The sequence below is a fragment of the Schistocerca nitens genome, unplaced genomic scaffold (genome assembly GCF_023898315.1).
Source record: "Schistocerca nitens isolate TAMUIC-IGC-003100 unplaced genomic scaffold, iqSchNite1.1 HiC_scaffold_467, whole genome shotgun sequence".
In the NCBI taxonomy this organism is placed as follows: domain Eukaryota; kingdom Metazoa; phylum Arthropoda; class Insecta; order Orthoptera; family Acrididae; genus Schistocerca; species Schistocerca nitens.
In genome coordinates, this window is record NW_026046000.1 from 1 (window position 1) to 61,932 (window position 61,932).

At 66.0% G+C, this 61,932-nt stretch overlaps 4 protein-coding genes across 4 annotated transcripts; 1 reads left to right on the forward strand and 3 right to left on the reverse strand.

Annotated features, from left to right (window-relative positions):
* Window positions 1-15,591: 15,591 nt before the first annotated feature.
* On the reverse strand, window positions 15,592-26,138 carry LOC126232237 (trichohyalin-like). Its single transcript, XM_049942529.1, has 7 exons — window positions 24,969-26,138; window positions 22,505-24,754; window positions 21,278-22,402; window positions 19,781-21,142; window positions 17,597-19,630; window positions 16,739-17,391; window positions 15,592-16,426 (listed from the first exon to the last, which is right to left on the reverse strand). Exons 1-7 carry the CDS (start codon window positions 26,136-26,138, stop codon window positions 15,592-15,594), a joined length of 9,429 nt encoding a protein of 3,142 aa, XP_049798486.1.
* A 466-nt stretch (window positions 26,139-26,604) lies between these two features.
* On the reverse strand, window positions 26,605-36,446 carry LOC126232238 (trichohyalin-like). The gene is made up of 7 exons (XM_049942530.1): window positions 34,461-36,446; window positions 33,509-34,372; window positions 32,221-33,420; window positions 30,842-32,146; window positions 28,779-30,705; window positions 27,674-28,494; window positions 26,605-27,459 (listed from the first exon to the last, which is right to left on the reverse strand). The coding sequence occupies exons 1-7, from the start codon at window positions 36,444-36,446 to the stop codon at window positions 26,605-26,607; spliced, it is 8,958 nt and encodes a 2,985-aa protein (XP_049798487.1).
* An 8,758-nt stretch (window positions 36,447-45,204) lies between these two features.
* On the reverse strand, window positions 45,205-53,799 carry LOC126232239 (trichohyalin-like). The gene is made up of 5 exons (XM_049942531.1): window positions 51,012-53,799; window positions 49,721-50,859; window positions 48,260-49,585; window positions 46,211-48,101; window positions 45,205-45,932 (listed from the first exon to the last, which is right to left on the reverse strand). The coding sequence occupies exons 1-5, from the start codon at window positions 53,797-53,799 to the stop codon at window positions 45,205-45,207; spliced, it is 7,872 nt and encodes a 2,623-aa protein (XP_049798488.1).
* Window positions 53,800-58,796: 4,997 nt separating this feature from the next.
* Window positions 58,797-61,919, forward strand: LOC126232240 (ice-structuring glycoprotein-like; the record flags this gene model as incomplete). The annotated part of the gene is made up of 2 exons (XM_049942532.1): window positions 58,797-60,491; window positions 60,608-61,919. Coding segments are annotated over exons 1-2 (3,007 nt in total), but the record flags the coding sequence as incomplete, so codon positions are not given.
* Between the last annotated feature and the right edge of the window lie 13 nt (window positions 61,920-61,932).

A 61,932-nucleotide genomic window follows, 5' to 3' on the forward strand; every position in this document is an offset into this window, starting at 1 on the left:
CGTTACTGCGCAGCCGTTCCTGCGCAGCCGTTCCTGCGCAGCCGTTCCTGCGCAGCCGTTCCTGCGCAGCCGTTCCTGCGCAGCCGTTCCTGCGCAGCCGTTACTGCGCAGCCGTTTCTGCGCAGCCGTTTCTGCGCAGCCGTTCCTGCGCAGCCGTTCCTGCGCAGCCGTTCCTGCGCAGCCGTTTCTGCGCAGCCGTTCCTGCGCAGCCGTTCCTGCGCAGCCGTTCCTGCGCAGCCGTTTCTGCGCAGCTGTTCCTGCGCAGCTGTTCCTGCGCAGCTGTTTCTGCGCAGCTGTTCCTGCGCAGCTGTTCCTGCGCAGCTGTTCCTGCGCAGCCGTTTCTGCGCAGCCGTTTCTGCGCAGCCGCTTCTGCGCAGCCGCTTCTGCGCAGCCGTTTCTGCGCAGCCGTTTCTGCGCAGCCGTTTCTGCGCAGCCGTTTCTGCGCAGCCGTTCCTGCGCAGCCGTTCCTGCGCAGCCGTTCCTGCGCAGCCGTTCCTGCGCAGCCGTTCCTGCGCAGCCGTTCCTGCGCAGCCGTTCCTGCGCAGCCGTTCCTGCGCAGCCGTTCCTGCGCAGCCGTTCCTGCGCAGCCGTTCCTGCGCAGCCGTTTCGGCGCAGCCGTTTCGGCGCAGCCGTTTCGGCGCAGCCGTTTCGGCGCAGCCGTTTCGGCGCAGCCGTTTCTGCGCAGCCGTTTCTGCGCAGCCGTTTCTGCGCAGCCGTTCCTGCGCAGCCGTTCCTGCGCAGCCGTTCCTGCGCAGCCGTTCCTGCGCAGCCGTTCCTGCGCAGCTGCTTCTGCGCAGCTGCTTCTGCGCAGCTGTTCCTGCGCAGCTGCTTCTGCGCAGCTGTTCCTGCGCAGCTGTTCCTGCGCAGCTGCTTCTGCGCAGCTGCTTCTGCACAGCTGCTTCTGCGCAGCTGCTTCTGCGCAGCTGCTTCTGCGCAGCTGTTTCTGCGCAGCTGCTTCTGCGCAGCTGTTTCTGCGCAGCTGCTTCTGCGCAGCTGTTTCTGCGCAGCTGTTTCTGCGCAGCTGTTCCTGCGCAGCTGTTTCTGCGCAGCTGTTCCTGCGCAGCTGTTCCTGCGCAGCTGTTTCGGCGCAGCTGTTTCGGCGCAGCTGTTTCGGCGCAGCAGTTTCTGCGCAGCTGTTTCTGCGCAGCTGTTTCTGCGCAGCTGTTTCGGCGCAGCTGTTTCGGCGCAGCTGTTACGGCGCAGCCGTTTCTGCGCAGCCGTTCCTGCGCAGCCGTTCCTGCGCAGCCGTTCCTGCGCAGCCGTTCCTGCGCAGCAGTTCCTGCGCAGCAGTTCCTGCGCAGCTGTTCCTGCGCAGCTGTTCCTGCGCAGCTGTTCCTGCGCAGCTGTTCCTGCGCAGCTGTTTCTGCGCAGCTGTTCCTGCGCAGCTGTTTCTGCGCAGCTGTTTCGGCGCAGCTGTTTCTGCGCAGCTGTTTCTGCGCAGCTGTTTCTGCGCAGCTGTTTCTGCGCAGCTGTTTCTGCGCAGCTGTTTCTGCGCAGCTGTTTCTGCGCAGCCGTTTCTGCGCAGCCGTTTCTGCGCAGCCGTTTCTGCGCAGCCGTTTCTGCGCAGCCGTTAATGCGCAGCCGTTTATGCGCAGCCGTTTATGCGCAGCCGTTTATGCGCAGCCGTTCCTGCGCAGCCGTTCCTGCGCAGCCGTTTCTGCGCAGCCGTTTATGCGCAGCCGTTTATGCGCAGCCGTTTCTGCGCAGCCGTTTCTGCGCAGCCGTTTCTGCGCAGCCGTTTCTGCGCAGCCGCTTCTGCGCAGCCGCTTCTGCGCAGCCGCTTCTGCGCAGCCGCTTCTGCGCAGCCGCTTCTGCGCAGCCGCTTCTGCGCAGCCGCTTCTGCGCAGCCGCTTCTGCGCAGCCGCTTCTGCGCAGCCGCTTCTGCGCACCCGCTTCTGCGCACCCGCTTCTGCGCACCCGCTTCTGCGCACCCGCTTCTGCGCAGCCGCTTCTGCGCAGCCGCTTCTGCGCAGCCGCTTCTGCGCAGCCGCTTCTGCGCAGCCGCTTCTGCGCAGCCGCTTCTGCGCAGCCGCTTCTGCGCAGCCGCTTCTGCGCAGCCGCTTCTGCGCAGCCGCTTCTGCGCAGCCGCTTCTGCGCAGCCGCTTCTGCGCAGCCGCTTCTGCGCAGCCGCTTCTGCGCAGCCGCTTCTGCGCAGCCGTTTCTGCGCAGCCGCTTCTGCGCAGCCGCTTCTGCGCAGCCGTTTCTGCGCAGCTGTTTCTGCGCAGCTGCTTCTGCGCCGCTGCTTCTGCGCAGCTGTTCCTGCGCAGCTGTTCCTGCGCAGCTGTTTCTGCGCAGCTGTTTCTGCGCAGCTGTTTCTGCGCAGCTGTTTCTGCGCAGCTGTTTCGGCGCAGCTGTTTCGGCGCAGCTGTTTCTGCGCAGCTGTTTCTGCGCAGCTGTTTCTGCACAGCTGTTTCTGCGCAGCTGTTTCTGCGCAGCTGTTTCTGCGCAGCTGTTTCTGCGCAGCTGTTTCCGCGCAGCCGTTTCTGCGCAGCCGTTTCTGCGCAGCCGTTAATGCGCAGCCGTTTATGCGCAGCCGTTTATGCGCAGCCGTTTCTGCGCACCCGCTTCTGCGCACCCGCTTCTGCGCACCCGCTTCTGCGCACCCGCTTCTGCGCACCCGCTTCTGCGCAGCCGCTTCTGCGCAGCCGTTTCTGCGCAGCCGCTTCTGCGCAGCCGCTTCTGCGCAGCCGCTTCTGCGCAGCCGTTTCTGCGCAGCCGTTTCTGCGCAGCCGTTTCTGCGCAGCCGTTTCTGCGCAGCCGTTTCTGCGCAGCCGTTTCTGCGCAGCCGTTCCTGCGCAGCCGTTCCTGCGCAGCCGTTTCTGCGCAGCCGTTCCTGCGCAGCCGTTACTGCGCAGCCGTTTCTGCGCAGCTGTTTCTGCCTAGCTGTTTCTGCGCAGCTGTTTCTGCTCAGCTGTTTATGCGCAGCTGTTTATGCGCAGCTGTTTCTGCGCAGCTGTTTCTGCGCAGCTGTTTCTGCGCAGCTGTTTCTGCGCAGCTGTTTCTGCCTAGCTGTTTCTGCGCAGCTGTTTATGCGCAGCTGTTTATGCGCAGCTGTTTATGCGCAGCTGTTTATGCGCAGCTGTTTCTGCGCAGCTGTTTCTGCGCAGCTGTTCCTGCGCAGCTGTTTCGGCGCAGCTGTTTCTGCGCAGCTGTTTCGGCGCAGCCGTTTCTGCGCAGCCGTTTCTGCGCAGCCGTTTCGGCGCAGCCGTTTCGGCGCAGCCGTTTCGGCGCAGCCGTTTCGGCGCAGCCGTTTCTGCGCAGCCGTTTCGGCGCAGCCGTTTCGGCGCAGCCGTTTCTGCGCAGCCGTTTCTGCGCAGCCGTTTCGGCGCAGCCGTTTCTGCGCAGCCGTTTCGGCGCAGCCGTTTCGGCGCAGCCGTTTCGGCGCAGCCGTTTCTGCGCAGCCGTTTCTGCGCAGCCGTTTCTGCGCAGCCGTTTCTGCGCAGCCGTTTCTGCGCAGCCGTTTCTGCGCAGCCGTTCCTGCGCAGCCGTTCCTGCGCAGCCGTTCCTGCGCAGCCGTTCCTGCGCAGCCGTTCCTGCGCAGCCGTTCCTCAGCAGCCGTTCCTGCGCAGCCGTTTCTGCGCAGCCGTTTCTGCGCAGCCGTTCCTGCGCAGCCGTTCCTGCGCAGCCCTTCCTGCGCAGCCGTTCCTGCGCAGCCGTTCCTGCGCAGCCGTTCCTGCGCAGCCGTTCCTGCGCAGCCGTTCCTGCGCAGCCGTTCCTGCGCAGCCGTTTCTGCGCAGCCGTTTCTGCGCAGCCGTTTCTGCGCAGCCGTTTATGCGCAGCCGTTTATGCGCAGCCGTTTATGCGCAGCCGTTTATGCGCAGCCGTTTATGCGCAGCCGTTTATGCGCAGCCGTTTATGCGCAGCCGTTTCTGAGCAGCCGTTTCTGCGCAGCCGTTTCTGAGCAGCCGTTTCTGCGCAGCCGTTTCTGCCTAGCTGTTTCTGCGCAGCTGTTTCTGCTCAGCTGTTTATGCACAGCTGTTTCTGCGCAGCTGTTTCTGCGCAGCTGTTTCTGCGCAGCTGTTTCTGCGCAGCTGTTTCTGCGCAGCTGTTTCTGCCTAGCTGTTTCTGCGCAGATGTTTATGCGCAGCTGTTTATGCGCAGCTGTTTATGCGCAGCTGTTTATGCGCAGCTGTTTATGCGCAGCTGTTTATGCGCAGCTGTTTCTGCGCAGCTGTTTCTGCGCAGCTGTTCCTGCGCAGCTGTTTCGGCGCAGCTGTTTCTGCGCAGCTGTTTCGGCGCAGCTGTTTCTGCGCAGCCGTTTCTGCGCAGCCGTTTCGGCGCAGCCGTTTCGGCGCAGCCGTTTCGGCGCAGCCGTTTCGGCGCAGCCGTTTCGGCGCAGCCGTTTCTGCGCAGCCGTTTCGGCGCAGCCGTTTCGGCGCAGCCGTTTCTGCGCAGCCGTTTCTGCGCAGCCGTTTCGGCGCAGCCGTTTCTGCGCAGCCGTTTCGGCGCAGCCGTTTCGGCGCAGCCGTTTCTGCGCAGCCGTTTCTGCGCAGCCGTTTCTGCGCAGCCGTTTCTGCGCAGCCGTTTCTGCGCAGCCGTTCCTGCGCAGCCGTTCCTGCGCAGCCGTTCCTGCGCAGCCGTTCCTGCGCAGCCGTTCCTGAGCAGCCGTTCCTGCGCAGCCGTTTCTGCGCAGCCGTTTCTGCGCAGCCGTTTCTGCGCAGCCGTTCCTGCGCAGCCGTTCCTGCGCAGCCGTTCCTGCGCAGCCGTTCCTGCGCAGCCGTTCCTGCGCAGCCGTTCCTGCGCAGCCGTTCCTGCGCAGCCGTTCCTGCGCAGCCGTTTCTGCGCAGCCGTTTCTGCGCAGCCGTTTCTGCGCAGCCGTTTATGCGCAGCCGTTTATGCGCAGCCGTTTATGCGCAGCCGTTTATGCGCAGCCGTTTCTGCGCAGCCGTTTATGCGCAGCCGTTTATGCGCAGCCGTTTATGCGCAGCCGTTTATGCGCAGCCGTTTATGCGCAGCCGTTTATGCGCAGCCGTTTCTGAGCAGCCGTTTCTGCGCAGCCGTTTCTGCGCAGCCGTTTCTGCGCAGCCGTTTCTGCGCAGCCGTTTCTGCGCAGCCGTTTCTGCGCAGCCGTTTCTGCGCATCCGTTTCTGCGCTGCCGCTTCTGCGCAGCCGCTTCTGCGCAGCCGCTTCTGCGCAGCCGCTTCTGCGCAGCCGCTTCTGCGCAGCCGCTTCTGCGCAGCCGCTTCTGCGCAGCCGCTTCTGCGCAGCCGCTTCTGCGCAGCCGCTTCTGCGCAGCCGCTTCTGCGCAGCCGCTTCTGCGCAGCCGCTTCTGCGCAGCCGCTTCTGCGCAGCCGCTTCTGCGCAGCCGCTTCTGCGCAGCCGCTTCTGCGCAGCCGCTTCTGCGCAGCCGCTTCTGCGCAGCCGCTTCTGCGCAGCCGCTTCTGCGCAGCCGCTTCTGCGCAGCCGTTTCTGCGCAGCCGTTTCTGCGCAGCCGTTTCTGCGCAGCCGTTTCTGCGCAGCCGTTTCTGCGCAGCCGTTTCTGCGCAGCCGTTCCTGCGCAGCCGTTCCTGCGCAGCCGTTCCTGCGCAGCCGTTTCTGCGCTGCCGTTTCTGCGCAGCCGTTCCTGCGCAGCCGTTACTGCGCAGCCGTTTCTGCGCAGCCGTTTCTGCCTAGCTGTTTCTGCGCAGCTGTTTCTGCTCAGCTGTTTATGCGCAGCTGTTTATGCGCAGCTGTTTCTGCGCAGCTGTTTCTGCGCAGCTGTTTCTGCGCAGCTGTTTCTGCGCAGCTGTTTCTGCGCAGCTGTTTCTGCCTAGCTGTTTCTGCGCAGATGTTTATGCGCAGCTGTTTATGCGCAGCTGTTTATGCGCAGCTGTTTATGCGCAGCTGTTTATGCGCAGCTGTTTCTGCGCAGCTGTTTCTGCGCAGCTGTTTCTGCGCAGCTGTTCCTGCGCAGCTGTTTCGGCGCAGCTGTTTCTGCGCAGCTGTTTCGGCGCAGCCGTTTCTGCGCAGCAATTTCTGCGCAGCCGTTTCGGCGCAGCCGTTTCGGCGCAGCCGTTTCGGCGCAGCCGTTTCGGCGCAGCCGTTTCGGCGCAGCCGTTTCTGCGCAGCCGTTTCGGCGCAGCCGTTTCGGCGCAGCCGTTTCTGCGCAGCCGTTTCTGCGCAGCCGTTTCGGCGCAGCCGTTTCGGCGCAGCCGTTTCGGCGCAGCCGTTTCGGCGCAGCCGTTTCGGCGCAGCCGTTTCGGCGCAGCCGTTTCGGCGCAGCCGTTTCGTCGCAGCCGTTTCTGCGCAGCCGTTTCTGCGCAGCCGTTTCTTCGCAGCCGTTTCTGCGCAGCCGTTCCTGCGCAGCCGTTCCTGCGCAGCCGTTCCTGCGCAGCCGTTCCTGCGCAGCCGTTCCTGCGCAGCCGTTCCTGAGCAGCCGTTCCTGCGCAGCCGTTTCTGCGCAGCCGTTTCTGCGCAGCCGTTTCTGCGCAGCCGTTCCTGCGCAGCCGTTCCTGCGCAGCCGTTCCTGCGCAGCCGTTCCTGCGCAGCCGTTCCTGCGCAGCCGTTCCTGCGCAGCCGTTCTTGCGCAGCCGTTCCTGCGCAGCCGTTCCTGCGCAGCCGTTTATGCGCAGCCGTTTATGCGCAGCCGTTTCTGCGCAGCCGTTTATGCGCAGATGTTTATGCGCAGCCGTTTATGCGCAGCCGTTTATGCGCAGCCGTTTATGCGCAGCCGTTTATGCGCAGCCGTTTCTGAGCAGCCGTTTCTGCGCAGCCGTTTCTGAGCAGCCGTTTCTGCCTAGCCGTTTCTGCGCAGCCGTTTCTGCGCAGCCGTTTCTGCGCAGCCGTTTCTGCGCAGCCGTTTCTGCGCAGCCGTTTCTGCGCAGCCGTTTCTGCGCAGCCGTTTCTGCGCTGCCGCTTCTGCGCAGCCGCTTCTGCGCAGCCGCTTCTGCGCAGCCGCTTCTGCGCAGCCGCTTCTGCGCAGCCGCTTCTGCGCAGCCGCTTCTGCGCAGCCGCTTCCGCGCAGCCGCTTCCGCGCAGCCGCTTCCGCGCAGCCGCTTACGCGCAGCCGCTTCCGCGCAGCCGCTTCCGCGCAGCCGCTTCCGCGCAGCCGCTTCCGCGCAGCCGCTTCCGCGCAGCCGCTTCCGCGCAGCCGCTTCCGCGCAGCCGCTTCCGCGCAGCCGCTTCCGCGCAGCCGCTTCCGCGCAGCCGCTTCCGCGCAGCCGTTTCCGCGCAGCCGCTTCCGCGCAGCCGCTTCCGCGCAGCCGCTTCCGCGCAGCCGCTTCCGCGCAGCCGCTTCTGCGCAGCCGCTTCTGCGCAGCCGTTTCTGCGCAGCCGTTTCTGCGCAGCCGTTTCTGCGCAGCCGTTTCTGCGCAGCCGTTTCTGCGCAGCCGTTCCTGCGCAGCCGTTCCTGCGCAGCCGTTCCTGCGCAGCCGTTCCTGCGCAGCCGTTCCTGCGCAGCCGTTACTGCGCAGCCGTTCCTGCGCAGCCGTTCCTGCGCAGCCGTTCCTGCGCAGCCGTTCCTGCGCAGCCGTTGCTGCGCAGCCGTTCCTGCGCAGCCGTTCCTGCGCAGCCGTTCCTGCGCAGCCGTTCCTGCGCAGCCGTTCCTGCGCAGCCGTTCCTGCGCAGCCGTTCCTGCGCAGCCGTTCCTGCGCAGCCGTTCCTGCGCAGCCGTTCCTGCGCAGCCGTTTCTGCGCAGCCGTTTCTGCGCAGCCGTTTCTGCGCAGCCGTTCCTGCGCAGCCGTTCCTGCGCAGCCGTTCCTGCGCAGCCGTTCCTGCGCAGCCGTTCCTGCGCAGCCGTTCCTGCGCAGCCGCTTCTGCGTAGCCGCTTCTGCGCAGCCGCTTCTGCGCAGCTGTTTCTGCGCAGCTGCTTCTGCGCAGCCGCTTCTGCGCAGCCGTTTCTGCGCAGCCGCATCTGCGCAGCCGCTTCTGCGCAGCCGCTTCTGCGCAGCCGCTTCTGCGCAGCCGCTTCAGCGCAGCCGCTTCTGCGCAGCCGCTTCTGCGCAGCCGCTTCTGCGCAGCCGCTTCTTCGCAGCCGCTTCTTCGCAGCCGCTTCTGCGCAGCCGCTTCTGCGCAGCCGCTTCTGCGCAGCCGCTTCTGCGCAGCCGCTTCTGCGCAGCCGCTTCCGCGCAGCCGCTTCTGCGCAGCCGCTTCTGCGCAGCCGCTTCTGCGCAGCCGCTTCTGCGCAGCCGCTTCTGCGCAGCCGCTTCTGCGCAGCCGTTTCTGCGCAGCCGCTTCTGCGCAGCCGTTTCTGCGCAGCCGTTTCGGCGCAGCCGCTTCTGCGCAGCCGCTTCTGCGCAGCCGCTTCTGCGCAGCCGCTTCTGCGCAGCCGCTTCTGCGCAGCCGCTTCTGCGCAGCCGCTTCTGCGCAGCCGCTTCAGCGCAGCCGTTTCTGCGCAGCCGTTTCTGCGCAGCCGTTTCTGCGCAGCCGTTCCTGCGCAGCCGTTTCTGCGCAGCCGTTTCTGCGCAGCCGTTCCTGCGCAGCCGTTACTGCGCAGCCGTTTCTGCGCAGCCGTTTCTGCGCAGCCGTTCCTGCGCAGCCGTTCCTGCGCAGCCGTTTCTGCGCAGCCGTTTCTGCGCAGCCGTTCCTGCGCAGCCGTTCCTGCGCAGCCGTTCCTGCGCAGCCGTTGCTGCGCAGCCGTTGCTGCGCAGCCGTTCCTGCGCAGCCGTTCCTGCGCAGCCGTTCCTGCGCAGCCGTTCCTGCGCAGCCGTTCCTGCGCAGCCGTTTCTGCGCAGCCGTTCCTGCGCAGCCGTTCCTGCGCAGCCGTTCCTGCGCAGCCGTTTCTGCGCAGCCGTTCCTGCGCAGCCGTTCCTGCGCAGCCGTTTCTGCGCAGCTGTTTCTGCGCAGCTGCTTCTGCGCAGCTGCTTCTGCGCAGCTGTTTCTGCGCAGCTGCTTCTGCGCAGCTGTTTCTGCGCAGCTGCTTCTGCGCAGCTGCTTCTGCGCAGCTGCTTCTGCGCAGCTGTTTCTGCGCAGCTGCTTCTGCGCAGCTGCTTCTGCGCAGCTGTTTCTGCCTAGCTGTTTCTGCGCAGCTGTTTCGGCGCAGCTGTTTCTGCGCAGCTGTTTCGGCGCAGCTGTTTCGGCGCTGCTGTTTCTGCCTAGCTGTTTCTGCGCAGCTGTTTCGGCGCAGCTGTTTCTACGCAGCTGTTTCGGCGCAGCTGTTTCGGCGCAGCTGTTTCGGCGCAGCTGTTTCGGCGCAGCTGTTTCGGCGCAGCTGTTTCGGCGCAGCTGTTTCGGCGCAGCTGTTTCGGCGCAGCTGTTTCGGCGCAGCCGTTCATGCGCAGCCGTTCCTGCGCAGCCGTTCCTGCGCAGCCGTTCCTGCGCAGCCGTTCCTGCGCAGCCGTTCCTGCGCAGCCGTTTCTGCGCCGCCGTTTCTGCGCCGCCGTTTCTGCGCAGCCGTTTCTGCGCAGCCGTTTCTGCGCAGCCGTTTATGCGCAGCCGTTTATGCGCAGCCGTTTATGCGCAGCCGTTTATGCGCAGCCGTTTATGCGCAGCCGTTTCTGCGCAGCCGTTTCTGCGCAGCCGTTTCTGCGCAGCCGTTTCTGCGCAGCCGTTTCAGCGCAGCCGTTTCTGCGCAGCCGTTTCTGCGCAGCCGCTTCTGCGCAGCCGCTTCTGCGCAGCCGCTTCTGCGCAGCCGCTTCTGCGCAGCCTCTCCTGCGCAGCCTCTCCTGCGCAGCCGCTTCTGCGCAGCCGCTTCTGCGCAGCCGCATCTGCGCAGCCGCTTCTGCGCAGCCGCTTCTGCGCAGCCGCTTCTGCGCAGCCGCTTCTGCGCAGCCGCTTCTGCGCAGCCGCTTCTGCGCAGCCGCTTCTGCGCAGACGCTTCTGCGCAGACGCTTCTGCGCAGACGCTTCTGCGCAGACGCTTCTGCGCAGCCGCTTCTGCGCAGCCGCTTCTGCGCAGCCGTTTCTGCGCAGCCGTTTCTGCGCAGCCGTTTCTGCGCAGCCGTTTCTGCGCAGCCGCTTCTGCGCAGCCGCTTCTGCGCAGCCGCTTCTGCGCAGCCGCTTCTGCGCAGCCGCTACTGCGCAGCCGCTTCTGCGCAGCCGCTTCTGCGCAGCCGCTTCAGCGCAGCCGTTTCTGCGCAGCCGTTTCTGCGCAGCCGTTTCTGCGCAGCCGTTCCTGCGCAGCCGTTTCTGCGCAGCCGTTTCTGCGCAGCCGTTCCTGCGCAGCCGTTACTGCGCAGCCGTTTCTGCGCAGCCGTTTCTGCGAAGCCGTTCCTGCGCAGCCGTTCCTGCGCAGCCGTTTCTGCGCAGCCGTTTCTGCGCAGCCGTTCCTGCGCAGCCGTTCCTGCGCAGCCGTTCCTGCGCAGCCGTTGCTGCGCAGCCGTTGCTGCGCAGCCGTTCCTGCGCAGCCGTTCCTGCGCAGCCGTTCCTGCGCAGCCGTTCCTGCGCAGCCGTTCCTGCGCAGCCGTTCCTGCGCAGCCGTTTCTGCGCAGCCGTTCCTGCGCAGCCGTTCCTGCGCAGCCGTTCCTGCGCAGCCGTTTCTGCGCAGCCGTTCCTGCGCAGCCGTTCCTGCGCAGCTGTTTCTGCGCAGCTGTTTCTGCGCAGCTGCTTCTGCGCAGCTGCTTCTGCGCAGCTGTTTCTGCGCAGCTGCTTCTGCGCAGCTGTTTCTGCGCAGCTGCGTCTGCGCAGCTGCTTCTGCGCAGCTGCTTCTGCGCAGCTGCTTCTGCGCAGCTGTTTCTGCGCAGCTGCTTCTGCGCAGCTGCTTCTGCGCAGCTGTTTCTGCCTAGCTGTTTCTGCGCAGCTGTTTCGGCGCAGCTGTTTCTGCGCAGCTGTTTCGGCGCAGCTGTTTCGGCGCTGCTGTTTCTGCCTAGCTGTTTCTGCGCAGCTGTTTCGGCGCAGCTGTTTCTGCGCAGCTGTTTTGGCGCAGCTGTTTCGGCGCAGCTGTTTCGGCGCAGCTGTTTCGGCGCAGCTGTTTCGGCGCAGCTGTTTCGGCGCAGCCGTTCATGCGCAGCCGTTCCTGCGCAGCCGTTCCTGCGCAGCCGTTCCTGCGCAGCCGTTCCTGCGCAGCCGTTCCTGCGCAGCCGTTTCTGCGCCGCCGTTTCTGCGCAGCCGTTTCTGCGCAGCCGTTTCTGCGCAGCCGTTTATGCGCAGCCGTTTATGCGCAGCCGTTTATGCGCAGCCGTTTATGCGCAGCCGTTTATGCGCAGCCGTTTATGCGCAGCCGTTTATGCGCAGCCGTTTATGCGCAGCCGTTTCTGCGCAGCCGTTTCTGCGCAGCCGTTTCTGCGCAGCCGTTTCTGCGCAGCCGTTTCAGCGCAGCCGTTTCTGCGCAGCCGTTTCTGCGCAGCCGCTTCTGCGCAGCCGCTTCTGCGCAGCCGCTTCTGCGCAGCCGCTTCTGCGCAGCCGCTTCTGCGCAGCATCTCCTGCGCAGCCTCTCCTGCGCAGCCGCTTCTGCGCAGCCGCTTCTGCGCAGCCGCATCTGCGCAGCCGCTTCTGCGCAGCCGCTTCTGCGCAGCCGCTTCTGCGCAGCCGCTTCTGCGCAGCCGCTTCTGCGCAGCCGCTTCTGCGCAGCCGCTTCTGCGCAGCCGCTTCTGCGCAGACGCTTCTGCGCAGACGCTTCTGCGCAGACGCTTCTGCGCAGACGCTTCTGCGCAGACGCTTCTGCGCAGCCGCTTCTGCGCAGCCGTTTCTGCGCAGCCGTTTCTGCGCAGCCGTTTCTGCGCAGCCGTTTCTGCGCAGCCGTTCCTGCGCAGCCGTTCCTGCGCAGCCGTTGCTGCGCAGCCGTTCCTGCGCAGCCGTTCCTGCGCAGCCGTTCCTGCGCAGCCGTTCCTGCGCAGCCGTTCCTGCGCAGCCGTTCCTGCGCAGCCGTTCCTGCGCAGCCGTTCCTGCGCAGCCGTTCCTGCGCAGCCGTTCCTGCGCAGCCGTTCCTGCGCAGCCGTTCCTGCGCAGCTGTTCCTGCGCAGCTGTTCCTGCGCAGCTGCTTCTGCGCAGCTGTTCCTGCGCAGCTGCTTCTGCGCAGCTGTTCCTGCGCAGCCGTTCCTGCGCAGCCGTTCCTGCGCAGCCGTTCCTGCGCAGCCGTTCCTGCGCAGCCGTTCCTGCGCAGCCGTTCCTGCGCAGCCGTTCCTGCGCAGTCGTTCCTGCGCAGCCGTTTCTGCGCAGCCGTTTCTGCGCAGCCGTTTCTGCGCAGCCGTTCCTGCGCAGCCGTTCCTGCGCAGCCGTTCCTGCGCAGCCGTTCCTGCGCAGCCGTTCCTGCGCAGCCGTTCCTGCGCAGCTGCTTCTGCGCAGCTGCTTCTGCGCAGCTGCTTCTGCGCAGCTGTTTCTGCGCAGCTGCTTCTGCGCAGCCGCTTCTGCGCAGCCGTTTCTGCGCAGCCGCATCTGCGCAGCCGCTTCTGCGCAGCCGCTTCTGCGCAGCCGCTTCTGCGCAGCCGCTTCAGCGCAGCCGCTTCTGCGAAGCCGCTTCTGCGCAGCCGCTTCTGCGCAGCCGCTTCTTCGCAGCCGCTTCTTCGCAGCCGCTTCTGCGCAGCCGCTTCTGCGCAGCCGCTTCTGCGCAGCCGCTTCTGCGCAGCCGCTTCTGCGCAGCCGCTTCTGCGCAGCCGCTTCTGCGCAGCCGCTTCTGCGCAGCCGCTTCTGCGCAGCCGCTTCTGCGCAGCCGCTTCTGCGCAGCCGCTTCTGCGCAGCCGCTTCTGCGCAGCCGCTTCTGCGCAGCCGTTTCTGCGCAGCCGTTTCTGCGCAGCCGCTTCTGCGCAGCCGTTTCTGCGCAGCCGTTTCTGCGCAGCCGCTTCTGCGCAGCCGCTTCTGCGCAGCCGCTTCTGCGCAGCCGCTTCTGCGCAGCCGCTTCTGCGCAGCCGCTTCTGCGCAGCCGCTTCTGCGCAGCCGCTTCAGCGCAGCCGTTTCTGCGCAGCCGTTTCTGCGCAGCCGTTTCTGCGCAGCCGTTCCTGCGCAGCCGTTTCTGCGCAGCCGTTTCTGCGCAGCCGTTCCTGCGCAGCCGTTACTGCGCAGCCGTTTCTGCGCAGCCGTTTCTGCGCAGCCGTTCCTGCGCAGCCGTTCCTGCGCAGCCGTTTCTGCGCAGCCGTTTCTGCGCAGCCGTTCCTGCGCAGCCGTTCCTGCGCAGCCGTTCCTGCGCAGCCGTTCCTGCGCAGCCGTTGCTGCGCAGCCGTTGCTGCGCAGCCGTTCCTGCGCAGCCGTTCCTGCGCAGCCGTTCCTGCGCAGCCGTTCCTGCGCAGCCGTTCCTGCGCAGCCGTTCCTGCGCAGCCGTTTCTGCGCAGCCGTTCCTGCGCAGCCGTTCCTGCGCAGCCGTTCCTGCGCAGCCGTTTCTGCGCAGCTGTTCCTGCGCAGCTGTTCCTGCGCAGCTGTTTCTGCGCAGCTGTTTCTGCGCAGCTGCTTCTGCGCAGCTGCTTCTGCGCAGCTGTTTCTGCGCAGCTGCTTCTGCGCAGCTGTTTCTGCGCAGCTGCGTCTGCGCAGCTGCTTCTGCGCAGCTGCTTCTGCGCAGCTGTTTCTGCGCAGCTGCTTCTGCGCAGCTGCTTCTGCGCAGCTGTTTCTGCCTAGCTGTTTCTGCGCAGCTGTTTCGGCGCAGCTGTTTCTGCGCAGCTGTTTCGGCGCAGCTGTTTCGGCGCTGCTGTTTCTGCCTAGCTGTTTCTGCGCAGCTGTTTCGGCGCAGCTGTTTCTGCGCAGCTGTTTCGGCGCAGCTGTTTCGGCGCAGCTGTTTCGGCGCAGCTGTTTCGGCGCAGCTGTTTCGGCGCAGCTGTTTCGGCGCAGCTGTTTCGGCGCAGCTGTTTCGGCGCAGCTGTTTCGGCGCAGCCGTTCATGCGCAGCCGTTCCTGCGCAGCCGTTCCTGCGCAGCCGTTCCTGCGCAGCCGTTCCTGCGCAGCCGTTCCTGCGCAGCCGTTTCTGCGCCGCCGTTTCTGCGCAGCCGTTTCTGCGCAGCCGTTTCTGCGCAGCCGTTTATGCGCAGCCGTTTATGCGCAGCCGTTTATGCGCAGCCGTTTATGCGCAGCCGTTTATGCGCAGCCGTTTATGCGCAGCCGTTTATGCGCAGCCGTTTATGCGCAGCCGTTTCTGCGCAGCCGTTTCTGCGCAGCCGTTTCTGCGCAGCCGTTTCTGCGCAGCCGTTTCAGCGCAGCCGTTTCTGCGCAGCCGTTTCTGCGCAGCCGCTTCTGCGCAGCCGCTTCTGCGCAGCCGCTTCTGCGCAGCCGCTTCTGCGCAGCCTCTCCTGCGCAGCCTCTCCTGCGCAGCCGCTTCTGCGCAGCCGCTTCTGCGCAGCCGCATCTGCGCAGCCGCTTCTGCGCAGCCGCTTCTGCGCAGCCGCTTCTGCGCAGCCGCTTCTGCGCAGCCGCTTCTGCGCAGCCGCTTCTGCGCAGCCGCTACTGCGCAGCCGCTTCTGCGCAGCCGCTTCTGCGCAGACGCTTCTGCGCAGACGCTTCTGCGCAGACGCTTCTGCGCAGACGCTTCTGCGCAGCCGCTTCTGCGCAGCCGCTTCTGCGCAGCCGTTTCTGCGCAGCCGTTTCTGCGCAGCCGTTTCTGCGCAGCCGTTTCTGCGCAGCCGTTCCTGCGCAGCCGTTCCTGCGCAGCCGTTGCTGCGCAGCCGTTCCTGCGCAGCCGTTCCTGCGCAGCCGTTCCTGCGCAGCCGTTCCTGCGCAGCCGTTCCTGCGCAGCCGTTCCTGCGCAGCCGTTTCTGCGCAGCCGTTCCTGCGCAGCCGTTCCTGCGCAGCCGTTCCTGCGCAGCCGTTCCTGCGCAGCCGTTCCTGCGCAGCCGTTCCTGCGCAGCCGTTCCTGCGCAGCCGTTCCTGCGCAGCCGTTCCTGCGCAGCCGTTCCTGCGCAGCCGTTCCTGCGCAGCTGCTCCTGCGCAGCTGTTCCTGCGCAGCTGCTTCTGCGCAGCTGTTCCTGCGCAGCTGTTCCTGCGCAGCTGTTCCTGCGCAGCTGCTTCTGCGCAGCTGCTTCTGCGCAGCTGCTTCTGCGCAGCTGCTTCTGCGCAGCTGCTTCTGCGCAGCTGCTTCTGCGCAGCTGTTTCTGCGCAGCTGCTTCTGCGCAGCTGCTTCTGCGCAGCTGTTCCTGCGCAGCTGTTTCGGCGCAGCTGTTTCTGCGCAGCTGTTTCTGCGCAGCTGTTTCTGCGCAGCTGTTTCGGCGCAGCTGTTTCGGCGCAGCTGTTTCGGCGCAGCTGTTTCGGCGCAGCTGTTTCGGCGCAGCTGTTTCTGCGCAGCCGTTTCGGGTCAGCCGTTTCGGCGCAGCCGTTTCTGCGCAGCCGTTTCGGCGCAGCCGATTCGGCGCAGCCGTTTCGGCGCAGCCGTTTCTGCGCAGCCGTTTCTGCGCAGCCGTTTCTGCGCAGCCGTTTCTGCGCAGCCGTTTCTGCGCAGCCATTTCTGCGCAGCCGTTTCTGCGCAGCCGTTTCTGCACAGCCGTTTCTGCGCAGCTGTTTCTGCGCAGCTGTTTCTGCGCAGCTGTTTCTGCGCAGCTGTTCTTGAGCAGCTGTTTCTGCGCAGCTGTTTCTGCGCAGCTGTTTCTGCGCAGCTGTTTCTGCGCAGCTGTTTCTGCGCAGCTGTTTCTGCGCAGCTGTTTCTGCGCAGCTGTTTATGCGCAGCCGTTTATGCGCAGCCGTTTATGCGCAGCCGTTTCTGCGCAGCCGTTTCTGCGCAGCCGTTTCTGCGCAGCCGTTTCTGCGCAGCCGTTTACGCGCAGCCGTTTACGCGCAGCCGTTTACGCGCAGCCGTTTACGCGCAGCCGTTTCTGCGCAGCCGTTTCTGCCTAGCCGTTTCTGCGCAGCCGTTTCTGCGCAGCCGTTTCTGCGCAGCCGTTTCTGCGCAGCCGTTTCTGCGCAGCCGTTTCTGCGCAGCCGTTTCTGCGCAGCCGTTTCTGCGCAGCCGTTTCAGCGCAGCCGCTTCTGCGCAGCCGCTTCTGCGCAGCCGCTTCTGCGCAGCCGCTTCTGCGCTGCCGCTTCTGCGCAGCCGCTTCTGCGCAGCCGCTTCTGCGCAGCCGCTTCTGCGCAGCCGCTCCTGCGCAGCCGCTTCTGCGCAGCCGCTTCTGCGCAGCCGCTTCTGCGCAGCCGTTTCTGCGCAGCCGCTTCTGCGCAGCCGCTTCTGCGCAGCCGCTTCTGCGCAGCCGTTTCTGCGTAGCCGCTTCACGCGGCCGCTTCTGCGCAGCCGTTTCTGCGCAGCCGTTTCTGCGCAGCCGTTTCTGCGCAGCCGTTTCTGCGCAGCCGTTTCTGCGCAGCCGTTTCTGCGCAGCCGTTTCTGCGCAGCCGTTCCTGCGCAGCCGTTCCTGCGCGGCCGTTTGTGCGCGGCCGTTCCTGCGCGGCCGTTCCTGCGCGGCCGTTCCTGCGCGGCCGTTTCTGCGCGGCCGTTTCTGCGCGGCCGTTGCTGCGCAGCTGTTCCTGCGCAGCTGTTCCTGCGCAGCTGTTCCTGCGCAGCTGTTCCTGCGCAGCTGTTCCTGCGCAGCTGTTCCTGCGCAGCTGTTCCTGCGCAGCTGTTCCTGCGCAGCTGTTTCTGCGCAGCTGTTCTTGAGCAGCTGTTTCTGCGCAGCTGTTTCTGCGCAGCTGTTTCTGCGCAGCTGTTTCTGCGCAGCTGTTTCTGCGCAGCTGTTTCTGCGCAGCCGTTTATGCGCAGCCGTTTATGCGCAGCCGTTTCTGCGCAGCCGTTTCTGCGCAGCCGTTTATGCGCAGCCGTTTATGCGCAGCCGTTTATGCGCAGCCGTTTATGCGCAGCCGTTTATGCGCAGCCGTTTCTGCGCAGGCGTTTCTGCGCAGCCGTTTCTGCCTAGCCGTTTCTGCGCAGCCGTTTCTGCGCAGCCGTTTCTGCGCAGCCGTTTCTGCGCAGCCGTTTCTGCGCAGCCGTTTCTGCGCAGCCGTTTCTGCGCAGCCGTTTCTGCGCAGCCGTTTCAGCGCAGCCGCTTCTGCGCAGCCGCTTCTGCGCAGCCGCTTCTGCGCAGCCGCTTCTGCGCAGCCGCTTCTGCGCTGCCGCTTCTGCGCAGCCGCTTCTGCGCAGCCGCTTCTGCGCAGCCGCTTCTGCGCAGCCGCTTCTGCGCAGCCGCTTCTGCGCAGCCGCTTCTGCGCAGCCGCTTCTGCGCAGCCGCTTCTGCGCAGCCGTTTCTGCGCAGCCGCTTCTGCGCAGCCGCTTCTGCGCAGCCGCTTCTGCGCAGCCGTTTCTGCGCAGCCGCTTCACGCGGCCGCTTCTGCGCAGCCGTTTCTGCGCAGCCGTTTCTGCGCAGCCGTTTCTGCGCAGCCGTTTCTGCGCAGCCGTTTCTGCGCAGCCGTTTCTGCGCAGCCGTTCCTGCGCAGCCGTTCCTGCGCAGCCGTTTGTGCGCGGCCGTTCCTGCGCGGCCGTTCCTGCGCGGCCGTTTCTGCGCGGCCGTTTCTGCGCGGCCGTTGCTGCGCAGCTGTTCCTGCGCAGCTGTTCCTGCGCAGCTGTTCCTGCGCAGCTGTTCCTGCGCAGCTGTTCCTGCGCAGCTGTTCCTGCGCAGCTGTTTCTGCGCAGCTGTTTCTGCGCAGCTGTTTCTGCGCAGCTGTTTCTGCGCAGCTGTTTCTGCGCAGCTGTTTCTGCGCAGCTGTTTCTGCGCAGCCGTTTATGCGCAGCCGTTTATGCGCAGCCGTTTATGCGCAGCCGTTTCTGCGCAGCCGTTTCTGCGCAGCCGTTTCTGCGCAGCCGTTTCTGAGCAGCCGTTTATGCGCAGCCGTTTATGCGCAGCCGTTTATGCGCAGCCGTTTATGCGCAGCCGTTTCTGCGCAGGCGTTTCTGCGCAGCCGTTTCTGCCTAGCCGTTTCTGCGCAGCCGTTTCTGCGCAGCCGTTTCTGCGCAGCCGTTTCTGCGCAGCCGCTTCTGCGCAGCCGCTTCTGCGCAGCCGCTTCTGCGCAGCCGCTTCTGCGCAGCCGCTTCTGCGCAGCCGCTTCTGCGCAGCCGCTTCTGCGCAGCCGCTTCTGCGCAGCCGCTTCTGCGCAGCCGCTTCTGCGCAGCCGCTTCTGCGCAGCCGCTTCTGCGCAGCCGCTTCTGCGCAGCCGCTTCTGCGCAGCCGCTTCTGCGCAGCCGCTTCTGCGCAGCCGCTTCTGCGCAGCCGCTTCACGCGGCCGCTTCTGCGCAGCCGTTTCTGCGCAGCCGTTTCTGCGCGGCCGTTTCTGCGCGGCCGTTTCTGCGCGGCCGTTTCTGCGCGGCCGTTTCTGCGCGGCCGTTTCTGCGCGGCCGTTTCTGCGCGGCCGTTCCTGCGCGGCCGTTCCTGCGCGGCCGTTCCTGCGCGGCCGTTCCTGCGCGGCCGTTCCTGCGCGGCCGTTCCTGCGCGGCCGTTCCTGCGCGGCCGTTCCTGCGCGGCCGTTCCTGCGCGGCCGTTCCTGCGCGGCCGTTGCTGCGCGGCCGTTCCTGCGCGGCCGTTCCTGCGCGGCCGTTCCTGCGCGGCCGTTCCTGCGCGGCCGTTCCTGCGCGGCCGTTCCTGCGCGGCCGTTCCTGCGCGGCCGTTCCTGCGCGGCTGTTCCTGCGCAGCTGCTCCTGCGCAGCTGCTCCTGCGCAGCTGCTCCTGCGCAGCTGCTCCTGCGCAGCTGCTCCTGCGCAGCTGTTTCTGCGCAGCTGCTTCTGCGCAGCTGCTTCTGCGCAGCTGTTTCTGCGCAGCCGCTTCTGCGCAGCCGCTTCTGCGCAGCCGCTTCTGCGCAGCCGCTTCTGCGCAGCCGCTTCTGCGCAGCCGCTTCAGCGCAGCCGCTTCTGCGCAGCCGCTTCTGCGCAGCCGCTTCTGCGCAGCCGCTTCTTCGCAGCCGCTTCTGCGCAGCCGCTTCTGCGCAGCCGCTTCTGCGCAGCCGCTTCTGCGCTGCCGCTTCTGCGCTGCCGCTTCTGCGCAGCCGCTTCTGCGCAGCCGCTTCTGCGCAGCCGCTTCTGCGCAGCCGCTTCTGCGCAGCCGTTTCTGCGCAGCCGTTTCTGCGCAGCCGCTTCTGCGCAGCCGCTTCTGCGCAGCCGCTTCTGCGCAGCCGCTTCTGCGCAGCCGCTTCTGCGCAGCCGCTTCTGCGCAGCCGTTTCTGCGCAGCCGTTTCTGCGCAGCCGTTTCTGCGCAGCCGTTTCTGCGCAGCCGTTTCTGCGCAGCCGATTCTGCGCAGCCGTTTCTGCGCAGCCGTTCCTGCGCAGCCGTTTCTGCGCAGCCGTTTCTGCGCAGCCGTTCCTGCGCAGCCGTTCCTGCGCAGCCGTTGCTGCGCAGCCGTTGCTGCGCAGCCGTTCCTGCGCAGCCGTTCCTGCGCAGCCGTTCCTGCGCAGCCGTTCCTGCGCAGCCGTTGCTGCGCAGCCGTTCCTGCGCAGCCGTTCCTGCGCAGCCGTTCCTGCGCAGCCGTTCCTGCGCAGCCGTTCCTGCGCAGCCGTTCCTGCGCAGCCGTTCCTGCGCAGCCGTTTCTGCGCAGCTGCTTCTGCGCAGCTGCTTCTGCGCAGCTGTTTCTGCGCAGCTGCTTCTGCGCAGCTGTTTCTGCGCAGCTGCGTCTGCGCAGCTGCTTCTGCGCAGCTGCTTCTGCGCAGCTGTTTCTGCCTAGCTGTTTCTGCGCAGCTGTTTCGGCGCAGCTGTTTCTGCGCAGCTGTTTCGGCGCAGCTGTTTCGGCGCTGCTGTTTCTGCCTAGCTGTTTCTGCGCAGCTGTTTCGGCGCAGCTGTTTCTGCACAGCTGTTTCGGCGCAGCTGTTTCGGCGCAGCTGTTTCGGCGCAGCTGTTTCGGCGCAGCTGTTTCGGCGCAGCTGTTTCGGCGCAGCCGTTCATGCGCAGCCGTTCCTGCGCAGCCGTTCCTGCGCAGCCGTTCCTGCGCAGCCGTTTCTGCGCCGCCGTTTCTGCGCCGCCGTTTCTGCGCAGCCGTTTCTGCGCAGCCGTTTATGCGCAGCCGTTTATGCGCAGCCGTTTATGCGCAGCCGTTTATGCGCAGCCGTTTATGCGCAGCCGTTTATGCGCAGCCGTTTCTGCGCAGCCGTTTATGCGCAGCCGTTTATGCGCAGACGTTTATGCGCAGCCGTTTCTGCGCAGCCGTTTCTGCGCAGCCGTTTCTGCGCAGCCGTTTCTGCGCAGCCGTTTCTGCGCAGCCGTTTCTGCGCAGCCGTTTCTGCGCAGCCGTTTCTGCGCAGCCGTTTCTGCGCAGCCGCTTCTGCGCAGCCGCTTCTGCGCAGCCGCTTCTGCGCAGCCGCTTCTGCGCAGCCGCTTCTGCGCAGACGCTTCTGCGCAGCCGCTTCTGCGCAGCCGCTTCTGCGCAGCCGCTTCTGCGCAGCCGCTTCTGCGCAGCCGCTCCTGCGCAGCCGTTTCTGCGCAGCCGTTTCTGCGCAGCCGTTCCTGCGCAGCCGTTCCTGCGCAGCCGTTCCTGCGCAGCCGTTGCTGCGCAGCCGTTCCTGCGCAGCCGTTTCTGCGCAGCCGTTTCTGCGCAGCTGTTCCTGCGCAGCTGTTCCTGTGCAGCTGTTCCTGCGCAACTGTTCCTGCGCAGCTGTTCCTGCGCAGCTGTTCCTGCGCAGCTGTTCCTGCGCAGCTGTTCCTGCGCAGCTGTTCCTGCGCAGCTGTTTCTGCGCAGCTGCTTCTGCGCAGCTGTTCCTGCGCAGCTGCTTCTGCGCAGCTGTTCCTGCGCAGCTGTTCCTGCGCAGCTGCTTCTGCGCAGCTGCTTCTGCGCAGCTGCTTCTGCGCAGCTGCTTCTGCGCAGCTGCTTCTGCGCAGCTGCTTCTGCGCAGCTGCTTCTGCGCAGCTGTTTCTGCGCAGCTGCTTCTGCGCAGCTGCTTCTGCGCAGCTGTTTCTGCGCAGCTGCTTCTGCGCAGCTGCTTCTGCGCAGCTGTTTCTGCGCAGCTGTTTCTGCGCAGCTGTTTCTGCGCAGCTGTTTCTGCCTAGCTGTTTCTGCGCAGCTGTTTCTGCGCAGCTGTTTCTGCGCAGCTGTTTCTGCGCAGCTGTTCCTGCGCAGCTGTTTCGGCGCAGCTGTTTCTGCGCAGCTGTTTCGGCGCAGCCGTTTCTGCGCAGCCGTTTCGGCGCAGCCGATTCGGCGCAGCCGTTTCGGCGCAGCCGTTTCTGCGCAGCCGTTTCTGCGCAGCCGTTTCTGCGCAGCCGTTTCTGCGCAGTCGTTTCTGCGCAGCCGTTTCTGCGCAGCTGTTTCTGCGCAGCTGTTTCTGCGCAGCTGTTTCTGCGCAGCTGTTTCTGCGCAGCTGTTCATGCGCAGCTGTTCCTGCGCAGCTGTTTCTGCGCAACTGTTCCTGCGCAGCTGTTTCTGCGCAGCTGTTCTTGAGCAGCTGTTTCTGCGCAGCTGTTTCTGCGCAGCTGTTTCTGCGCAGCTGTTTCTGCGCAGCTGTTTCTGCGCAGCTGTTTCTGCGCAGCCGTTTCTGCGCAGCCGTTTCTGCGCAGCCGTTTATGCGCAGCCGTTTCTGCGCAGCCGTTTCTGCGCAGCCGTTTATGCGCAGCCGTTTATGCGCAGCCGTTTATGCGCAGCCGTTTCTGCGCAGCCGTTTCTGCGCAGCCGTTTCTGCCTAGCCGTTTCTGCGCAGCCGTTTCTGCGCAGCCGTTTCTGCGCAGCCATTTCTGCGCAGCCGTTTCTGCGCAGCCGTTTCTGCGCAGCCGTTTCTGCGCAGCCGTTTCTGCGCAGCCGTTTCTGCGCAGCCGTTTCAGCGCAGCCGCTTCTGCGCAGCCGCTTCTGCGCAGCCGCTTCTGCGCAGCCGCTTCTGCGCTGCCGCTTCTGCGCAGCCGCTTCTGCGCAGCCGCTTCTGCGCAGCCGCTTCTGCGCAGCCGCTTCTGCGCAGCCGCTTCTGCGCAGCCGCTTCTGCGCAGCCGCTTCTGCGCAGCCGCTTCTGCGCAGCCGATTCTGCGCAGCCGTTTCTGCGCAGCCGCTTCTGCGCAGCCGTTTCTGCGCAGCCGTTTCTGCGCAGCCGCTTCTGCGCAGCCGTTTCTGCGCAGCCGTTTCTGCGCAGCCGTTTCTGCGCAGCCGTTTCTGCGCAGCCGTTTCTGCGCAGCCGTTCCTGCGCAGCCGTTTCGGCGCAGCCGTTTCTGTGCAGCCGTTTCGGCGCAGCCGTTTCTGCGCAGCCGTTTCGGCGCAGCCGTTTCGGCGCAGCCGTTTCGGCGCAGCCGTTTCGGCGCAGCCGTTTCGGCGCAGCCGTTTCGGCGCAGCCGTTTCGGCGCAGCCGTTTCGGCGCAGCCGTTTCTGCGCAGCCGTTTCTGCGCAGCCGTTTCTGCGCAGCCGTTTCTGCGCAGCCGTTTCTGCGCAGCCGTTCATGCGCAGCCGTTCCTGCGCAGCCGTTCCTGCGCAGCCGTTCCTGCGCAGCCGTTCCTGCGCAGCCGTTCCTGAGCAGCCGTTCCTGCGCAGCCGTTCCTGCGCAGCCGTTTCTGCGCAGCCGTTCCTGCGCAGCTGTTCCTGCGCAGCTGTTCCTGCGCAGCTGTTCCTGCGCAGCTGTTCCTGCGCAGCTGTTCCTGCGCAGCTGTTCCTGCGCAGCTGTTCCTGCGCAGCTGTTCCTGCGCAGCTGTTCCTGCGCAGCTGTTCCGGCGCAGCTGTTTCTGCGCAGCTGTTTCTGCGCAGCTGTTTCTGCGCAGCTGTTTCTGCGCAGCCGTTTATGCGCAGCCGTTTCTGCGCAGCCGTTTCTGCGCAGCCGTTTCTGCGCAGCCGTTTCTGCGCAGCCGTTTCTGCGCAGCCGTTTATGTGCAGCCGTTTATGCGCAGCCGTTTATGCGCAGCCGTTTATGCGCAGCCGTTTATGCGCAGCCGTTTCTGCGCAGCCGTTTCTGCGCAGCCGTTTCTGCGCAGCCGTTTCTGCGCAGCCGTTTCTGCGCAGCCGTTTCAGCGCAGCCGCTTCTGCGCAGCCGCTTCTGCGCAGCCGCTTCTGCGCAGCCGCTTCTGCGCAGCCGCTTCTGCGCTGCCGCTTCTGCGCAGCCGCTTCTGCGCAGCCGCTTCTGCGCAGCCGCTTCTGCGCAGCCGCTTCTGCGCAGCCGCTTCTGCGCAGCCGCTTCTGCGCAGCCGCTTCTGCGCAGCCGCTTCTGCGCAGCCGCTTCTGCGCAGCCGCTTCTGCGCAGCCGCTTCTGCGCAGCCGCTTCTGCGCAGCCGCTTCTGCGCAGCCGCTTCTGCGCAGCCGCTTCTGCGCAGCCGCTTCTGCGCAGCCGCTTCTGCGCAGCCGCTTCTGCGCAGCCGTTTCTGCGCAGCCGCTTCTGCGCAGCCGCTTCTGCGCAGCCGTTTCTGCGCAGCCGCTTCTGCGCAGCCGCTTCTGCGCAGCCGTTTCTGCGCAGCCGTTTCTGCGCAGCCGTTTCTGCGCAGCCGCTTCTGCGCAGCCGCTTCTGCGCAGCCGCTTCTGCGCAGCCGCTTCTGCGCAGCCGCTTCTGCGCAGCCGCTTCTGCGCAGCCGCTTCTGCGCAGCCGCTTCTGCGCAGCCGCTTCTGCGCAGCCGCTTCTGCGCAGCCGCTTCTGCGCAGCCGTTTCTGCGCAGCCGTTTCTGCGCAGCCGCTTCTGCGCAGCCGCTTCTGCGCAGCCGCTTCAGCGCAGCCGCTTCTGCGAAGCCGCTTCTGCGCAGCCGCTTCTGCGCAGCCGCTTCTTCGCAGCCGCTTCTTCGCAGCCGCTTCTGCGCAGCCGCTTCTGCGCAGCCGCTTCTGCGCAGCCGCTTCTGCGCAGCCGCTTCTGCGCAGCCGCTTCTGCGCAGCCGCTTCTGCGCAGCCGCTTCTGCGCAGCCGCTTCTGCGCAGCCGCTTCTGCGCAGCCGCTTCTGCGCAGCCGCTTCTGCGCAGCCGCTTCTGCGCAGCCGCTTCTGCGCAGCCGTTTCTGCGCAGCCGTTTCTGCGCAGCCGCTTCTGCGCAGCCGTTTCTGCGCAGCCGTTTCTGCGCAGCCGCTTCTGCGCAGCCGCTTCTGCGCAGCCGCTTCTGCGCAGCCGCTTCTGCGCAGCCGCTTCTGCGCAGCCGCTTCTGCGCAGCCGCTTCTGCGCAGCCGCTTCAGCGCAGCCGTTTCTGCGCAGCCGTTTCTGCGCAGCCGTTTCTGCGCAGCCGTTCCTGCGCAGCCGTTTCTGCGCAGCCGTTTCTGCGCAGCCGTTCCTGCGCAGCCGTTACTGCGCAGCCGTTTCTGCGCAGCCGTTTCTGCGCAGCCGTTCCTGCGCAGCCGTTCCTGCGCAGCCGTTTCTGCGCAGCCGTTTCTGCGCAGCCGTTCCTGCGCAGCCGTTCCTGCGCAGCCGTTCCTGCGCAGCCGTTCCTGCGCAGCCGTTGCTGCGCAGCCGTTGCTGCGCAGCCGTTCCTGCGCAGCCGTTCCTGCGCAGCCGTTCCTGCGCAGCCGTTCCTGCGCAGCCGTTCCTGCGCAGCCGTTCCTGCGCAGCCGTTTCTGCGCAGCCGTTCCTGCGCAGCCGTTCCTGCGCAGCCGTTCCTGCGCAGCCGTTTCTGCGCAGCTGTTCCTGCGCAGCTGTTCCTGCGCAGCTGTTTCTGCGCAGCTGTTTCTGCGCAGCTGCTTCTGCGCAGCTGCTTCTGCGCAGCTGTTTCTGCGCAGCTGCTTCTGCGCAGCTGTTTCTGCGCAGCTGCGTCTGCGCAGCTGCTTCTGCGCAGCTGCTTCTGCGCAGCTGTTTCTGCGCAGCTGCTTCTGCGCAGCTGCTTCTGCGCAGCTGTTTCTGCCTAGCTGTTTCTGCGCAGCTGTTTCGGCGCAGCTGTTTCTGCGCAGCTGTTTCGGCGCAGCTGTTTCGGCGCTGCTGTTTCTGCCTAGCTGTTTCTGCGCAGCTGTTTCGGCGCAGCTGTTTCTGCGCAGCTGTTTCGGCGCAGCTGTTTCGGCGCAGCTGTTTCGGCGCAGCTGTTTCGGCGCAGCTGTTTCGGCGCAGCTGTTTCGGCGCAGCTGTTTCGGCGCAGCTGTTTCGGCGCAGCTGTTTCGGCGCAGCCGTTCATGCGCAGCCGTTCCTGCGCAGCCGTTCCTGCGCAGCCGTTCCTGCGCAGCCGTTCCTGCGCAGCCGTTCCTGCGCAGCCGTTTCTGCGCCGCCGTTTCTGCGCAGCCGTTTCTGCGCAGCCGTTTCTGCGCAGCCGTTTATGCGCAGCCGTTTATGCGCAGCCGTTTATGCGCAGCCGTTTATGCGCAGCCGTTTATGCGCAGCCGTTTATGCGCAGCCGTTTATGCGCAGCCGTTTATGCGCAGCCGTTTCTGCGCAGCCGTTTCTGCGCAGCCGTTTCTGCGCAGCCGTTTCTGCGCAGCCGTTTCAGCGCAGCCGTTTCTGCGCAGCCGTTTCTGCGCAGCCGCTTCTGCGCAGCCGCTTCTGCGCAGCCGCTTCTGCGCAGCCGCTTCTGCGCAGCCTCTCCTGCGCAGCCTCTCCTGCGCAGCCGCTTCTGCGCAGCCGCTTCTGCGCAGCCGCATCTGCGCAGCCGCTTCTGCGCAGCCGCTTCTGCGCAGCCGCTTCTGCGCAGCCGCTTCTGCGCAGCCGCTTCTGCGCAGCCGCTACTGCGCAGCCGCTTCTGCGCAGCCGCTTCTGCTCAGACGCTTCTGCGCAGACGCTTCTGCGCAGACGCTTCTGCGCAGACGCTTCTGCGCAGCCGCTTCTGCGCAGCCGCTTCTGCGCAGCCGTTTCTGCGCAGCCGTTTCTGCGCAGCCGTTTCTGCGCAGCCGTTTCTGCGCAGCCGTTCCTGCGCAGCCGTTCCTGCGCAGCCGTTGCTGCGCAGCCGTTCCTGCGCAGCCGTTCCTGCGCAGCCGTTCCTGCGCAGCCGTTCCTGCGCAGCCGTTCCTGCGCAGCCGTTCCTGCGCAGCCGTTTCTGCGCAGCCGTTCCTGCGCAGCCGTTCCTGCGCAGCCGTTCCTGCGCAGCCGTTCCTGCGCAGCCGTTCCTGCGCAGCCGTTCCTGCGCAGCCGTTCCTGCGCAGCCGTTCCTGCGCAGCCGTTCCTGCGCAGCTGCTCCTGCGCAGCTGTTCCTGCGCAGCTGCTTCTGCGCAGCTGTTCCTGCGCAGCTGTTCCTGCGCAGCTGTTCCTGCGCAGCTGCTTCTGCGCAGCTGCTTCTGCGCAGCTGCTTCTGCGCAGCTGCTTCTGCGCAGCTGCTTCTGCGCAGCTGCTTCTGCGCAGCTGTTTCTGCGCAGCTGCTTCTGCGCAGCTGCTTCTGCGCAGCTGTTCCTGCGCAGCTGTTTCGGCGCAGCTGTTTCTGCGCAGCTGTTTCTGCGCAGCTGTTTCTGCGCAGCTGTTTCGGCGCAGCTGTTTCGGCGCAGCTGTTTCGGCGCAGCTGTTTCGGCGCAGCTGTTTCGGCGCAGCTGTTTCTGCGCAGCCGTTTCGGGTCAGCCGTTTCGGCGCAGCCGTTTCTGCGCAGCCGTTTCGGCGCAGCCGATTCGGCGCAGCCGTTTCGGCGCAGCCGTTTCTGCGCAGCCGTTTCTGCGCAGCCGTTTCTGCGCAGCCGTTTCTGCGCAGCCGTTTCTGCGCAGCCATTTCTGCGCAGCCGTTTCTGCGCAGCCGTTTCTGCGCAGCCGTATCTGCGCAGCTGTTTCTGCGCAGCCGTATCTGCGCAGCTGTTTCTGCGCAGCTGTTTCTGCGCAGCTGTTTCTGCGCAGCTGTTCTTGAGCAGCTGTTTCTGCGCAGCTGTTTCTGCGCAGCTGTTTCTGCGCAGCTGTTTCTGCGCAGCTGTTTCTGCGCAGCTGTTTCTGCGCAGCTGTTTCTGCGCAGCTGTTTATGCGCAGCCGTTTATGCGCAGCCGTTTATGCGCAGCCGTTTCTGCGCAGCCGTTTCTGCGCAGCCGTTTCTGCGCAGCCGTTTCTTTATGCGCAGCCGTTTATGCGCAGCCGTTTATGCGCAGCCGTTTCTGCGCAGCCGTTTCTGCGCAGCCGTTTCTGCGCAGCCGTTTCTGCGCAGCCGTTTACGCGCAGCCGTTTACGCGCAGCCGTTTACGCGCAGCCGTTTACGCGCAGCCGTTTCTGCGCAGCCGTTTCTGCCTAGCCGTTTCTGCGCAGCCGTTTCTGCGCAGCCGTTTCTGCGCAGCCGTTTCTGCGCAGCCGTTTCTGCGCAGCCGTTTCTGCGCAGCCGTTTCTGCGCAGCCGTTTCTGCGCAGCCGTTTCAGCGCAGCCGCTTCTGCGCAGCCGCTTCTGCGCAGCCGCTTCTGCGCAGCCGCTTCTGCGCTGCCGCTTCTGCGCAGCCGCTTCTGCGCAGCCGCTTCTGCGCAGCCGCTTCTGCGCAGCCGCTTCTGCGCAGCCGCTTCTGCGCAGCCGCTTCTGCGCAGCCGCTTCTGCGCAGCCGTTTCTGCGCAGCCGCTTCTGCGCAGCCGCTTCTGCGCAGCCGCTTCTGCGCAGCCGTTTCTGCGTAGCCGCTTCACGCGGCCGCTTCTGCGCAGCCGTTTCTGCGCAGCCGTTTCTGCGCAGCCGTTTCTGCGCAGCCGTTTCTGCGCAGCCGTTTCTGCGCAGCCGTTTCTGCGCAGCCGTTTCTGCGCAGCCGTTTCTGCGCAGCCGTTCCTGCGCAGCCGTTCCTGCGCGGCCGTTTGTGCGCGGCCGTTCCTGCGCGGCCGTTCCTGCGCGGCCGTTCCTGCGCGGCCGTTTCTGCGCGGCCGTTTCTGCGCGGCCGTTGCTGCGCAGCTGTTCCTGCGCAGCTGTTCCTGCGCAGCTGTTCCTGCGCAGCTGTTCCTGCGCAGCTGTTCCTGCGCAGCTGTTCCTGCGCTGCTGTTTCTGCGCAGCTGTTCTTGAGCAGCTGTTTCTGCGCAGCTGTTTCTGCGCAGCTGTTTCTGCGCAGCTGTTTCTGCGCAGCTGTTTCTGCGCAGCTGTTTCTGCGCAGCCGTTTATGCGCAGCCGTTTATGCGCAGCCGTTTCTGCGCAGCCGTTTCTGCGCAGCCGTTTATGCGCAGCCGTTTATGCGCAGCCGTTTATGCGCAGCCGTTTATGCGCAGCCGTTTATGCGCAGCCGTTTCTGCGCAGGCGTTTCTGCGCAGCCGTTTCTGCCTAGCCGTTTCTGCGCAGCCGTTTCTGCGCAGCCGTTTCTGCGCAGCCGTTTCTGCGCAGCCGTTTCTGCGCAGCCGTTTCTGCGCAGCCGTTTCTGCGCAGCCGTTTCTGCGCAGCCGTTTCAGCGCAGCCGCTTCTGCGCAGCCGCTTCTGCGCAGCCGCTTCTGCGCAGCCGCTTCTGCGCAGCCGCTTCTGCGCTGCCGCTTCTGCGCAGCCGCTTCTGCGCAGCCGCTTCTGCGCAGCCGCTTCTGCGCAGCCGCTTCTGCGCAGCCGCTTCTGCGCAGCCGCTTCTGCGCAGCCGCTTCTGCGCAGCCGCTTCTGCGCAGCCGTTTCTGCGCAGCCGCTTCTGCGCAGCCGCTTCTGCGCAGCCGCTTCTGCGCAGCCGTTTCTGCGCAGCCGCTTCACGCGGCCGCTTCTGCGCAGCCGTTTCTGCGCAGCCGTTTCTGCGCAGCCGTTTCTGCGCAGCCGTTTCTGCGCAGCCGTTTCTGCGCAGCCGTTTCTGCGCAGCCGTTTCTGCGCAGCCGTTCCTGCGCAGCCGTTCCTGCGCAGCCGTTTGTGCGCGGCCGTTCCTGCGCGGCCGTTCCTGCGCGGCCGTTTCTGCGCGGCCGTTTCTGCGCGGCCGTTGCTGCGCAGCTGTTCCTGCGCAGCTGTTCCTGCGCAGCTGTTCCTGCGCAGCTGTTCCTGCGCAGCTGTTCCTGCGCAGCTGTTCCTGCGCAGCTGTTCCTGCGCAGCTGTTTCTGCGCAGCTGTTCTTGAGCAGCTGTTTCTGCGCAGCTGTTTCTGCGCAGCTGTTTCTGCGCAGCTGTTTCTGCGCAGCTGTTTCTGCGCAGCTGTTTCTGCGCAGCTGTTTCTGCGCAGCTGTTTCTGCGCAGCCGTTTATGCGCAGCCGTTTATGCGCAGCCGTTTATGCGCAGCCGTTTCTGCGCAGCCGTTTCTGCGCAGCCGTTTCTGCGCAGCCGTTTCTGAGCAGCCGTTTATGCGCAGCCGTTTATGCGCAGCCGTTTATGCGCAGCCGTTTATGCGCAGCCGTTTATGCGCAGCCGTTTCTGCGCAGGCGTTTCTGCGCAGCCGTTTCTGCCTAGCCGTTTCTGCGCAGCCGTTTCTGCGCAGCCGTTTCTGCGCAGCCGTTTCTGCGCAGCCGCATCTGCGCAGCCGCTTCTGCGCAGCCGCTTCTGCGCAGCCGCTTCTGCGCAGCCGCTTCTGCGCAGCCGCTTCTGCGCAGCCGCTTCTGCGCAGCCGCTTCTGCGCAGCCGCTTCTGCGCAGCCGCTTCTGCGCAGCCGCTTCTGCGCAGCCGCTTCTGCGCAGCCGCTTCTGCGCAGCCGCTTCTGCGCAGCCGCTTCTGCGCAGCCGCTTCTGCGCAGCCGCTTCTGCGCAGCCGCTTCTGCGCAGCCGCTTCTGCGCAGCCGCTTCACGCGGCCGCTTCTGCGCAGCCGTTTCTGCGCAGCCGTTTCTGCGCGGCCGTTTCTGCGCGGCCGTTTCTGCGCGGCCGTTTCTGCGCGGCCGTTTCTGCGCGGCCGTTTCTGCGCGGCCGTTTCTGCGCGGCCGTTCCTGCGCGGCCGTTCCTGCGCGGCCGTTCCTGCGCGGCCGTTCCTGCGCGGCCGTTCCTGCGCGGCCGTTCCTGCGCGGCCGTTCCTGCGCGGCCGTTCCTGCGCGGCCGTTTCTGCGCGGCCGTTGCTGCGCGGCCGTTCCTGCGCGGCCGTTCCTGCGCGGCCGTTCCTGCGCGGCCGTTCCTGCGCGGCCGTTCCTGCGCGGCCGTTCCTGCGCGGCCGTTCCTGCGCGGCCGTTCCTGCGCGGCCGTTCCTGCGCAGCTGCTCCTGCGCAGCTGCTCCTGCGCAGCTGCTCCTGCGCAGCTGCTCCTGCGCAGCTGTTTCTGCGCAGCTGCTTCTGCGCAGCTGCTTCTGCGCAGCTGTTTCTGCGCAGCCGCTTCTGCGCAGCCGCTTCTGCGCAGCCGCTTCTGCGCAGCCGCTTCTGCGCAGCCGCTTCTGCGCAGCCGCTTCAGCGCAGCCGCTTCTGCGCAGCCGCTTCTGCGCAGCCGCTTCTGCGCAGCCGCTTCTTCGCAGCCGCTTCTGCGCAGCCGCTTCTGCGCAGCCGCTTCTGCGCAGCCGCTTCTGCGCTGCCGCTTCTGCGCTGCCGCTTCTGCGCAGCCGCTTCTGCGCAGCCGCTTCTGCGCAGCCGCTTCTGCGCAGCCGCTTCTGCGCAGCCGTTTCTGCGCAGCCGTTTCTGCGCAGCCGCTTCTGCGCAGCCGCTTCTGCGCAGCCGCTTCTGCGCAGCCGCTTCTGCGCAGCCGCTTCTGCGCAGCCGTTTCTGCGCAGCCGTTTCTGCGCAGCCGTTTCTGCGCAGCCGTTTCTGCGCAGCCGATTCTGCGCAGCCGTTTCTGCGCAGCCGTTCCTGCGCAGCCGTTTCTGCGCAGCCGTTTCTGCGCAGCCGTTCCTGCGCAGCCGTTGCTGCGCAGCCGTTGCTGCGCAGCCGTTCCTGCGCAGCCGTTCCTGCGCAGCCGTTCCTGCGCAGCCGTTCCTGCGCAGCCGTTGCTGCGCAGCCGTTCCTGCGCAGCCGTTCCTGCGCAGCCGTTCCTGCGCAGCCGTTCCTGCGCAGCCGTTCCTGCGCAGCCGTTCCTGCGCAGCCGTTCCTGCGCAGCCGTTTCTGCGCAGCCGCTTCTGCGCAGCTGCTTCTGCGCAGCTGTTTCTGCGCAGCTGCTTCTGCGCAGCTGTTTCTGCGCAGCTGCGTCTGCGCAGCTGCTTCTGCGCAGCTGCTTCTGCGCAGCTGTTTCTGCCTAGCTGTTTCTGCGCAGCTGTTTCGGCGCAGCTGTTTCTGCGCAGCTGTTTCGGCGCAGCTGTTTCGGCGCTGCTGTTTCTGCCTAGCTGTTTCTGCGCAGCTGTTTCGGCGCAGCTGTTTCTGCACAGCTGTTTCGGCGCAGCTGTTTCGGCGCAGCTGTTTCGGCGCAGCTGTTTCGGCGCAGCTGTTTCGGCGCAGCTGTTTCGGCGCAGCCGTTCATGCGCAGCCGTTCCTGCGCAGCCGTTCCTGCGCAGCCGTTCCTGCGCAGCCGTTTCTGCGCCGCCGTTTCTGCGCCGCCGTTTCTGCGCAGCCGTTTCTGCGCAGCCGTTTATGCGCAGCCGTTTATGCGCAGCCGTTTATGCGCAGCCGTTTATGCGCAGCCGTTTATGCGCAGCCGTTTCTGCGCAGCCGTTTATGCGCAGCCGTTTATGCGCAGACGTTTATGCGCAGCCGTTTCTGCGCAGCCGTTTCTGCGCAGCCGTTTCTGCGCAGCCGTTTCTGCGCAGCCGTTTCTGCGCAGCCGTTTCTGCGCAGCCGTTTCTGCGCAGCCGCTTCTGCGCAGCCGCTTCTGGCAGCCGCTTCTGCGCAGCCGCTTCTGCGCAGCCGCTTCTGCGCAGACGCTTCTGCGCAGCCGCTTCTGCGCAGCCGCTTCTGCGCAGCCGCTTCTGCGCAGCCGCTTCTGTGCAGCCGCTCCTGCGCAGCCGTTTCTGCGCAGCCGTTTCTGCGCAGCCGTTCCTGCGCAGCCGTTCCTGCGCAGCCGTTCCTGCGCAGCCGTTGCTGCGCAGCCGTTCCTGCGCAGCCGTTTCTGCGCAGCCGTTTCTGCGCAGCTGTTCCTGCGCAGCTGTTCCTGTGCAGCTGTTCCTGCGCAACTGTTCCTGCGCAGCTGTTCCTGCGCAGCTGTTCCTGCGCAGCTGTTCCTGCGCAGCTGTTCCTGCGCAGCTGTTCCTGCGCAGCTGTTTCTGCGCAGCTGCTTCTGCGCAGCTGTTCCTGCGCAGCTGCTTCTGCGCAGCTGTTCCTGCGCAGCTGTTCCTGCGCAGCTGCTTCTGCGCAGCTGCTTCTGCGCAGCTGCTTCTGCGCAGCTGCTTCTGCGCAGCTGCTTCTGCGCAGCTGCTTGTGCGCAGCTGCTTCTGCGCAGCTGTTTCTGCGCAGCTGCTTCTGCGCAGCTGCTTCTGCGCAGCTGCTTCTGCGCAGCTGTTTCTGCGCAGCTGTTTCTGCGCAGCTGTTTCTGCGCAGCTGTTTCTGCCTAGCTGTTTCTGCGCAGCTGTTTCTGCGCAGCTGTTTCTGCGCAGCTGTTTCTGCGCAGCTGTTCCTGCGCAGCTGTTTCGGCGCAGCTGTTTCTGCGCAGCTGTTTCGGCGCAGCCGTTTCTGCGCAGCCGTTTCGGCGCAGCCGATTCGGCGCAGCCGTTTCGGCGCAGCCGTTTCTGCGCAGCCGTTTCTGCGCAGCCGTTTCTGCGCAGCCGTTTCTGCGCAGCCGTTTCTGCGCAGCCGTTTCTGCGCAGCTGTTTCTGCGCAGCTGTTTCTGCGCAGCTGTTTCTGCGCAGCTGTTTCTGCGCAGCTGTTCATGCGCAGCTGTTCCTGCGCAGCTGTTTCTGCGCAGCTGTTCCTGCGCAGCTGTTTCTGCGCAGCTGTTCTTGAGCAGCTGTTTCTGCGCAGCTGTTTCTGCGCAGCTGTTTCTGCGCAGCTGTTTCTGCGCAGCTGTTTCTGCGCAGCTGTTTCTGCGCAGCCGTTTCTGCGCAGCCGTTTCTGCGCAGCCGTTTATGCGCAGCCGTTTCTGCGCAGCCGTTTCTGCGCAGCCGTTTATGCGCAGCCGTTTATGCGCAGCCGTTTATGCGCAGCCGTTTCTGCGCAGCCGTTTCTGCGCAGCCGTTTCTGCCTAGCCGTTTCTGCGCAGCCGTTTCTGCGCAGCCGTTTCTGCGCAGCCATTTCTGCGCAGCCGTTTCTGCGCAGCCGTTTCTGCGCAGCCGTTTCTGCGCAGCCGTTTCTGCGCAGCCGTTTCTGCGCAGCCGTTTCAGCGCAGCCGCTTCTGCGCAGCCGCTTCTGCGCAGCCGCTTCTGCGCAGCCGCTTCTGCGCTGCCGCTTCTGCGCAGCCGCTTCTGCGCAGCCGCTTCTGCGCAGCCGCTTCTGCGCAGCCGCTTCTGCGCAGCCGCTTCTGCGCAGCCGCTTCTGCGCAGCCGCTTCTGCGCAGCCGCTTCTGCGCAGCCGATTCTGCGCAGCCGTTTCTGCGCAGCCGCTTCTGCGCAGCCGTTTCTGCGCAGCCGTTTCTGCGCAGCCGCTTCTGCGCAGCCGTTTCTGCGCAGCCGTTTCTGCGCAGCCGTTTCTGCGCAGCCGTTTCTGCGCAGCCGTTTCTGCGCAGCCGTTCCTGCGCAGCCGTTTCGGCGCAGCCGTTTCTGTGCAGCCGTTTCGGCGCAGCCGTTTCTGCGCAGCCGTTTCGGCGCAGCCGTTTCGGCGCAGCCGTTTCGGCGCAGCCGTTTCGGCGCAGCCGTTTCGGCGCAGCCGTTTCGGCGCAGCCGTTTCTGCGCAGCCGTTTCGGCGCAGCCGTTTCGGCGCAGCCGTTTCTGCGCAGCCGTTTCTGCGCAGCCGTTTCTGCGCAGCCGTTTCTGCGCAGCCGTTTCTGCGCAGCCGTTCATGCGCAGCCGTTCCTGCGCAGCCGTTCCTGCGCAGCCGTTCCTGCGCAGCCGTTCCTGCGCAGCCGTTCCTGAGCAGCCGTTCCTGCGCAGCCGTTCCTGCGCAGCCGTTTCTGCGCAGCCGTTCCTGCGCAGCCGTTCCTGCGCAGCCGTTCCTGCGCAGCTGTTTCTGCGCAGCTGTTCCTGCGCAGCTGTTCCTGCGCAGCTGTTCCTGCGCAGCTGTTCCTGCGCAGCTGTTCCTGCGCAGCTGTTCCTGCGCAGCTGTTCCGGCGCAGCTGTTTCTGCGCAGCTGTTTCTGCGCAGCTGTTTCTGCGCAGCTGTTTCTGCGCAGCCGTTTATGCGCAGCCGTTTCTGCGCAGCCGTTTCTGCGCAGCCGTTTCTGCGCAGCCGTTTCTGCGCAGCCGTTTCTGCGCAGCCGTTTATGTGCAGCCGTTTATGCGCAGCCGTTTATGCGCAGCCGTTTATGCGCAGCCGTTTATGCGCAGCCGTTTCTGCGCAGCCGTTTCTGCGCAGCCGTTTCTGCGCAGCCGTTTCTGCGCAGCCGTTTCAGCGCAGCCGCTTCTGCGCAGCCGCTTCTGCGCAGCCGCTTCTGCGCAGCCGCTTCTGCGCAGCCGCTTCTGCGCAGCCGCTTCTGCGCTGCCGCTTCTGCGCAGCCGCTTCTGCGCAGCCGCTTCTGCGCAGCCGCTTCTGCGCAGCCGCTTCTGCGCAGCCGCTTCTGCGCAGCCGCTTCTGCGCAGCCGCTTCTGCGCAGCCGCTTCTGCGCAGCCGCTTCTGCGCAGCCGCTTCTGCGCAGCCGCTTCTGCGCAGCCGCTTCTGCGCAGCCGCTTCTGCGCAGCCGCTTCTGCGCAGCCGCTTCTGCGCAGCCGCTTCTGCGCAGCCGCTTCTGCGCAGCCGCTTCTGCGCAGCCGTTTCTGCGCAGCCGCTTCTGCGCAGCCGCTTCTGCGCAGCCGTTTCTGCGCAGCCGCTTCTGCGCAGCCGCTTCTGCGCAGCCGTTTCTGCGCAGCCGTTTCTGCGCAGCCGTTTCTGCGCAGCCGCTTCTGCGCAGCCGCTTCTGCGCAGCCGCTTCAGCGCAGCCGCTTCTGCGCAGCCGCTTCTGCGCAGCCGCTTCTGCGCAGCCGCTTCTGCGCAGCCGCTTCTGCGCAGCCGCTTCTGCGCAGCCGCTTCTGCGCAGCCGCTTCTGCGCAGCCGCTTCTGCGCAGCCGCTTCTGCGCAGCCGCTTCTGCGCAGCCGTTTCTGCGCAGCCGCTTCTGCGCAGCCGTTTCTGCGCAGCCGCTTCTGCGCAGCCGCTTCTGCGCAGCCGCTTCTGCGCAGCCGCTTCTGCGCAGCCGCTTCTGCGCAGCCGTTTCTGCGCAGCCGTTTCTGCGCAGCCGTTTCTGCGCAGCCGTTTCTGCGCAGCCGTTTCTGCGCAGCCGTTCCTGCGCATCCGTTCCTGCGCAGCCGTTTCTGCGCAGCCGTTTCTGCGCTGCCGTTCCTGTGCAGCCGTTCCTGCGCAGCCGTTGCTGCGCAGCCGTTGCTGCGCAGCCGTTCCTGCGCAGCCGTTCCTGCGCAGCCGTTCCTGCGCAGCCGTTCCTGCGCAGCCGTTCCTGCGCAGCCGTTCCTGCGCAGCCGTTCCTGCGCAGCCGTTTCTGCGCAGCTGCTTCTGCGCAGCTGCTTCTGCGCAGCTGTTTCTGCGCAGCTGCGTCTGCGTAGCTGCTTCTGCGCAGCTGCTTCTGCGCAGCTGCTTCTGCGCAGCTGTTTCTGCGCAGCTGCTTCTGCGCAGCTGCTTCTGCGCAGCTGTTTCTGCCTAGCTGTTTCTGCGCAGCTGTTTCGGCGCAGCTGTTTCTGCGCAGCTGTTTCGGCGCAGCTGTTTCGGCGCTGCTGTTTCTGCCTAGCTGTTTCTGCGCAGCTGTTTCGGCGCAGCTGTTTCTGCGCAGCTGTTTCGGCGCAGCTGTTTCGGCGCAGCTGTTTCGGCGCAGCTGTTTCGGCGCAGCTGTTTCGGCGCAGCTGTTTCGGCGCAGCTGTTTCGGCGCAGCCGTTTCTGCGCAGCCGTTTCTGCGCAGCCGTTTCTGCGCTGCCGCTTCTGCGCAGCCGCTTCTGCGCAGCCGCTTCTGCGCAGCCGCTCCTGCGCAGCCGCTCCTGCGCAGCTGCTTCTGCGCAGCTGTTTCTGCGCAGCTGCTTCTGCGCAGCCGCTTCTGCGCAGCTGTTTCTGCGCAGCCGCTTCTGCGCAGCCGCTTCTGCGCAGCCGCTTCTGCGCAGCCGCTTCTGCGCAGCCGCTTCTGCGCAGCCGCTTCAGCGCAGCCGCTTCTGCGCAGCCGCTTCTGCGCAGCCGCTTCTGCGCAGCCGCTTCTTCGCAGCCGCTTCTGCGCAGCCGCTTCTGCGCAGCCGCTTCTGCGCTGCCGCTTCTGCGCAGCCGCTTCTGCGCAGCCGCTTCTGCGCAGCCGCTTCTGCGCAGCCGCTTCTGCGCAGCCGCTTCTGCGCAGCCGCTTCTGCGCAGCCGCTTCTGCGCAGCCGCTTCTGCGCAGCCGCTTCTGCGCAGCCGTTTCTGCGCAGCCGTTTCTGCGCAGCCGCTTCTGCGCAGCCGCTTCTGCGCAGCCGCTTCTGCGCAGCCGCTTCTGCGCAGCCGTTTCTGCGCAGCCGTTTCTGCGCAGCCGTTTCTGCGCAGCCGTTTCTGCGCAGCCGTTTCTGCGCAGCCGTTTCTGCGCAGCCGTTCCTGCGCAGCCGTTCCTGCGCAGCCGTTTCTGCGCAGCCGTTTCTGCGCAGCCGTTCCTGCGCAGCCGTTCCTGCGCAGCCGATCCTGCGCAGCCGTTGCTGCGCAGCCGTTGCTGCGCAGCCGTTCCTGCGCAGCCGTTCCTGCGCAGCCGTTCCTGCGCAGCTGTTCCTGCGCAGCCGTTCCTGCGCAGCCGTTCCTGCGCAGCCGTTCCTGCGCAGCCGTTCCTGCGCAGCCGTTCCTGCGCAGCCGTTCCTGCGCAGCCGTTTCTGCGCAGCCGTTCCTGCGCAGCCGTTCCTGCGCAGCTGTTCCTGCGCAGCTGTTTCTGCGCAGCTGCTTCTGCGCAGCTGCTTCTGCGCAGCTGTTTCTGCGCAGCTGCTTCTGCGCAGCTGTTTCTGCGCAGCTGCGTCTGCGCAGCTGCTTCTGCGCAGCTGCTTCTGCGCAGCTGTTTCTGCGCAGCTGCTTCTGCGCAGCTGCTTCTGCGCAGCTGTTTCTGCCTAGCTGTTTCTGCGCAGCTGTTTCGGCGCAGCTGTTTCTGCGCAGCTGTTTCGGCGCAGCTGTTTCGGCGCTGCTGTTTCTGCCTAGCTGTTTCTGCGCAGCTGTTTCGGCGCAGCTGTTTCTGCACAGCTGTTTCGGCGCAGCTGTTTCGGCGCAGCTGTTTCGGCGCAGCTGTTTCGGCGCAGCTGTTTCGGCGCAGCTGTTTCGGCGCAGCTGTTTCGGCGCAGCCGTTCATGCGCAGCCGTTCCTGCGCAGCCGTTCCTGCGCAGCCGTTTCTGCGCCGCCGTTTCTGCGCCGCCGTTTCTGCGCAGCCTTTTCTGCGCAGCCGTTTATGCGCAGCCGTTTATGCGCAGCCGTTTATGCGCAGCCGTTTATGCGCAGCCGTTTATGCGCAGCCGTTTATGCGCAGCCGTTTATGCGCAGCCGTTTCTGCGCAGCCGTTTATGCGCAGCCGTTTATGCGCAGACGTTTATGCGCAGCCGTTTCTGCGCAGCCGTTTCTGCGCAGCCGTTTCTGCGCATCCGTTTCTGCGCAGCCGTTTCTGCGCAGCCGTTTCTGCGCAGCCGTTTCTGCGCAGCCGTTTCTGCGCAGCCGCTTCTGCGCAGCCGCTTCTGCGCAGCCGCTTCTGCGCAGCCGCTTCTGCGCAGACGCTTCTGCGCAGCCGCTTCTGCGCAGCCGCTTCTGCGCAGCCGCTTCTGCGCAGCCGCTTCTGCGCAGCCGCTCCTGCGCAGCCGTTTCTGCGCAGCCGTTTCTGCGCAGCCGTTCCTGCGCAGCCGTTCCTGCGCAGCCGTTGCTGCGCAGCCGTTCCTGCGCAGCCGTTCCTGCGCAGCCGTTCCTGCGCAGCCGTTCCTGAGCAGCCGTTCCTGCGCAGCCGTTCCTGCGCAGCCGTTCCTGCGCAGCCGTTTCTGCGCAGCCGTTTCTGCGCAGCCGTTCCTGCGCAGCTGTTCCTGCGCAGCTGTTCCTGCGCAGCTGTTCCTGCGCAGCTGTTCCTGCGCAGCTGTTCCTGCGCAGCTGTTCCTGCGCAGCTGTTCCTGCGCAGCTGTTCCTGCGCAGCTGTTTCTGCGCAGCTGCTTCTGCGCAGCTGTTCCTGCGCAGCTGCTTCTGCGCAGCTGTTCCTGCGCAGCTGTTCCTGCGCAGCTGCTTCTGGGCAGCTGCTTCTGCGCAGCTGCTTCTGCGCAGCTGCTTCTGCGCAGCTGCTTCTGCGCAGCTGCTTCTGCGCAGCTGCTTCTGCGCAGCTGTTTCTGCGCAGCTGCTTCTGCGCAGCTGCTTCTGCGCAGCTGTTTCTGCGCAGCTGTTTCTGCGCAGCTGTTTCTGCCTAGCTGTTTCTGCGCAGCTGTTTCTGCGCAGCTGTTTCTGCGCAGCTGTTCCTGCGCAGCTGTTTCGGCGCAGCTGTTTCTGCGCAGCCGTTTCGGCGCAGCCGTTTCTGCGCAGCCGTTTCGGCGCAGCCGATTCGGCGCAGCCGTTTCGGCGCAGCCGTTTCTGCGCAGCCGTTTCTGCGCAGCCGTTTCTGCGCAGCCGTTTCTGCGCAGCCGTTTCTGCGCAGCCGTTTCTGCGCAGCCGTTTCTGCGCAGCCGTTTCTGCGCAGCCGTTTCTGCGCAGCTGTTTCTGCGCAGCTGTTTCTGCGCAGCTGTTTCTGCCTAGCTGTTTCTGCGCAGCTGTTTCTGCGCAGCTGTTTCTGCGCAGCTGTTCCTGCGCAGCTGTTTCGGCGCAGCTGTTTCTGCGCAGCCGTTTCGGCGCAGCCGTTTCTGCGCAGCCGTTTCGGCGCAGCCGATTCGGCGCAGCCGTTTCGGCGCAGCCGTTTCTGCGCAGCCGTTTCTGCGCAGCCGTTTCTGCGCAGCCGTTTCTGCGCAGCCGTTTCTGCGCAGCCGTTTCTGCGCAGCTGTTTCTGCGCAGCTGTTTCTGCGCAGCTGTTTCTGCGCGGCTGTTTCTGCGCAGCTGTTTCTGTGCAGCTGTTCATGCGCAGCTGTTCCTGCGCAGCTGTTTCTGCGCAGCTGTTCCTGCGCAGCTGTTTCTGCGCAGCTGTTCTTGAGCAGCTGTTTCTGCGCAGCTGTTTCTGCGCAGCTGTTTCTGCGCAGCTGTTTCTGCGCAGCTGTTTCTGCGCAGCTGTTTCTGCGCAGCCGTTTATGCGCAGCCGTTTCTGCGCAGCCGTTTCTGCGCAGCCGTTTCTGCGCAGCCGTTTATGCGCAGCCGTTTATGCGCAGCCGTTTATGCGCAGCCGTTTCTGCGCAGCCGTTTCTGCCTAGCCGTTTCTGCGCAGCCGTTTCTGCGCAGCCGTTTCTGCCCAGCCGTTTCTGCGCAGCCGTTTCTGCGCAGCCGTTTCTGCGCAGCCGTTTCTGCGCAGCCGTTTCTGCGCAGCCGTTTCTGCGCAGCCGTTTCTGCGCAACCGTTTCTGCGCAGCCGTTTCAGGGCAGCCGCTTCTGCGCAGCCGCTTCTGCGCAGCCGCTTCTGCGCAGCCGCTTCTGCGCAGCCGCTTCTGCGCAGCCGCTTCTGCGCAGCCGCTTCTGCGCAGCCGCTTCTGCGCAGCCGCTTCTGCGCAGCCGATTCTGCGCAGCCGTTTCTGCGCAGCCGCTTCTGCGCAGCCGTTTCTGCGCAGCCGTTTCTGCGCAGCCGCTTCTGCGCAGCCGCTTCTGCGCAGCCGTTTCTGCGCAGCCGTTTCTGCGCAGCCGTTTCTGCGCAGCCGTTTCTGCGCAGCCGTTTCTGCGCAGCCGTTCCTGCGCAGCCGTTTCGGCGCAGCCGTTTCTGTGCAGCCGTTTCGGCGCAGCTGTTTCTGCGCAGCTGTTTCGGCGCAGCTGTTTCGGCGCAGCTGTTTCGGCGCAGCCGTTTCGGCGCAGCCGTTTCGGCGCAGCCGTTTCTGCGCAGCCGTTTCGGCGCAGCCGTTTCGGCGCAGCCGTTTCTGCGCAGCCGTTTCTGCGCAGCCGTTTCTGCGCAGCCGTTTCTGCGCAGCCGTTTCTGCGCAGGCGTTCATGCGCAGCCGTTCCTGCGCAGCCGTTCCTGCGCAGCCGTTTCTGCGCAGCCGTTCCTGCGCAGCCGTTCCTGAGCAGCCGTTTCTGCGCAGACGTTTCTGCGCAGCCGTTTCTGCGCAGCCGTTTCTGCGCAGCTGTTCCTGCGCAGCTGTTCCTGCGCAGCTGTTTCTGCGCAGCTGTTCCTGCGCAGCTGTTCCTGCGCAGCTGTTCCTGCGCAGCTGTTCCTGCGCAGCTGTTCCTGCGCAGCTGTTCCTGCACAGCTGTTCCGACGCAGCTGTTTCTGCGCAGCTGTTTCTGCGCAGCTGTTTCTGCGCAGCTGTTTCTGCGCAGCTGTTTATGCGCAGCCGTTACTGCGGAGCCGTTTCTGCGCAGCCGTTTCTGCGCAGCCGTTTCTGCGCAGCCGTTTCTGCGCAGCCGTTTATGTGCAGCCGTTTATGCGCAGCCGTTTATGCGCAGCCGTTTATGCGCAGCCGTTTATGCGCAGCCGTTTATGCGCAGCCGTTTCTGCGCAGCCGTTTCTGCGCAGCCGTTTCTGCGCAGCCGTTTCTGCGCAGCCGTTTCTGCGCAGCCGTTTCAGCGCAGCCGCTTCTGCGCAGCCGCTTCTGCGCAGCCGCTTCTGCGCAGCCGCTTCTGCGCTGCCGCTTCTGCGCAGCCGCTTCTGCGCAGCCGCTTCTGCGCAGCCGCTTCTGCGCAGCCGCTTCTGCGCAGCCGCTTCTGCGCAGCCGCTTCTGCGCAGCCGCTTCTGCGCAGCCGCTTCTGCGCAGCCGCTTCTGCGCAGCCGCTTCTGCGCAGCCGCTTCTGCGCAGCCGCTTCTGCGCAGCCGCTTCTGCGCAGCCGCTTCTGCGCAGCCGTTTCTGCGCAGCCGCTTCTGCGCAGCCGTTTCTGCGCAGCCGTTTCTGCGCAGCCGTTTCTGCGCAGCCGTTTCTGCGCAGCCGTTTCTGCGCAGCCGCTTCTGCGCAGCCGCTTCTGCGCAGCCGCTTCTGCGCAGCCGCTTCTGCGCAGCCGCTTCTGCGCAGCCGCTTCTGCGCAGCCGCTTCTGCGCAGCCGCTTCTGCGCAGCCGCTTCTGCGCAGCCGCTTCTGCGCAGCCGCTTCTGCGCAGCCGCTTCTGCGCAGCCGCTTCTGCGCAGCCGCTTCTGCGCAGCCGTTATGCGCAGCCGCTTCTGCGCAGCCGTTTCTGCGCAGCCGCTTCTGCGCAGCCGCTTCTGCGCAGCCGCTTCTGCGCAGCCGCTTCTGCGCAGCCGTTTCTGCGCAGCCGTTTCTGCGCAGCCGTTTCTGCGCAGCCGTTTCTGCGCAGCCGTTTCTGCGCAGCCGTTCCTGCGCAGCCGTTCCTGCGCAGCCGTTCCTGCGCAGCCGTTTCTGCGCAGCCGTTTCTGCGCAGCCGTTCCTGCGCAGCCGTTCCTGCGCAGCCGTTCCTGCGCAGCCGTTGCTGCGCAGCCGTTGCTGCGCAGCCGTTCCTGCGCAGCCGTTCCTGCGCAGCCGTTCCTGCGCAGCCGTTCCTGCGCAGCCGTTCCTGCGCAGCCGTTCCTGCGCAGCCGTTCCTGCGCAGCCGTTCCTGCGCAGCCGTTTCTGCGCAGCCGCTTCTGCGCAGCCGCTTCTGCGCAGCTGTTTCTGCGCAGCTGCTTCTGCGCAGCTGTTTCTGCGCAGCTGCGTCTGCGCAGCTGCTTCTGCGCAGCTGCTTCTGCGCAGCTGCTTCTGCGCAGCTGTTTCTGCGCAGCTGCTTCTGCGCAGCTGCTTCTGCGCAGCTGTTTCTGCCTAGCTGTTTCTGCGCAGCTGTTTCGGCGCAGCTGTTTCTGCGCAGCTGTTTCGGCGCAGCTGTTTCGGCGCTGCTGTTTCTGCCTAGCTGTTTCTGCGCAGCTGTTTCGGCGCAGCTGTTTCGGCGCAGCTGTTTCGGCGCAGCTGTTTCGGCGCAGCTGTTTCGGCGCAGCTGTTTCGGCGCAGCTGTTTCGGCGCAGCTGTTTCGGCGCAGCCGTTCATGCGCAGCCGTTCCTGCGCAGCCGTTCCTGCGCAGCCGTTTCTGCGCCGCCGTTTCTGCGCAGCCGTTTCTGCGCAGCCGTTTATGCGCAGCCGTTTATGCGCAGCCGTTTATGCGCAGCCGTTTATGCGCAGCCGTTTATGCGCAGCCGTTTATGCGCAGCCGTTTATGCGCAGCCGTTTATGCGCAGACGTTTATGCGCAGCCGTTTCTGCGCAGCCGTTTCTGCGCAGCCGTTTCTGCGCAGCCGTTTCTGCGCAGCCGTTTCTGCGCAGCCGTTTCTGCGCAGCCGTTTCTGCGCAGCCGTTTCTGCGCAGCCGCTTCTGCGCAGCCGCTTCTGCGCAGCCGCTTCTGCGCAGCCGCTTCTGCGCAGCCGCTTCTGCGCAGACGCTTCTGCGCAGACGCTTCTGCGCAGCCGCTTCTGCGCAGCCGCTTCTGCGCAGCCGCTTCTGCGCAGCCGCTTCTGCGCAGCCGCTCCTGCGCAGCCGTTTCTGCGTAGCCGTTTCTGCGCAGCCGTTCCTGTGCAGCCGTTCCTGCGCAGCCGTTCCTGCGCAGCCGCTGCTGCGCAGCCGTTCCTGCGCAGCCGTTCCTGCGCAGCCGTTCCTGCGCAGCCGTTCCTGAGCAGCCGTTCCTGCGCAGCCGTTCCTGCGCAGCCGTTCCTGCGCAGCCGTTTCTGCGCAGCCGTTTCTGCGCAGCCGTTCCTGCGCAGCTGTTCCTGCGCAGCTGTTTCTGCGCAGCTGTTCCTGCGCAGCTGTTCCTGCGCAGCTGTTCCTGCGCAGCTGTTCCTGCGCAGCTGTTCCTGCGCAGCTGTTCCTGCGCAGCTGTTTCCGCGCAGCTGCTTCTGCGCAGCTGTTCCTGCGCAGCTGTTCCTGCGCAGCTGTTCCTGCGCAGCTGTTCCTGCGCAGCTGCTTCTGCGCAGCTGCTTCTGCGCAGCTGCTTCTGCGCAGCTGCTTCTGCGCAGCTGCTTCTGCGCAGCTGCTTCTGCGCAGCTGCTTCTGCGCAGCTGCTTCTGCGCAGCTGTTTCTGCGCACCTGTTTCTGCGCAGCTGTTTCTGCAGAAGCAGCTGCGCAGAAGCAGCTGCGCAGGAACAGCTGCGCAGAAGCAGCTGCGCAGGAACAGCTGCGCAGAAGCAGCTGCGCAGAAACAGCTGCGCAGGAACAGCTGCGGAGGAACAGCTGCGCAGGAACAGCTGCGCAGGAACAGCTGCGCAGAAACAGCTGCGCAGGAACAGCTGCGCAGGAACAGCTGCGCCGAAACAGCTGCGCAGGAACAGCTGCGCAGGAACGGCTGCGCAGGAACGGCTGCGCAGGAACGGCTGCGCAGGAACGGCTGCGCAGGAACGGCTGCGCAGGAACGGCTGCGCAGGAACGGCTGTGCAGGAACGGCTGCGCAGGAACGGCTGCGCAGGAACGGCTGCGCAGAAACGGCTGCGCAGAAACGGCTGCGCAGAAACGGCTGCGCAGAAACGGCTGCGCAGGAACGGCTGCGCAGGAACGGCTGCGCAGGAACGGCTGCGCAGGAACGGCTGCGCAGGAACGGCTGCGCAGGAACGGCTGCGCAGAAGCGGCTGCGCAGAAGCGGCTGCGCAGAAGCGGCTGCGCAGAAGCGGCTGCGCAGAAGCGGCTGCGCAGAAGCGGCTGCGCAGAAGCGGCTGCGCAGAAGCGGCTGCGCAGAAGCGGCTGCGCAGAAGCGGCTGCGCAGAAGCGGCTGCGCAGAAGCGGCTGCGCAGAAGCGGCTGCGCAGAAGCGGCTGCGCAGAAGCGGCTGCGCAGAAGCGGCTGCGCAGAAGCGGCTGCGCAGAAACGGCTGCGCAGAAACGGCTGCGCAGAAACGGCTGCGCAGAAACGGCTGCGCATAAACGGCTGCGCATAAACGGCTGCGCATAAACGGCTGCGCAGAAACGGCTGCGCAGAAACGGCTGCGCAGAAACGGCTGCGCAGAAACGGCTGCGCATAAACGGCTGCGCATAAACGGCTGCGCATAAACGGCTGCGCAGGAACGGCTGCGCAGGAACGGCTGCGCAGGAACGGCTGCGCAGGAACGGCTGCGCAGGAACGGCTGCGCAGGAACGGCTGCGCAGGAACGGCTGCTCAGGAACGGCTGCGCAGGAACGGCTGCGCAGGAACGGCTGCGCAGGAACGGCTGCGCAGGAACGGCTGCGCAGGAACGGCTGCGCAGAAACGGCTGCGCAGAAACGGCTGCGCAGAAACGGCTGCGCAGAAACGGCTGCGCCGAAACGGCTGCGCCGAAACGGCTGCGCCGAAACGGCTGCGCAGAAACGGCTGCGCCGAAACGGCTGCGCCGAAACGGCTGCGCAGAAACGGCTGCGACGAAACGGCTGCGCCGAAACGGCTGCGCCGAAACGGCTGCGCCGAAACAGCGGCGCCGAAACAGCTGCGCCGAAACAGCTGCGCAGAAACAGCTGCGCCGAAACAGCTGCGCAGAAACAGCTGCGCAGGAACAGCTGCGCAGGAACAGCTGCGCAGAAACAGCTGCGCAGAAACAGCTAGGCAGAAACAGCTGCGCAGAAACAGCTGCGCAGAAACAGCTGCGCAGAAACAGCTGCGCAGAAGCAGCTGCGCAGAAACAGCTGCGCAGAAACAGCTGCGCAGAAGCAGCTGCGCAGAAGCAGCTGCGCAGAAGCAGCTGCGCAGGAACAGCTGGGCAGAAGCGGCTGCGCAGGAACGGCTGCGCAGGAACGGCTGCGCAGGAACGGCTGCGCAGGAACGGCTGCGCAGGAACGGCTGCGCAGGAACGGCTGTGCAGGAACGGCTGCGCAGGAACGGCTGCGCAGAAACGGCTGCGCAGAAACGGCTGCGCCGAAACGGCTGCGCCGAAACGGCTGCGCCGAAACGGCTGCGCCGAAACGGCTGCGCAGAAACGGCTGCGCCGAAACGGCTGCGCCGAAACGGCTGCGCCGAAACGGCTGCGCCGAAACGGCTGCGCAGAAACGGCTGCGCCGAAACGGCTGCGCAGAAACGGCTGCGCAGAAACGGCTGCGCCGAAACGGCTGCGCAGAAACAGCTGCGCCGAAACAGCTGCGCAGGAACAGCTGCGCAGAAACAGCTGCGCAGAAACAGCTGCGCAGAAACAGCTAGGCAGAAACAGCTGCGCAGGAACAGCTGCGCAGGAACAGCTGCGCAGAAGCAGCTGCGCAGAAACAGCTGCGCAGAAGCAGCTGCGCAGAAGCAGCTGCGCAGAAGCAGCTGCGCAGAAGCAGCTGCGCAGAAGCAGCTGCGCAGAAGCAGCTGCGCAGAAGCAGCTGCGCAGGAACAGCTGCGCAGAAGCAGCTGCGCAGGAACAGCTGCGCAGGAACAGCTGCGCAGGAACAGCTGCGCAGGAACAGCTGCGCAGGAACAGCTGCGCAGAAACAGCTGCGCAGAAACAGCTGCGCAGAAACAGCTGCGCCGGAACAGCTGCGCAGCTGTTTCTGCGCAGCTGTTTCTGCGCAGCTGTTTCTGCGCAGCTGTTTCTGCCTAGCTGTTTCTGCGCAGCTGTTTCTGCGCAGCTGTTCCTGCGCAGCTGTTCCTGCGCAGCTGTTTCTGCGCAGCTGTTTCGGCGCAGCTGTTTCTGCGCAGCTGTTTCGGCGCAGCTGTTTCGGCGCCACTGTTTCGGCGCAGCTGTTTCGGCGCAGCCGTTTCGGCGCAGCCGTTTCGTCGCAGCCGTTTCTGCGCAGCCGTTTCGGCGCAGCCGTTTCGGCGCAGCCGTTTCTGCGCAGCCGTTTCGGCGCAGCCGTTTCGGCGCAGCCGTTTCGGCGCAGCCGTTTCGGCGCAGCCGTTTCGGCGCAGCCGTTTCGGCGCAGCCGTTTCTGCGCAGCCGTTTCTGCGCAGCCGTTTCTGCGCAGCCGTTTCTGCGCAGCCGTTTCTGCGCAGCCGTTTCTGCGCAGCCGTTTCTGCGCAGCCGTTTCTGCGCAGCCGTTTCTGCGCAGCCGTTTCTGCCTAGCCGTTTCTGCGCAGCCGTTTCTGCGCAGCCGTTTCTGCGCAGCCGTTTCTGCGCAGCCGTTTCTGCGCAGCCGTTTCTGCGCAGCCGTTTCTGCGCAGCCGTTTCTGCGCAGCCGTTTCAGCGCAGCCGCTTCTGCGCAGCCGCTTCTGCGCAGCCGCTTCTGCGCAGCCGCTTCTGCGCAGCCGCTTCTGCGCTGCCGCTTCTGCGCAGCCGCTTCTGCGCAGCCGCTTCTGCGCAGCCGCTTCTGCGCAGCCGCTTCTGCGCAGCCGCTTCTGCGCAGCCGCTTCTGCGCAGCCGCTTCTGCGCAGCCGCTTCTGCGCAGCCGTTTCTGCGCAGCCGCTTCTGCGCAGCCGCTTCTGCGCAGCCGCTTCTGCGCAGCCGTTTCTGCGCAGCCGCTTCACGCGGCCGCTTCTGCGCAGCCGTTTCTGCGCAGCCGTTTCTGCGCAGCCGTTTCTGCGCAGCCGTTTCTGCGCAGCCGTTTCTGCGCAGCCGTTTCTGCGCAGCCGTTTCTGCGCAGCCGTTCCTGCGCAGCCGTTCCTGCGCGGCCGTTTGTGCGCGGCCGTTCCTGCGCGGCCGTTCCTGCGCGGCCGTTTCTGCGCGGCCGTTTCTGCGCGGCCGTTGCTGCGCAGCTGTTCCTGCGCAGCTGTTCCTGCGCAGCTGTTCCTGCGCAGCTGTTCCTGCGCAGCTGTTCCTGCGCAGCTGTTCCTGCGCAGCTGTTCCTGCGCAGCTGTTTCTGCGCAGCTGTTCTTGAGCAGCTGTTTCTGCGCAGCTGTTTCTGCGCAGCTGTTTCTGCGCAGCTGTTTCTGCGCAGCTGTTTCTGCGCAGCTGTTTCTGCGCAGCTGTTTCTGCGCAGCCGTTTATGCGCAGCCGTTTATGCGCAGCCGTTTATGCGCAGCCGTTTCTGCGCAGCCGTTTCTGCGCAGCCGTTTCTGCGCAGCCGTTTCTGAGCAGCCGTTTATGCGCAGCCGTTTATGCGCAGCCGTTTATGCGCAGCCGTTTATGCGCAGCCGTTTATGCGCAGCCGTTTCTGCGCAGGCGTTTCTGCGCAGCCGTTTCTGCCTAGCCGTTTCTGCGCAGCCGTTTCTGCGCAGCCGTTTCTGCGCAGCCGCTTCTGCGCAGCCGCTTCTGCGCAGCCGCTTCTGCGCAGCCGCTTCTGCGCAGCCGCTTCTGCGCAGCCGCTTCTGCGCAGCCGCTTCTGCGCAGCCGCTTCTGCGCAGCCGCTTCTGCGCAGCCGCTTCTGCGCAGCCGCTTCTGCGCAGCCGCTTCTGCGCAGCCGCTTCTGCGCAGCCGCTTCTGCGCAGCCGCTTCTGCGCAGCCGCTTCTGCGCAGCCGCTTCTGCGCAGCCGCTTCTGCGCAGCCGCTTCTGCGCAGCCGCTTCTGCGCAGCCGCTTCTGCGCAGCCGCTTCACGCGGCCGCTTCTGCGCAGCCGTTTCTGCGCAGCCGTTTCTGCGCAGCCGTTTCTGCGCGGCCGTTTCTGCGCGGCCGTTTCTGCGCGGCCGTTTCTGCGCGGCCGTTTCTGCGCGGCCGTTTCTGCGCGGCCGTTCCTGCGCGGCCGTTCCTGCGCGGCCGTTCCTGCGCGGCCGTTCCTGCGCGGCCGTTCCTGCGCGGCCGTTCCTGCGCGGCCGTTTCTGCGCGGCCGTTGCTGCGCGGCCGTTCCTGCGCGGCCGTTCCTGCGCGGCCGTTCCTGCGCGGCCGTTCCTGCGCGGCCGTTCCTGCGCGGCCGTTCCTGCGCGGCCGTTCCTGCGCGGCCGTTCCTGCGCGGCCGTTCCTGCGCAGCTGCTCCTGCGCAGCTGCTCCTGCGCAGCTGCTCCTGCGCAGCTGCTCCTGCGCAGCTGCTCCTGCGCAGCTGTTTCTGCGCAGCTGCTTCTGCGCAGCTGCTTCTGCGCAGCTGTTTCTGCGCAGCCGCTTCTGCGCAGCCGCTTCTGCGCAGCCGCTTCTGCGCAGCCGCTTCTGCGCAGCCGCTTCTGCGCAGCCGCTTCAGCGCAGCCGCTTCTGCGCAGCCGCTTCTGCGCAGCCGCTTCTTCGCAGCCGCTTCTGCGCAGCCGCTTCTGCGCAGCCGCTTCTGCGCTGCCGCTTCTGCGCTGCCGCTTCTGCGCAGCCGCTTCTGCGCAGCCGCTTCTGCGCAGCCGCTTCTGCGCAGCCGCTTCTGCGCAGCCGTTTCTGCGCAGCCGTTTCTGCGCAGCCGCTTCTGCGCAGCCGCTTCTGCGCAGCCGCTTCTGCGCAGCCGCTTCTGCGCAGCCGTTTCTGCGCAGCCGTTTCTGCGCAGCCGTTTCTGCGCAGCCGTTTCTGCGCAGCCGATTCTGCGCAGCCGTTCCTGCGCAGCCGTTTCTGCGCAGCCGTTTCTGCGCAGCCGTTCCTGCGCAGCCGTTCCTGCGCAGCCGTTGCTGCGCAGCCGTTGCTGCGCAGCCGTTCCTGCGCAGCCGTTCCTGCGCAGCCGTTCCTGCGCAGCCGTTCCTGCGCAGCCGTTGCTGCGCAGCCGTTGCTGCGCAGCCGTTCCTGCGCAGCCGTTCCTGCGCAGCCGTTCCTGCGCAGCCGTTCCTGCGCAGCCGTTCCTGCGCAGCCGTTCCTGCGCAGCCGTTTCTGCGCAGCCGCTTCTGCGCAGCTGCTTCTGCGCAGCTGTTTCTGCGCAGCTGCTTCTGCGCAGCTGTTTCTGCGCAGCTGCGTCTGCGCAGCTGCTTCTGCGCAGCTGCTTCTGCGCAGCTGTTTCTGCCTAGCTGTTTCTGCGCAGCTGTTTCGGCGCAGCTGTTTCTGCGCAGCTGTTTCGGCGCAGCTGTTTCGGCGCTGCTGTTTCTGCCTAGCTGTTTCTGCGCAGCTGTTTCGGCGCAGCTGTTTCTGCACAGCTGTTTCGGCGCAGCTGTTTCGGCGCAGCTGTTTCGGCGCAGCTGTTTCGGCGCAGCTGTTTCGGCGCAGCCGTTTCGGCGCAGCCGTTCATGCGCAGCCGTTCCTGCGCAGCCGTTCCTGCGCAGCCGTTCCTGCGCAGCCGTTTCTGCGCCGCCGTTTCTGCGCCGCCGTTTCTGCGCAGCCGTTTCTGCGCAGCCGTTTATGCGCAGCCGTTTATGCGCAGCCGTTTATGCGCAGCCGTTTATGCGCAGCCGTTTATGCGCAGCCGTTTATGCGCAGCCGTTTCTGCGCAGCCGTTTATGCGCAGCCGTTTATGCGCAGACGTTTATGCGCAGCCGTTTCTGCGCAGCCGTTTCTGCGCAGCCGTTTCTGCGCAGCCGTTTCTGCGCAGCCGTTTCTGCGCAGCCGTTTCTGCGCAGCCGTTTCTGCGCAGCCGTTTCTGCGCAGCCGCTTCTGCGCAGCCGCTTCTGCGCAGCCGCTTCTGCGCAGCCGCTTCTGCGCAGCCGCTTCTGCGCAGACGCTTCTGCGCAGCCGCTTCTGCGCAGCCGCTTCTGCGCAGCCGCTTCTGCGCAGCCGCTTCTGCGCAGCCGCTCCTGCGCAGCCGTTTCTGCGCAGCCGTTTCTGCGCAGCCGTTCCTGCGCAGCCGTTCCTGCGCAGCCGTTCCTGCGCAGCCGTTGCTGCGCAGCCGTTCCTGCGCAGCCGTTTCTGCGCAGCCGTTTCTGCGCAGCTGTTCCTGCGCAGCTGTTCCTGCGCAGCTGTTCCTGCGCAACTGTTCCTGCGCAGCTGTTCCTGCGCAGCTGTTCCTGCGCAGCTGTTCCTGCGCAGCTGTTCCTGCGCAGCTGTTCCTGCGCAGCTGTTTCTGCGCAGCTGCTTCTGCGCAGCTGTTCCTGCGCAGCTGCTTCTGCGCAGCTGTTCCTGCGCAGCTGTTCCTGCGCAGCTGCTTCTGCGCAGCTGCTTCTGCGCAGCTGCTTCTGCGCAGCTGCTTCTGCGCAGCTGCTTCTGCGCAGCTGCTTCTGCGCAGCTGCTTCTGCGCAGCTGTTTCTGCGCAGCTGCTTCTGCGCAGCTGCTTCTGCGCAGCTGCTTCTGCGCAGCTGTTTCTGCGCAGCTGTTTCTGCGCAGCTGTTTCTGCGCAGCTGTTACTGCCTAGCTGTTTCTGCGCAGCTGTTTCTGCGCAGCTGTTTCTGCGCAGCTGTTTCTGCGCAGCTGTTCCTGCGCAGCTGTTTCGGCGCAGCTGTTTCTGCGCAGCCGTTTCGGCGCAGCCGTTTCTGCGCAGCCGTTTCGGCGCAGCCGATTCGGCGCAGCCGTTTCGGCGCAGCCGTTTCTGCGCAGCCGTTTCTGCGCAGCCGTTTCTGCGCAGCCGTTTCTGCGCAGCCGTTTCTGCGCAGCCGTTTCTGCGCAGCCGTTTCTGCGCAGCTGTTTCTGCGCAGCTGTTTCTGCGCAGCTGTTTCTGCGCAGCTGTTTCTGCGCAGCTGTTCATGCGCAGCTGTTCCTGCGCAGCTGTTTCTGCGCAGCTGTTCCTGCGCAGCTGTTTCTGCGCAGCTGTTCTTGAGCAGCTGTTTCTGCGCAGCTGTTTCTGCGCAGCTGTTTCTGCGCAGCTGTTTCTGCGCAGCTGTTTCTGCGCAGCTGTTTCTGCGCAGCCGTTTCTGCGCAGCCGTTTCTGCGCAGCCGTTTATGCGCAGCCGTTTCTGCGCAGCCGTTTCTGCGCAGCCGTTTATGCGCAGCCGTTTATGCGCAGCCGTTTATGCGCAGCCGTTTCTGCGCAGCCGTTTCTGCGCAGCCGTTTCTGCCTAGCCGTTTCTGCGCAGCCGTTTCTGCGCAGCCGTTTCTGCGCAGCCATTTCTGCGCAGCCGTTTCTGCGCAGCCGTTTCTGCGCAGCCGTTTCTGCGCAGCCGTTTCTGCGCAGCCGTTTCTGCGCAGCCGTTTCAGCGCAGCCGCTTCTGCGCAGCCGCTTCTGCGCAGCCGCTTCTGCGCAGCCGCTTCTGCGCTGCCGCTTCTGCGCAGCCGCTTCTGCGCAGCCGCTTCTGCGCAGCCGCTTCTGCGCAGCCGCTTCTGCGCAGCCGCTTCTGCGCAGCCGCTTCTGCGCAGCCGCTTCTGCGCAGCCGCTTCTGCGCAGCCGATTCTGCGCAGCCGTTTCTGCGCAGCCGCTTCTGCGCAGCCGTTTCTGCGCAGCCGTTTCTGCGCAGCCGCTTCTGCGCAGCCGTTTCTGCGCAGCCGTTTCTGCGCAGCCGTTTCTGCGCAGCCGTTTCTGCGCAGCCGTTCCTGCGCAGCCGTTCCTGCGCAGCCGTTTCGGCGCAGCCGTTTCTGTGCAGCCGTTTCGGCGCAGCCGTTTCTGCGCAGCCGTTTCGGCGCAGCCGTTTCGGCGCAGCCGTTTCGGCGCAGCCGTTTCGGCGCAGCCGTTTCGGCGCAGCCGTTTCGGCGCAGCCGTTTCTGCGCAGCCGTTTCGGCGCAGCCGTTTCGGCGCAGCCGTTTCTGCGCAGCCGTTTCTGCGCAGCCGTTTCTGCGCAGCCGTTTCTGCGCAGCCGTTCATGCGCAGCCGTTCCTGCGCAGCCGTTCCTGCGCAGCCGTTCCTGCGCAGCCGTTCCTGCGCAGCCGTTCCTGAGCAGCCGTTCCTGCGCAGCCGTTCCTGCGCAGCCGTTTCTGCGCAGCCGTTCCTGCGCAGCCGTTCCTGCGCAGCCGTTCCTGCGCAGCCGTTTCTGCGCAGCTGTTCCTGCGCAGCTGTTCCTGCGCAGCTGTTCCTGCGCAGCTGTTCCTGCGCAGCTGTTCCTGCGCAGCTGTTCCTGCGCAGCTGTTCCGGCGCAGCTGTTTCTGCGCAGCTGTTTCTGCGCAGCTGTTTCTGCGCAGCTGTTTCTGCGCAGCCGTTTATGCGCAGCCGTTTCTGCGCAGCCGTTTCTGCGCAGCCGTTTCTGCGCAGCCGTTTCTGCGCAGCCGTTTCTGCGCAGCCGTTTATGTGCAGCCGTTTATGCGCAGCCGTTTATGCGCAGCCGTTTCTGCGCAGCCGTTTCTGCGCAGCCGTTTCTGCGCAGCCGTTTCTGCGCAGCCGTTTCTGCGCAGCCGTTTCTGCGCAGCCGTTTCAGCGCAGCCGCTTCTGCGCAGCCGCTTCTGCGCAGCCGCTTCTGCGCAGCCGCTTCTGCGCAGCCGCTTCTGCGCTGCCGCTTCTGCGCAGCCGCTTCTGCGCAGCCGCTTCTGCGCAGCCGCTTCTGCGCAGCCGCTTCTGCGCAGCCGCTTCTGCGCAGCCGCTTCTGCGCAGCCGCTTCTGCGCAGCCGCTTCTGCGCAGCCGCTTCTGCGCAGCCGCTTCTGCGCAGCCGCTTCTGCGCAGCCGCTTCTGCGCAGCCGCTTCTGCGCAGCCGCTTCTGCGCAGCCGCTTCTGCGCAGCCGCTTCTGCGCAGCCGCTTCTGCGCAGCCGTTTCTGCGCAGCCGCTTCTGCGCAGCCGCTTCTGCGCAGCCGTTTCTGCGCAGCCGCTTCTGCGCAGCCGCTTCTGCGCAGCCGTTTCTGCGCAGCCGTTTCTGCGCAGCCGTTTCTGCGCAGCCGCTTCTGCGCAGCCGCTTCTGCGCAGCCGCTTCAGCGCAGCCGCTTCTGCGCAGCCGCTTCTGCGCAGCCGCTTCTGCGCAGCCGCTTCTGCGCAGCCGCTTCTGCGCAGCCGCTTCTGCGCAGCCGCTTCTGCGCAGCCGCTTCTGCGCAGCCGCTTCTGCGCAGCCGCTTCTGCGCAGCCGTTTCTGCGCAGCCGCTTCTGCGCAGCCGTTTCTGCGCAGCCGCTTCTGCGCAGCCGCTTCTGCGCAGCCGCTTCTGCGCAGCCGCTTCTGCGCAGCCGCTTCTGCGCAGCCGTTTCTGCGCAGCCGTTTCTGCGCAGCCGTTTCTGCGCAGCCGTTTCTGCGCAGCCGTTTCTGCGCAGCCGTTCCTGCGCAGCCGTTCCTGCGCAGCCGTTCCTGCGCAGCCGTTTCTGCGCAGCCGTTCCTGTGCAGCCGTTCCTGCGCAGCCGTTCCTGCGCAGCCGTTGCTGCGCAGCCGTTGCTGCGCAGCCGTTCCTGCGCAGCCGTTCCTGCGCAGCCGTTCCTGCGCAGCCGTTCCTGCGCAGCCGTTCCTGCGCAGCCGTTCCTGCGCAGCCGTTCCTGCGCAGCCGTTCCTGCGCAGCCGTTTCTGCGCAGCTGCTTCTGCGCAGCTGCTTCTGCGCAGCTGTTTCTGCGCAGCTGCGTCTGCGTAGCTGCTTCTGCGCAGCTGCTTCTGCGCAGCTGTTTCTGCGCAGCTGCTTCTGCGCAGCTGCTTCTGCGCAGCTGTTTCTGCCTAGCTGTTTCTGCGCAGCTGTTTCGGCGCAGCTGTTTCTGCGCAGCTGTTTCGGCGCAGCTGTTTCGGCGCTGCTGTTTCTGCCTAGCTGTTTCTGCGCAGCTGTTTCGGCGCAGCTGTTTCGGCGCAGCTGTTTCGGCGCAGCTGTTTCGGCGCAGCTGTTTCGGCGCAGCTGTTTCGGCGCAGCTGTTTCGGCGCAGCTGTTTCGGCGCAGCCGTTTCTGCGCAGCCGTTTCTGCGCAGCCGTTTCTGCGCTGCCGCTTCTGCGCAGCCGCTTCTGCGCAGCCGCTTCTGCGCAGCCGCTCCTGCGCAGCCGCTCCTGCGCAGCCGCTTCTGCGCAGCTGTTTCTGCGCAGCTGCTTCTGCGCAGCCGCTTCTGCGCAGCTGTTTCTGCGCAGCCGCTTCTGCGCAGCCGCTTCTGCGCAGCCGCTTCTGCGCAGCCGCTTCTGCGCAGCCGCTTCTGCGCAGCCGCTTCAGCGCAGCCGCTTCTGCGCAGCCGCTTCTGCGCAGCCGCTTCTGCGCAGCCGCTTCTTCGCAGCCGCTTCTGCGCAGCCGCTTCTGCGCAGCCGCTTCTGCGCTGCCGCTTCTGCAGCCGCTTCTGCGCAGCCGCTTCTGCGCAGCCGCTTCTGCGCAGCCGCTTCTGCGCAGCCGCTTCTGCGCAGCCGCTTCTGCGCAGCCGTTTCTGCGCAGCCGTTTCTGCGCAGCCGCTTCTGCGCAGCCGCTTCTGCGCAGCCGCTTCTGCGCAGCCGCTTCTGCGCAGCCGTTTCTGCGCAGCCGTTTCTGCGCAGCCGTTTCTGCGCAGCCGTTTCTGCGCAGCCGTTTCTGCGCAGCCGTTTCTGCGCAGCCGTTTCTGCGCAGCCGTTCCTGCGCAGCCGTTCCTGCGCAGCCGTTTCTGCGCAGCCGTTTCTGCGCAGCCGTTCCTGCGCAGCCGTTCCTGCGCAGCCGATCCTGCGCAGCCGTTGCTGCGCAGCCGTTGCTGCGCAGCCGTTCCTGCGCAGCCGTTCCTGCGCAGCCGTTCCTGCGCAGCTGTTCCTGCGCAGCCGTTCCTGCGCAGCCGTTCCTGCGCAGCCGTTCCTGCGCAGCCGTTCCTGCGCAGCCGTTCCTGCGCAGCCGTTCCTGCGCAGCCGTTCCTGCGCAGCCGTTCCTGCGCAGCTGTTCCTGCGCAGCTGTTTCTGCGCAGCTGCTTCTGCGCAGCTGCTTCTGCGCAGCTGTTTCTGCGCAGCTGCTTCTGCGCAGCTGTTTCTGCGCAGCTGCGTCTGCGCAGCTGCTTCTGCGCAGCTGCTTCTGCGCAGCTGTTTCTGCGCAGCTGCTTCTGCGCAGCTGCTTCTGCGCAGCTGTTTCTGCCTAGCTGTTTCTGCGCAGCTGTTTCGGCGCAGCTGTTTCTGCGCAGCTGTTTCGGCGCAGCTGTTTCGGCGCTGCTGTTTCTGCCTAGCTGTTTCTGCGCAGCTGTTTCGGCGCAGCTGTTTCTGCACAGCTGTTTCGGCGCAGCTGTTTCGGCGCAGCTGTTTCGGCGCAGCTGTTTCGGCGCAGCTGTTTCGGCGCAGCTGTTTCGGCGCAGCTGTTTCGGCGCAGCTGTTTCGGCGCAGCCGTTCATGCGCAGCCGTTCCTGCGCAGCCGTTCCTGCGCAGCCGTTTCTGCGCCGCCGTTTCTGCGCCGCCGTTTCTGCGCAGCCGTTTCTGCGCAGCCGTTTATGCGCAGCCGTTTATGCGCAGCCGTTTATGCGCAGCCGTTTATGCGCAGCCGTTTATGCGCAGCCGTTTATGCGCAGCCGTTTATGCGCAGCCGTTTCTGCGCAGCCGTTTATGCGCAGCCGTTTATGCGCAGACGTTTATGCGCAGCCGTTTCTGCGCAGCCGTTTCTGCGCAGCCGTTTCTGCGCATCCGTTTCTGCGCAGCCGTTTCTGCGCAGCCGTTTCTGCGCAGCCGTTTCTGCGCAGCCGTTTCTGCGCAGCCGTTTCTGCGCAGCCGTTTCTGCGCAGCCGCTTCTGCGCAGCCGCTTCTGCGCAGCCGCTTCTGCGCAGCCGCTTCTGCGCAGACGCTTCTGCGCAGCCGCTTCTGCGCAGCCGCTTCTGCGCAGCCGCTTCTGCGCAGCCGCTTCTGCGCAGCCGCTCCTGCGCAGCCGTTTCTGCGCAGCCGTTTCTGCGCAGCCGTTCCTGCGCAGCCGTTCCTGCGCAGCCGTTGCTGCGCAGCCGTTCCTGCGCAGCCGTTCCTGCGCAGCCGTTCCTGCGCAGCCGTTCCTGAGCAGCCGTTCCTGCGCAGCCGTTCCTGCGCAGCCGTTCCTGCGCAGCCGTTTCTGCGCAGCCGTTTCTGCGCAGCCGTTCCTGCGCAGCTGTTCCTGCGCAGCTGTTCCTGCGCAGCTGTTCCTGCGCAGCTGTTCCTGCGCAGCTGTTCCTGCGCAGCTGTTCCTGCGCAGCTGTTCCTGCGCAGCTGTTCCTGCGCAGCTGTTTCTGCGCAGCTGCTTCTGCGCAGCTGTTCCTGCGCAGCTGCTTCTGCGCAGCTGTTCCTGCGCAGCTGTTCCTGCGCAGCTGCTTCTGGGCAGCTGCTTCTGCGCAGCTGCTTCTGCGCAGCTGCTTCTGCGCAGCTGCTTCTGCGCAGCTGCTTCTGCGCAGCTGTTTCTGCGCAGCTGCTTCTGCGCAGCTGCTTCTGCGCAGCTGTTTCTGCGCAGCTGTTTCTGCGCAGCTGTTTCTGCCTAGCTGTTTCTGCGCAGCTGTTTCTGCGCAGCTGTTTCTGCGCAGCTGTTCCTGCGCAGCTGTTTCGGCGCAGCTGTTTCTGCGCAGCCGTTTCGGCGCAGCCGTTTCTGCGCAGCCGTTTCGGCGCAGCCGATTCGGCGCAGCCGTTTCGGCGCAGCCGTTTCTCTGCGCAGCCGTTTCTGCGCAGCCGTTTCTGCGCAGCCGTTTCTGCGCAGCCGTTTCTGCGCAGCCGTTTCTGCGCAGCCGTTTCTGCGCAGCCGTTTCTGCGCAGCTGTTTCTGCGCAGCTGTTTCTGCGCAGCTGTTTCTGCCTAGCTGTTTCTGCGCAGCTGTTTCTGCGCAGCTGTTTCTGCGCAGCTGTTCCTGCGCAGCTGTTTCGGCGCAGCTGTTTCTGCGCAGCCGTTTCGGCGCAGCCGTTTCTGCGCAGCCGTTTCGGCGCAGCCGATTCGGCGCAGCCGTTTCGGCGCAGCCGTTTCTGCGCAGCCGTTTCTGCGCAGCCGTTTCTGCGCAGCCGTTTCTGCGCAGCCGTTTCTGCGCAGCCGTTTCTGCGCAGCTGTTTCTGCGCAGCTGTTTCTGCGCAGCTGTTTCTGCGCGGCTGTTTCTGCGCGGCTGTTTCTGTGCAGCTGTTCATGCGCAGCTGTTCCTGCGCAGCTGTTTCTGCGCAGCTGTTCCTGCGCAGCTGTTTCTGCGCAGCTGTTCTTGAGCAGCTGTTTCTGCGCAGCTGTTTCTGCGCAGCTGTTTCTGCGCAGCTGTTTCTGCGCAGCTGTTTCTGCGCAGCTGTTTCTGCGCAGCCGTTTATGCGCAGCCGTTTCTGCGCAGCCGTTTCTGCGCAGCCGTTTCTGCGCAGCCGTTTATGCGCAGCCGTTTATGCGCAGCCGTTTATGCGCAGCCGTTTCTGCGCAGCCGTTTCTGCCTAGCCGTTTCTGCGCAGCCGTTTCTGCGCAGCCGTTTCTGCGCAGCCGTTTCTGCGCAGCCGTTTCTGCGCAGCCGTTTCTGCGCAGCCGTTTCTGCGCAGCCGTTTCTGCGCAGCCGTTTCTGCGCAACCGTTTCTGCGCAGCCGTTTCAGGGCAGCCGCTTCTGCGCAGCCGCTTCTGCGCAGCCGCTTCTGCGCAGCCGCTTCTGCGCTGCCGCTTCTGCGCAGCCGCTTCTGCGCAGCCGCTTCTGCGCAGCCGCTTCTGCGCAGCCGCTTCTGCGCAGCCGCTTCTGCGCAGCCGCTTCTGCGCAGCCGCTTCTGCGCAGCCGCTTCTGCGCAGCCGCTTCTGCGCAGCCGCTTCTGCGCAGCCGCTTCTGCGCAGCCGCTTCTGCGCAGCCGATTCTGCGCAGCCGTTTCTGCGCAGCCGCTTCTGCGCAGCCGTTTCTGCGCAGCCGTTTCTGCGCAGCCGCTTCTGCGCAGCCGCTTCTGCGCAGCCGTTTCTGCGCAGCCGTTTCTGCGCAGCCGTTTCTGCGCAGCCGTTTCTGCGCAGCCGTTTCTGCGCAGCCGTTCCTGCGCAGCCGTTTCGGCGCAGCCGTTTCTGTGCAGCCGTTTCGGCGCAGCTGTTTCTGCGCAGCTGTTTCGGCGCAGCTGTTTCGGCGCAGCTGTTTCGGCGCAGCCGTTTCGGCGCAGCCGTTTCGGCGCAGCCGTTTCTGCGCAGCCGTTTCGGCGCAGCCGTTTCGGCGCAGCCGTTTCTGCGCAGCCGTTTCTGCGCAGCCGTTTCTGCGCAGCCGTTTCTGCGCAGCCGTTTCTGCGCAGGCGTTCATGCGCAGCCGTTCCTGCGCAGCCGTTCCTGCGCAGCCGTTTCTGCGCAGCCGTTCCTGCGCAGCCGTTCCTGAGCAGCCGTTTCTGCGCAGACGTTTCTGCGCAGCCGTTTCTGCGCAGCCGTTTCTGCGCAGCTGTTCCTGCGCAGCTGTTCCTGCGCAGCTGTTTCTGCGCAGCTGTTCCTGCGCAGCTGTTCCTGCGCAGCTGTTCCTGCGCAGCTGTTCCTGCGCAGCTGTTCCTGCGCAGCTGTTCCTGCACAGCTGTTCCGGCGCAGCTGTTTCTGCGCAGCTGTTTCTGCGCAGCTGTTTCTGCGCAGCTGTTTCTGCGCAGCTGTTTATGCGCAGCCGTTACTGCGGAGCCGTTTCTGCGCAGCCGTTTCTGCGCAGCCGTTTCTGCGCAGCCGTTTCTGCGCAGCCGTTTATGTGCAGCCGTTTATGCGCAGCCGTTTATGCGCAGCCGTTTATGCGCAGCCGTTTATGCGCAGCCGTTTATGCGCAGCCGTTTCTGCGCAGCCGTTTCTGCGCAGCCGTTTCTGCGCAGCCGTTTCTGCGCAGCCGTTTCTGCGCAGCCGTTTCAGCGCAGCCGCTTCTGCGCAGCCGCTTCTGCGCAGCCGCTTCTGCGCAGCCGCTTCTGCGCTGCCGCTTCTGCGCAGCCGCTTCTGCGCAGCCGCTTCTGCGCAGCCGCTTCTGCGCAGCCGCTTCTGCGCAGCCGCTTCTGCGCAGCCGCTTCTGCGCAGCCGCTTCTGCGCAGCCGCTTCTGCGCAGCCGCTTCTGCGCAGCCGCTTCTGCGCAGCCGCTTCTGCGCAGCCGCTTCTGCGCAGCCGCTTCTGCGCAGCCGCTTCTGCGCAGCCGTTTCTGCGCAGCCGCTTCTGCGCAGCCGTTTCTGCGCAGCCGTTTCTGCGCAGCCGTTTCTGCGCAGCCGTTTCTGCGCAGCCGTTTCTGCGCAGCCGCTTCTGCGCAGCCGCTTCTGCGCAGCCGCTTCTGCGCAGCCGCTTCTGCGCAGCCGCTTCTGCGCAGCCGCTTCTGCGCAGCCGCTTCTGCGCAGCCGCTTCTGCGCAGCCGCTTCTGCGCAGCCGCTTCTGCGCAGCCGCTTCTGCGCAGCCGCTTCTGCGCAGCCGCTTCTGCGCAGCCGCTTCTGCGCAGCCGTTATGCGCAGCCGCTTCTGCGCAGCCGTTTCTGCGCAGCCGCTTCTGCGCAGCCGCTTCTGCGCAGCCGCTTCTGCGCAGCCGCTTCTGCGCAGCCGTTTCTGCGCAGCCGTTTCTGCGCAGCCGTTTCTGCGCAGCCGTTTCTGCGCAGCCGTTTCTGCGCAGCCGTTTCTGCGCAGCCGTTCCTGCGCAGCCGTTCCTGCGCAGCCGTTCCTGCGCAGCCGTTTCTGCGCAGCCGTTCCTGCGCAGCCGTTCCTGCGCAGCCGTTCCTGCGCAGCCGTTGCTGCGCAGCCGTTGCTGCGCAGCCGTTCCTGCGCAGCCGTTCCTGCGCAGCCGTTCCTGCGCAGCCGTTCCTGCGCAGCCGTTCCTGCGCAGCCGTTCCTGCGCAGCCGTTCCTGCGCAGCCGTTCCTGCGCAGCCGTTTCTGCGCAGCCGCTTCTGCGCAGCCGCTTCTGCGCAGCTGTTTCTGCGCAGCTGCTTCTGCGCAGCTGTTTCTGCGCAGCTGCGTCTGCGCAGCTGCTTCTGCGCAGCTGCTTCTGCGCAGCTGCTTCTGCGCAGCTGTTTCTGCGCAGCTGCTTCTGCGCAGCTGCTTCTGCGCAGCTGTTTCTGCCTAGCTGTTTCTGCGCAGCTGTTTCGGCGCAGCTGTTTCTGCGCAGCTGTTTCGGCGCAGCTGTTTCGGCGCTGCTGTTTCTGCCTAGCTGTTTCTGCGCAGCTGTTTCGGCGCAGCTGTTTCGGCGCAGCTGTTTCGGCGCAGCTGTTTCGGCGCAGCTGTTTCGGCGCAGCTGTTTCGGCGCAGCTGTTTCGGCGCAGCTGTTTCGGCGCAGCCGTTCATGCGCAGCCGTTCCTGCGCAGCCGTTCCTGCGCAGCCGTTTCTGCGCCGCCGTTTCTGCGCAGCCGTTTCTGCGCAGCCGTTTATGCGCAGCCGTTTATGCGCAGCCGTTTATGCGCAGCCGTTTATGCGCAGCCGTTTATGCGCAGCCGTTTATGCGCAGCCGTTTATGCGCAGCCGTTTATGCGCAGACGTTTATGCGCAGCCGTTTCTGCGCAGCCGTTTCTGCGCAGCCGTTTCTGCGCAGCCGTTTCTGCGCAGCCGTTTCTGCGCAGCCGTTTCTGCGCAGCCGTTTCTGCGCAGCCGTTTCTGCGCAGCCGCTTCTGCGCAGCCGCTTCTGCGCAGCCGCTTCTGCGCAGCCGCTTCTGCGCAGCCGCTTCTGCGCAGCCGCTTCTGCGCAGACGCTTCTGCGCAGCCGCTTCTGCGCAGCCGCTTCTGCGCAGCCGCTTCTGCGCAGCCGCTTCTGCGCAGCCGCTCCTGCGCAGCCGTTTCTGCGTAGCCGTTCCTGCGCAGCCGTTCCTGCGCAGCCGTTCCTGCGCAGCCGTTCCTGCGCAGCCGCTGCTGCGCAGCCGTTCCTGCGCAGCCGTTCCTGCGCAGCCGTTCCTGCGCAGCCGTTCCTGAGCAGCCGTTCCTGCGCAGCCGTTCCTGCGCAGCCGTTCCTGCGCAGCCGTTTCTGCGCAGCCGTTTCTGCGCAGCCGTTCCTGCGCAGCCGTTCCTGCGCAGCTGCTTCTGCGCAGCTGTTCCTGCGCAGCTGTTCCTGCGCAGCTGTTCCTGCGCAGCTGTTCCTGCGCAGCTGCTTCTGCGCAGCTGCTTCTGCGCAGCTGCTTCTGCGCAGCTGCTTCTGCGCAGCTGCTTCTGCGCAGCTGCTTCTGCGCAGCTGTTTCTGCGCACCTGTTTCTGCGCAGCTGTTTCTGCAGAAGCAGCTGCGCAGAAGCAGCTGCGCAGGAACAGCTGCGCAGAAGCAGCTGCGCAGGAACAGCTGCGCAGAAGCAGCTGCGCAGAAACAGCTGCGCAGGAACAGCTGCGGAGGAACAGCTGCGCAGGAACAGCTGCGCAGGAACAGCTGCGCAGAAACAGCTGCGCAGGAACAGCTGCGCAGGAACAGCTGCGCAGGAACAGCTGCGCAGAAACAGCTGCGCAGAAACAGCTGCGCAGAAACAGTGCGCAGAAACAGCTGCGCCGAAACAGCTGCGCCGAAACAGCTGCGCCGAAACAGCTGCGCAGAAACAGCTGCGCCGAAACAGCTGCGCAGGAACAGCTGCGCAGGAACGGCTGCGCAGGAACGGCTGCGCAGGAACGGCTGCGCAGGAACGGCTGCGCAGGAACGGCTGCGCAGGAACGGCTGCGCAGGAACGGCTGCGCAGGAACGGCTGCGCAGGAACGGCTGCGCAGAAACGGCTGCGCAGAAACGGCTGCGCAGAAACGGCTGCGCAGAAACGGCTGCGCAGGAACGGCTGCGCAGGAACGGCTGCGCAGGAACGGCTGCGCAGGAACGGCTGCGCAGGAACGGCTGCGCAGGAACGGCTGCGCAGGAACGGCTGCGCAGAAGCGGCTGCGCAGAAGCGGCTGCGCAGAAGCGGCTGCGCAGAAGCGGCTGCGCAGAAGCGGCTGCGCAGAAGCGGCTGCGCAGAAGCGGCTGCGCAGAAGCGGCTGCGCAGAAGCGGCTGCGCAGAAGCGGCTGCGCAGAAGCGGCTGCGCAGAAGCGGCTGCGCAGAAGCGGCTGCGCAGAAGCGGCTGCGCAGAAGCGGCTGCGCAGAAGCGGCTGCGCAGAAGCGGCTGCGCAGAAGCGGCTGCGCAGAAGCGGCTGCGCAGAAACGGCTGCGCAGAAACGGCTGCGCAGAAACGGCTGCGCAGAAACGGCTGCGCATAAACGGCTGCGCATAAACGGCTGCGCATAAACGGCTGCGCAGAAACGGCTGCGCAGAAACGGCTGCGCAGAAACGGCTGCGCAGAAACGGCTGCGCATAAACGGCTGCGCATAAACGGCTGCGCATAAACGGCTGCGCAGGAACGGCTGCGCAGGAACGGCTGCGCAGGAACGGCTGCGCAGGAACGGCTGCGCAGGAACGGCTGCGCAGGAACGGCTGCGCAGGAACGGCTGCGCAGGAACGGCTGCTCAGGAACGGCTGCGCAGGAACGGCTGCGCAGGAACGGCTGCGCAGGAACGGCTGCGCAGGAACGGCTGCGCAGGAACGGCTGCGCAGAAACGGCTGCGCAGAAACGGCTGCGCAGAAACGGCTGCGCCGAAACGGCTGCGCCGAAACGGCTGCGCCGAAACGGCTGCGCAGAAACGGCTGCGCCGAAACGGCTGCGCCGAAACGGCTGCGCAGAAACGGCTGCGACGAAACGGCTGCGCCGAAACGGCTGCGCCGAAACGGCTGCGCCGAAACAGCGGCGCCGAAACAGCTGCGCCGAAACAGCTGCGCAGAAACAGCTGCGCCGAAACAGCTGCGCAGAAACAGCTGCGCAGGAACAGCTGCGCAGGAACAGCTGCGCAGAAACAGCTGCGCAGAAACAGCTAGGCAGAAACAGCTGCGCAGAAACAGCTGCGCAGAAACAGCTGCGCAGAAACAGCTGCGCAGAAGCAGCTGCGCAGAAACAGCTGCGCAGAAACAGCTGCGCAGAAGCAGCTGCGCAGAAGCAGCTGCGCAGAAGCAGCTGCGCAGGAACAGCTGGGCAGAAGCGGCTGCGCAGGAACGGCTGCGCAGGAACGGCTGCGCAGGAACGGCTGCGCAGGAACGGCTGCGCAGGAACGGCTGCGCAGGAACGGCTGCGCAGGAACGGCTGCGCAGGAACGGCTGCGCAGAAACGGCTGCGCAGAAACGGCTGCGCCGAAACGGCTGCGCCGAAACGGCTGCGCCGAAACGGCTGCGCCGAAACGGCTGCGCAGAAACGGCTGCGCCGAAACGGCTGCGCCGAAACGGCTGCGCCGAAACGGCTGCGCCGAAACGGCTGCGCAGAAACGGCTGCGCCGAAACGGCTGCGCAGAAACGGCTGCGCAGAAACGGCTGCGCCGAAACGGCTGCGCAGAAACAGCTGCGCCGAAACAGCTGCGCAGGAACAGCTGCGCAGAAACAGCTGCGCAGAAACAGCTGCGCAGAAACAGCTAGGCAGAAACAGCTGCGCAGGAACAGCTGCGCAGGAACAGCTGCGCAGAAGCAGCTGCGCAGAAACAGCTGCGCAGAAGCAGCTGCGCAGAAGCAGCTGCGCAGAAGCAGCTGCGCAGAAGCAGCTGCGCAGAAGCAGCTGCGCAGAAGCAGCTGCGCAGAAGCAGCTGCGCAGGAACAGCTGCGCAGAAGCAGCTGCGCAGGAACAGCTGCGCAGGAACAGCTG

Excerpts from the sequence above, each read along its gene's own strand:
- LOC126232237 (XM_049942529.1), bottom strand. The coding sequence starts at position 26,138 with ATGGCTGCGCAGAAACGGCTGCGCAGAAACGGCTGCGCAGAAACGGCT. Across the intron at positions 24,755-24,968 it reads GGCTGCGCAGAAGCGGCTGC|AAACGGCTGCGCAGAAACGG; the intron begins GCAGAAACGGCT and ends ACGGCTGCGCAG. Across the intron at positions 16,427-16,738 it reads GGCTGCGCAGAAGCGGCTGC|AAACAGCTGCGCAGAAACAG; the intron begins GCAGAAGCGGCT and ends ACGGCTGCGCAG.
- LOC126232238 (XM_049942530.1), bottom strand. The coding sequence starts at position 36,446 with ATGAACGGCTGCGCCGAAACAGCTGCGCCGAAACAGCTGCGCCGAAAC. Across the intron at positions 33,421-33,508 it reads GGCTGCGCAGAAACGGCTGC|AAACGGCTGCGCAGAAACGG; the intron begins GCATAAACGGCT and ends ACGGCTGCGCAG. Across the intron at positions 32,147-32,220 it reads GGCTGCGCATAAACGGCTGC|AAACGGCTGCGCAGAAACGG; the intron begins GCATAAACGGCT and ends ACGGCTGCGCAG.
- LOC126232239 (XM_049942531.1), bottom strand. The coding sequence starts at position 53,799 with ATGAACGGCTGCGCCGAAACAGCTGCGCCGAAACAGCTGCGCCGAAAC. Across the intron at positions 49,586-49,720 it reads GAAACGGCTGCGCAGAAACG|AAACGGCTGCGCAGAAACGG; the intron begins GCTAGGCAGAAA and ends ACGGCTGCGCAG. Across the intron at positions 48,102-48,259 it reads GGCTGCGCAGAAACGGCTGC|AAACGGCGGCGCAGAAACGG; the intron begins GCATAAACGTCT and ends ACGGCTGCGCAG.